A 69,809-nucleotide genomic window follows, 5' to 3' on the forward strand; every position below is an offset into this window, starting at 1 on the left:
AACAGAGGGCCTGAAATGACCCACATGACAACAGACTCAAACATGCAAGGTAGGAGAACAGGAAGCCTCTGAGATTATCATCTGCATAGCATCTGGCTGTGGTTAGGGTGTGTCTTGCATTTGGCTGTTGTTAAGGTTAGACAGAAAAAACACGCTGTTCTCAACCAGCATAGATTAGCTCTAATAGGACTATCATAAAACAGGAAGGACTAGTGTTTGGGGGTGGAGGAGGGGGGTAGCAGATGGAAGATGGAAAGAGGGGTGGAATAGAAAAGAGGTGTAAGAAAGAGAGATAGAAAAGAGCAGGAGAAAGTGGAAGCGAGGCCTGATGTGCTCTACATTTAGCGTAGAAGTACTTGAGCCCTCTATCAGCTGGTGTCTCTCTTCCTCTCTCTTGTGTTCTCTCTCTATCAGCTGGTGTCTCTTTTTCCCTCTCTCTTGTGCTCTCTCTCTATCAGCTGTGTAGGGGTGAGATAAGTACTGAGACAGCGTCACTCTCTCAGCTTGAGGTGGATTTGCTCACACAATAATTCTTAACTCATTCATTCAGAGCCTGTTTATCTCCACAAATGATTCTTCTACTGGGTTCTTGCATGTCAGCTTTATGAACTCTCTCCTTCCCTTTCTCTCCTTTCATCCCTCTATTCCTCTCTCCTTCTCTCCATCCCTCTATTCCTCTCTGCATCCCTCTATCCCCCTCTCCCTCTCTCCATCCCCTCTCCCTCCCCTCTCCCTCTCTCCATCTCTCATCCCCTCTCCCTCTCTATCCCTCTATTTCTCTCTGCATCCCTCTATCTCTCTCTCCCTCCCCTCTCCCTCTCTCCATATCTCCATCCCCTCTCCCTCTCTATCCCTCTATTCCTCTCTGCATCCCTCTATCCCTCTCTCCATCCCCTCTCCCTCTCTCCATCTCTCTATCCCTTTCTCTATCCCTCTATCCATCTCTCTATCCCCCTCTCCCTCTCTCTATCCCTCTCTCCATCCCTCTATACCTTTCTCTATCCCTCTATCTCTCTCTCCATCCCTCTCTCAGTCTCTCCATCCCTCTCTCCATCTTTCTCTCCCTATCTCCATTCCTCTATCCCTCTCCCTCTCTTCATCCCTCTATCCCTCTCTCCATCCCTCTCTCCATCCTTCTCTCCATCCCACTATCCCTCTCTATCTTGATCTCCATCCCTCTGTCCATCCCTCTATCCCTCTCTCCATCCCTCTCTCCATCCCTCTCTCCATCTTTCTCTCCCTATCTCCATTCCTCTATCCCTCTCCCTCTCTTCATCCCTCTCTCCCTCTCTCCATCCCTCTCTCCATACCTCGATCCCTGGAGTACAATGATCCATTAATCCTTCTGTTCCGGAAGGGGAGCATTCTGTTCCGGAAGGGGAGCATTCTGTTCCGGAAGGGGAGCATTCTGTTCCGGAAGTGGAGCATTCTGTTCCGGAAGGGAAGCATTCTGTTCCGGAAGGGAAGCATTCTGTTCCGGAAGGGGAAGGAAGCCCACCTTACTGCAGATGGATCTACTACAAATCAAATCAAAAATGTATTTGTATAGCCCTTTTTACACGCAAGCATGTCACAGAGGGCTTCACATACGGCCATAGAACTGCCCTTCAACCAACCTAAACCCTCAAGGAAGACAAGGAAAAACTCCCAGAAAAACTCACTGCAGGAGAAAAATTTGAAAAAACCTTGGGAGGAGCAATTCAGTGAGGGATCCCCTCCTCCAGAGACGGTTGGTGAAAGAGAGGAGCAGAACACAGGCTTAACAAAGTCATACAGCAGGGAAGTGTCAATGGGTTTTGAAACACCAAAATCCATTGTTCAACTTGGTAGATGTAGGAAGGGACCGGGAAACTCGCTGTTGCCCGTCATGGAGACTGGTTTCCGGTTGGCGACCAGGTCCAGCGTTGGCAAACCGACGACCAGGCAGGTGCTGACAGCTCAAACCCCCCACACCACAGGGGATGTGTGGGGGGTTTGTCCCACCATGTTGTTAGGGTGGGAGGCTTGTTTGTGTTGTGGTGTAGGAATGTGCCCTCTGACTTGATAAGGACCCAGTTAAAGTGGAATGTGTGTTCTGTGCCTCAGAACAGCAGCCTCTGTTCTGGTCTTTCAATTTGTTCCTGAACAAATACTGTGCAGAAACATTTATATAAAAATGCATTATTTAAAAGTCAGTACATGATTTTGAGTATACAAATTATGTTGAATTAGATATTGTGCACTTTACTTTAAGACTGTTGTTCTCTAATCTTTCACATTTCCACAGTGGCCTGAATCTTGTTGTAAACTTAAACAGCAATCAAAAGCAATGTGCTTGAGTGTGTCTGGATGAGAAGCCACTTGAGAAACAACAAACAGCGGTTCACACAGATGCTTTAAATGTGATGAACTGAAGATGTTGCCATGCCTACACGGATTGTCTGTGAACACTCTGGGTCACTTCTACGGCATAGAAAGCTCACATTTGGCATAAATGGGATTGATCCACTGGTGATGATATTATACTGTATAGGTATTTGAAACTATTTGTAAATAGTAATTTGCCCAGATTTGGTAGGAATGTGTAGAAATAAACAAGAATGCAGCAAATTAGAATTTAGTAATTTTGCAATATAAAGGACAGATGATATAATAAAATCATAATAATTTCAGTCTCTGTTGTTTGTATATTATCATTGGGATCAGTAATGTAGTTGTAAAAAAAGGGGGGTAAACTATGAATTTCTCCAGATAATTTTTATGCGACAATCATTCATCAATATCATCAATAACGTATGACATATTTAAACAGTATGAAGAATTTTTAAACAGTATGAATTAATAGCATTTGATGCAATTATACAAAGGCATAGTGTAGGTAATTAAGCAGGTTCTTAACCATTTTTTAAATATTTTTTTTACTACACTTCCTTAATTTCCTACCTATTCATTTTAGACTGGTAAGACAATCTGATATGTAAAATCATCCTACCATCCATACCTCTTTTTTCCTACCTTTTTCTCCCAAAATATTTTCCTACCTTTTTTTTAATGAAAATGTCGCTGTTACATGTAAACGCCTTTTAAAAAATATAATCTTACTGAAATGTATTTGTTTGTAGCCTACCTCTGAGAGGAGTGGTTTCATATCTGTAGATGCGGATCTGAATCAGTCGATTTTAATCCTGAGTGCTTAATATGGAACGTCTGACACAGCAAGCTTTATCCTCACGATCTACTCCAGCTTAAACAGGAGAGGGACAGACAAGAATCACTCCAGCCGTCAGCTGATGATAAAAATTGACATTTTACTTAATGCCAATAGAATAGATGTGTAGGGCAGTGGTTAACATCGTCCATTTGCTACGGCAGTGTATCAGTGCGGATCAGTATCATGTTATAACGTGATATGTTTCTTGTTATAATTTTTTTTTATCATGTTAAATAACAAGTTATTTTCACGTTATAACGTGATAAAAAATTATACATTTGGGGGAGCGTGTCTTTGTTTTCGGGGGAGGTGTGCAAGTCTTCCTATTTGGGAACTCGTATTTGGGGGGAGTGTTTTCATTTGGCGGATGTACTCATTTTAGGGTGTGTTTTGCACTTCAGGGCCACCGTACTCCCGTGCCCCTCCAGCTGATCATTGAGAAATGATTCTACCTCCAGAGGGTCGGACTCTGGTCAGACTCATTCTTCCTTCTGTACAGCCCCAGGCATTTCAAAATCCTTCTTAATGTACGCATACTTATCACAGTGTCATTCACCGTGCTCAATAAAAGCAGAATCTTGCCACGTCTCAGCCCAAGCATGAAGTAAAACTTAACCAAGTCTTGTAAATGAGCCATGTTTCTCAATTTATCCCTTCTCTGCACACCGGATCCGAACAATTGAAATGACGTTATAACAAGATAAATATGTTTCTTGTTATAACGTGATAAGTTTGTATCACGTTATAACGTGAAAATAAGTTTGTATCACGTTATCACGTGAAAATAAGTTTGTATCACGTTATCACGTGAAAATAACTTGTTATAACATGATAAACATCTTGCGTTATATCACGTTATAACGTGATACTGATCCGTTTTTCTTTTTCTGGTGTGGCACCAATTAGTGTTGTTTTTGGCGGCCTGTTTTAATTTTAGTTTTAGTCTAGTCTTTGTGTCAAGCTGTCATTTTAGTTTTTATTAGTTTTAGTCACGTTCATCTCTTTTTAGTCTAGTCAAGTTTCAGTCGACTAAAAGTCATGGCTTTTTCGTCTTATTTTAGTCAGACTTATTCATGACTATTTTCGTCTAGTTTTAGTTGACGAAAACTGATGACGTTTAGTCTAGTTTAAGTCAATGAAAACTGATGACATTTAGTCTAGTTTAAGTCAATGAAAATTGTATTTTATTCTCTTTTTAATCAAAACAGAAGTAGTCTAAGCAGTAATCTCGGGAGGCATGTTAATGCCAAAACCATTTGTTTAAATGTATGTATTGGTCTAGAATAATGTATTCAAAGTTATGTTGTTAATGTCAAATTCAGTTCAGTGTGATTGCTATGTGAATGACAAAACTAGCTACAGTATTTGGACAACAAGGGATGCTTAGTACACATGCAGTCAGTCAGGTAGGAACTAAGGACCCACTTTACACTCTCTCACAAACAAACACACACACACTAGTCACACACGTTTGTCTCAGTCGTTTTAAGCTCCAGAGGCTAACATTTAAAGCTAAAGTCTAAAGCTAATGTTATAATGAGACACATTAACCACAGCCTCATGAGTTGGCTAATAATAATAACGCGATTAAACAATACGAAATAACGTTATAACATTTAGTCTCGTTTTATTTTGTAAACCACATTTCGGCTCGTTTTTATTCGTCAACAATATTGCATTATACATTTAATTATAGTCATCGTCACATGACAAGTATTTACGTTGCGTCCCGTCTCGTTTTGTAACGTGATAAAGGTTCGTTGACGACGATATTTAGTCATAATTTTCGGTGACGAAAGCAACACTAGCACCAATACGCTGCCGTAATTTACAAATTGCCAGTTTCACGACATTGTAAACCCTCAAAACGTCACATTGTGTAAAAAATCGTCAAGCGTCCAACTGCAGCGCTGCCTCCTCAGGCCCCTGAAACCGGAACTCTCTCCTCAGGCCCCTGAAACCGGAACTCTCTCCTCAGGCCCCTCTTTTCATATGTATACTAAGTGTTAAAACGTCACCGCGGGTCGGAGGATGTATTGCATTTATATACGTAAGCCAATGGGATTTGTACATGATGGGTTTCCTATGCTCACCAGTTGTAAAAATCTGTTTTTACTCTGGTCCTTACAATAACAATAGAGCTATACGTGCCTTGTTTCAACATGATGTTGTATCTACTCCCGGTGTCATTTCCTATTGGAATCGTTTTGTTGAAAATATTTGTTGGAAAAAAGTCTTTATGTTGCCCCAAATATACTTATTATTTAACAAAGTCAAAGAAGTTTTCTTTAAGATTGTCCATTGTTACTATTCTGCAAGTCATTACATGAGGAACTATAAAAAGGATATACTTTTTTATGTACCTTTTGTGACGAGCAACCAGAGACAGTGGTTCATCTGTTGTGGCATTGTACTCACACTAAAAACTTTGGCTAAATCTTTCAAAATGTATAATTGAAAATGTTTACACAGACTTTGTATTTACATTTATGCATTTAGCAGACGCTTTTATCCAAAGTGACTTCCAAGAGAGAGCTTTACAAAAGAGCATAGGTCACTGATCATAACTCGCCCCTCGGCTTGAGCAGAGCCCGTCTACGGAGAGCCTGTCCACTCCCTATTAAGCCCCATTGTACCGAATTTTGTTGCAGTTCCACCAGAGTTCCACTGGGAGTGATCGCGGGCGAGTGCAAAATGAATGGGAGTCTATGGAGTTAAACAGCTACATTTGTCTCTTTCGTCTGATTGTCGTTGAGAAATCTCAGATTTGATTATAGTTTTTGCATGTTTAACATGGATTATAGGTCGAAAGTTGAATGAACAAGTACTTATGTCCTTTCGATTTCTTACAGGGTGAATCATTGTTGCCCATAACACGCTAGCATTCTGCTAATGAATGCTGATTGGTTATAAAGGACTGACAACAACCAGAGATCTCGCTTGATGACATCCGAAGCGGAACCAGAATGTCAGAGCATTAGCAACAACATTGGCAAACCAAAACTCTTTCTAGCATGTGTATTGACAGGGAGAGCCTAACCTGTCAGCTGTGTTGTCGATGCCTCGAGAGAAAAAAGTAAGTGACCAGAGCTTGCCGTAAAGCAGTATCTCTAGTCGTACGATGTGTATGACGTCATTGACATTTTAAAAGGCTTTTTAAGACAAAAAAGCGACTTTAAAAAAATCTTACACCCAGCAGTGTGTATTTGTTTTGCCTCCTCTTTCGAATTCAACATTCAAATTACTAGAAAAAAAATGATATCCTGAGAAAAGTGGATTTTGAGGGGTATAGCTCCATAGACCTCCATTCACTCTGCACTCGACAGTTAGCGCCCTCATATGGAACCAGAGTGGAACTGCAACCAGTTCAGAAGCCGGAAGTTTCCCGCGAGTGGCAGTTCTCCCCATATTAGACAATCTCTGGTTAGTTGCAAGCGTGCACGAGTTTAGGAGCTAGGAACAACATGAGCCACTGTTCTACGCAAGACCGGACGAGTCGGTCTGGAAAGATGGCCCGGTCCATTTCGCGCTCTCGCTTGCCTCACTGCACCACTGAGCACTTTTCATATAAATAAATGGGGATGCCATCTTGAAAGAGCAAGCTTTCTGTGTCTACTGTATATAAGCAGAGCCTGTTTAAGGAGAGTCTGCCCACTCCCTATTAAGCCCCATTGTACCGAATTTTGTTGCAGTTCCACCAGAGTTCCACTGGGAGTGATCGCGGTCAAGTGCAAAATGAATGGGAGTCTATGTAGCTAAACGGCTAAATTTGTCTCTTTAACCTGATTTTCGTTGAGAAATCTCAGATTTGATTGTAGTTTTTGCATGTTCAACATGGATTATAGGTTAAAATTTGAATGAACGAGTACTTATGTCCTTTCGATTTCTTACAGGGTGAGTTGTTGTTGCCAATAACACGCTAGCATTCTGCTAATGAATGCTGATTGGTTAGTGAAGGACTGACTACGACCAGAGATCCCACTTCATGGCATCCGAAGTGAAATCCGAATGTCAGAGCATTAGCAACATTAGCAACAACATTAGCAAGCCAAAACTCTTTCTAGCATGTGTATTGACAGGGAGAGCCTAACTTGTCAGCTGTGTTGTCGATGCCTCGAGAGAAAAAAGGAAGTGACCAGAGCTTACTGTAATGCGGTATCTCTGGCCGTACAATGTGTATGACGTCATTGACATTTTAAAAGGCTTTGTAGAACAAAAGGTGACTTAAAAAAAATCTAAAACCTAACCCTTTTTAGGGGTGCTCAACCCTAAATTTAATCTCAGCACCCTTAACAAAATGATAATAATAATAAAATAAAATATACAGTTAGGTCCATAAGTATTTGGACATTGACACAATTTTCATCATTTTGGCTCTGTATACCACCACAATGGATTTGAAATAAAACAATCAAGATGTGCTTTAAGTGCAGACTTTCAGCTTTAATTTCAGGGTATTTACATCCAAATCAGGTGAACGGTGTAGGAATTACAACACATTTTATATGTGGCCCCCCCCCTTTTTAAGGGACCAAAAATAATTGGACAAACTAACAATCATAAATCTAATTGTCACTTTTAATACTTGGTTGCAAATCCTTTGCAGTCAATGACAGCCTGAAGTCTGGAACCCATAGACATCACCAGACGCTGGGTTTCGTCCCTGGTGATGCTCTGCCAGGCCTCTACTGCAACTGTCTTCAGTTCCTGCTTGTTCTTGGGGCATTTTCCCTTCAGTTTTGTCTTTAGCAAGTGAAATGCATGCTCAATTGGATTTAGGTCAGGTGATTGACTTGGCCATTGCAGAACATTCCACTTCTTTGCCTTAAAAAACTCTTTGGTTGCTTTCGCAGTATGCTTCGGGTCATTGTCCATCTGCACTGTGAAGCGCCGTCCTATGAGTTCTGAAGCATTTGGCTGAATCTGAGCAGATAATATTGCCCGAAACACTTCAGAATTCATCCTACTGCTTTTGTCAGCAGTCACATCATCGATAAATACAAGGGAACCAGTTCCATTGGCAGCCATACATGCCCTCGCCATAACACTACCTCCACCATGCTTCACTGATGAGGTGGTATGCTTTGGATCATGAGCAGTTCCTTCCCTTCTCCATACTCTTCTCTTCCCATAATTCTGGTACAAGTTGATCTTGGTCTCATCTGTCCATAGGATGTTGTTCCAGAACTGTACAGGCTCTTTTAGATGTTTTTTGGAAAAGTCTAATCTGGTCTTCCTGTTTTTGAGACTCACCAATGGTTTACATCTTGTGGTGAACCCTCTGTATTTACTCTGGTGAAGTCTTCTCTTAATTGTTGACTTTGACACAGATACGCCTACCTCCTGGAGAGTGTTCTTGATCTGGCCAACTGTTGTGAAGGGGTTTTTCTTCACCAGGGAAAGAATTCTTCTGTCATCCACCACAGTTGTTTTCCGTGGTCTTCCGGGTCTTTTGGTGTTGCTGAGCTCACCAGTGCGTTCTTTCTTTTTAAGAATGTACCAAACAGTTGATTTGGCCACACCTAATGTTTTTGCTATCTCTCTGATAGGTTTGTTTTGATTTTTTAGCCTAACGATGGCTTGCTTCACTGATGGTGACAGCTCTTTGGACTTCATATTGAGAGTTGACAGCAACAGATTCCAAACACAAATACCATACTTGAAATGAACTCTAGACCTTTTATCTGCTCCTTGTCAATGAAATAACGAACTCCCTTTATGAGGGAATAACATACACCTGGCCATGGAACAGCTGAGCAGCCAATTGTCCAATTACTTTTGGTCCCTTAAAAAGGGGGGGGCCACATATAAAATGTATTGTAATTCCTACACCGTTCACCTGATTTGGATGTAAATACCCTGAAATTAAAGCTGAAAGTCTGCACTTAAAGCACATCTTGATTGTTTCATTTCAAATCCATTGTGGTGGTATACAGAGCCAAAATGATGAAAATTGTGTCAATGTCCAAATACTTATTGACCTAACTGTATATATTGTTTATTATTTGATGCTGGTAGTTCATGAAGAAAGGGACATTCTTAGTTTTTTCATTCATTCAATATTTTGCATAATAATACATACATGTATTAATTGTTATCCAGTGAAATTTGGGATTTATATTAGCAAGGGGGTTTAGCACTTTTGCAAGGCACTGTATTCATGTCACATTCTCATTGGGGGCAGAGCACCCCTAAAGGTCTGATCCTAGAATCGCCCCTGTGTTAAACACTATTGACATCTGCTAAAAAAGAAGTTCAACGTAAGTCAGCCTATTAATATAAATAGCCTACAGTATCCTCCAACCAGCGGTGGCGCCAACACCCAGGCTACACGTGAAAGAGGGTTGAGAGAGTTCTGGTGTTGCACCGAAAGCTGTGACCCATCAGAAACTGTGACCGCAGCTGCACATCGTCTGCCCGTGCGTGTAAAATATTTTTAAGTTAAACTCCTTTATTAAGCAGTTACAGTGGCGTTACATATTCTGACAACTTACCCAATGTGCTGGTCCATTAAATATTTAGTTCTTTCTTTTCTTTACAGTAGAATATGATTATTTAAAGTTTTAAAAGTAGGTGTAGTGTAAGGTTTTAGGTAGGTTATTACAAATGTAACTCGTGCATACAGTCAGAAATAAATACCTGTTTAGAAACATTTAAGAGAAAATGTACCTTAATATATTTTATTATTTATTACTTTCAGATAATCATTTTACTACCGCGAATAATCATGTAGTCACAGTTTCTGATGGGTCACAGCTTTCGGTGCAACACCGGTTTCAGGTAGCCTGGTCCTAACCAGACTCTTGTACATTGCATTTGTACAGAGAGTCTGGCCTCGCTCCAATGACAAGCGTTGACTTCCTTGTAGGCGGGTACTCTGTTGAAGTTTAAAACTATTGGATCTGCCCAGAGCCACTCTGATCTGCCATAACCAATCGCTAGCGTTCGCCTTAGCCAATTCCTTCACCACTACTGTAACAGAGCTAGCTGCCGTAGCTGGAAAATCAAACTGTTCCCGAACCCCGTGGGGAGGAGGGCCACAACATCATGGCCACCAACAAAACTCAGCAAAACTTGTTCTTGCTCCGGCTTTAGCTGTTGGATATTCGGCAGCGTTGCCACAACGGACCGAATGGCTTTGCTCGCATCTTTCTCCGCCGCCATTACGGAACTACAACACAAACTAGCGCACGACATCAACGTCATCGTTCTCAGCCACTCCCTCTGTTCGCTGATTCGCCGGTAGAAAATCAACCTGAAAAATCTGACTTAAGTACCTCATGGCCAGACCTATGTACAGAATCAAAAATAAAATTGAGCGGAAGTACGTAGGAGGGCAGAGCCAGGCTAGGTTTCAGGGGCCTGAGGAGAGAATACTGCAGTTGGACCCTCTTGTGAAAAAAATATGATCGTGAATCTCATTATGAACTACTTTACCCATAATCCCCTTCGCGATCTAAACAGACTGAATGTTGAAGAAGCTGCAGTAAGAACACAGGCGCATGAGGTGGATTTTGATTCGATCGACTATATGTAGAGCTTGATCGCTGCTGAGTCTGGGTAGATGTAGAGCTAAATGGTAGACGACAAGCCGGAGAAGCAGTTAATTAGAGCTACCTATCTATAGTTATAGAAACTTGTACCCGGCGAAACTGTCCGACTCAAACTGTGAGCACAGATTCAAATGGTTTAGCTGGCTAATAATACGCTTTACTGTTTAATGCTGAACACATACGATAAACGAATAGGCTATGTGATACATTTTGAGCGTCAAGATACCTAAATCTAATTAGCGACAGAGGAGTCATACCCTCAAGCTGTGTGGTTACCCATAGTGATGGTGACGCTGCCTGAAGTATTTAGCTGAGAAAACAACAACATGGTAAGAGCTCGCTGAAGTTCGTTGCATGCTTTCATGGTTTATGTGGACCCTGTATTAGGCTGTTTAAAACAGCCGCAGCTGGCCTTATATAAGGCCAGCCCAATATTAATTAACACCCTCTCTGCTGCCTTTTGCAGACTTCCAGGTTGAAGAAAGGCCCGATAAGTAAGTTGTAATGTACCGGTCAACATACTGAGTGGTTAAAAGTAGCCCGAACCAAGCGTACAGTATCTATCCAATAACGCTCAAGTTAATATAACATCGTATCCACCTCAGGTTCAATTGATGACATGCTGGGAGATCTCCTTGCAGATGAGGGTCTGTAAATTGTTGCTTGTCCTGTAATGTAGTAAAGCCATGACTGTGATGGAGGAATCCAGTAGTTATCAACATAGTTTTTTACTTGCAAAGTGTGTTAAACTGCTGAATGAGGGTATTTATAACCCCCTGGCTACGCCATGACAGTAGCTGCTTGTCTGTTCCAGGATACCAAGTCAGTTCTCGGAGCCCTGGATCCTCTCTATCCGCACGCAGGGGGAAATGGTACTAATTTTACATTACAAATACATTTCATGATTACTCCCACCTGGCCCTCCTGGCTGCAACACTCCTTAAACAGATCTGATATTTATATTAGGGATAGGGTCTAACCCATCTTTTATGCTTCCCAGCTCACTACTGGATGACGACTTCTTCAGCAAACTGGCTGAGGAGGTGGCAAATGATGATGTGGTAAGTCGACGGGACATCGTTTAAAGGTGACATGACATGAAAACTTCACTTTAGGAGGTTATTTAACATTAATATGAGTTCCCCTAGCCTGCCTTTGGTCCCCCAGTGGCTAGAATTTTCGATAGGTGTAAACCAAGCCCTGGGTGTTCTTCTCCGCCTTTCAGAAAATGAAAGCTCAATTGCTCTGTTTGAAAATCTCCTCTTTGTTATGTCACAAGGAGGAAGGTTACCTCCCCTCTCTCTACTTTGCCCGCCCAGAGAATCTGGCCCGCCCATAAGAAACTGAGCTACGACCGTGCAAGTGTTTTTATCCTCGAGAAACATCATGGCTTGCAAACGAATGGCTGTGTGACTCCCCAGTCAACACTGTGGAGTCACACAGGGTGATGGGGGTGAGTGGGGCTGTGTTCTTCCTGAAGTCCACAACCATCTCCACTGTCTTAAGAGCATTGAGCTCTAAGTTGTTCTGGCTGCACCAGATCACCAGGTTGGCCGCTTCCCACCTATAATCAGACTCGTCTCCACCAGAGATGAGCCCAATAAGGGTGGTGTTGTCCGCAAACTTCAGGAGTTTGACGGACGGATGACTGGAGGTGCAGCTGTTGGTGTACAGGGAGAAGAGCAGTGGAGAAAGGACGCAGCCCTGAGGTGATCCGGTGCTGATGGACCGGGAGTCAGAGACTTGTGTTCCCAGCTTAACGCACTGCTTCCTGTCAGACAGGAAGTCTGTGATCCACCTGCAGGTGGAGTCTGGCACGTTCAGCTGGGAGAGCTTGTCCTGAAGCAGGGCGGGGATGATGGTATTGAAGGCAGAGCTCAAGGGAGGTGTTAAAGATGTAGATAAACACCGGAGACAGCTGGTCAGCGCAGTGCTTGAAGGTGGCTGGAGAGACAGATTCCGGCCCAGCTGCTTTGCGGGGATTCTGCCTCTTGAAAGTTCTGTTAACTTCACCCTCCTGAATGGAGAGAGTCGTCACTGTAGAGGGGGGGAGGTGGGAGGCCTCCTGGGTGGGAAGGGGTAGTTCAGGACTGTCCAATTGTCTTTCAAATCTGCAGTAGAACTCATTCAGGTCGTTGGCCAGGCGGGAGTCGTTAGTGGAGTGGGGGGCTCTGGGCTTATAGTTGGTAATCTGCCTGAGCTCTCTCCAGACAGAAGCAGAGTCGTTTGCAGAGAATTGGTGTTTTATTCTCAGTACAGTTGTTTAGCCTCCCTCACCGCCTTGCTAAACCTGTTCTTCGACTCCTTGAAACTGTCCTTGTCCCCACTCCTAAACCAGGCCTCTTTCACTGACCTCAACCTTCTGAGTTTAGCTGTAAACCAGGGTTTGTCGTTGTTGTAGCTCACCCTGGTGCGTGTTGGTATACAGCAGTCCTCACAGAAGCTGATGTATGATATCACAGCCTCTGTGAGCTCATCCAGACTATTGGTAGCAGTCGTGAACATGTCCCAGTCAGTGCAGTCCAAGCACGCCCGCAGATCCTCCATAGCTTCACTGTTTTGATGTCCTCACAGCAGGCTTACAGCGCTTTAGCTTCTGCCTGTATGCAGGAATCAGGTGGACCATGGCGTGGTCAGAGTGACCCAGTGCTGCTCGGGGGACCGCATGGTATGCTTTGCTGATTGTAGAGTAACAGTGATCCAAAGTGTTTCCTTCTCTGGTAGGGCATTTGATGAATTGTCTATATTTTGGGAGTTCTTACTCTCCTTCATCCAGCTACTAACCTCGGACAAGTAAGTTAAGTAACGCTATATCAGGGGGGAGTCAGCTGGCTGGCTGGCTGGCTGGGGGGAGTCAGCTGGCTGAGCGGTGAGGGAATCGGGATAGTAATCCGAAGGTTGCCAGTTCGATTCCCGGTCATGCCAACTGATGCTGTGTCCTTGGGCAAGACACTTCACCCTACTTGCCTCGGGGGGAATGTCCCTGTACTTACTGTAAGTCGCTCTGGATAAGAGCGTCTGCTAAATGACTAAATGTAAATGTATATCATTTTGTAGCTTAACTGTATATGGTTACCTAGCTTGCTACCCTTAGAATGTGGCTGTAACATTAGCTCTTCAGCTAACAGATGAGTTATTGTCGCTAATGGAAAGGTAGATAGCATCAAGTATGTGTGTGAATACACATGCTGTAACGTGAGTGTTGTACACTTCTTTGTTATTTGGATAACCGTTCTGCTGTTGGTGTTATGGCGCGCGCGATGTCCGCCTTTCCCCTCATTGAAATGACTGAGTGTGTACCTCTGCAAACCAGGGTTATCAGATGAGAATGGGCAAATTCGAGGCATCTTACAGCAACGGGGCTACAGCCATTGCGATACATCCATTGTAAACATTAGCGCATGGTCCCGCCCCTCCGCTCCTCATTAGCATTTAAAGCTACAGACACCAAAACAGCGCATTCTGAGGAAAGCTCCTTGTGGGACTGCTAGTAGTAGCTGTAATTCTGCACCAAGGCTGAATTTCGGGAAAGTTCTGATACAGTATTAGGGGACCACTAAGGCCTATATAAAAGCATCCAAAAACAGCATGTCATGTCACCTTTAAGGCAGCCATCTCAAACTTCCGGCCCCCCTCCCTACGGCCAGCTACATGATGCTTAAAATATAATATATTCAGCGAAACGGATGTGGCCCCCTGGCCGGCAGTTTGAGATCCCTGGTTTAGGGAGTGAGAGATGGAGAGAATGAGATAGACCGACGAGTGAGAGATGGGGAGACAGGGAGTGAGATTGGGGAAGGGAGAGAGCGGGGGCAGGAGGGAAAGGGTAGACAGAGAGCAGTAAGCAGGGTCTTACCCTCTGGTGTCCCAGGGACATGGTCTTACCCTCTGGTGTCCCAGGGACATGGTCCTACCCTCTGGTGTCTCAGGGACATGGTCCTACCCTCTGGTGTCCCAGGGACATGGTCCTACCCTCTGGTGTCCCAGGGACATGGTCCTACCCTCTGGTGTCCCAGGAACATGGTTTAACCATCTCCTTCTCCTCTTCCAGGACTCTGATGTGTCTGAAGCTGATCCAATGGCTCTGCTGGAGAGTATGAAAGTAATCATGGTAGCACACACACAAGCATTCACACGCACACACACTGAAGGATGTTCTCACAAAACTGCTGACGTTACAAGACATTCAAGTGTTGGGAGTCAGGTGGCTGAGCGGTTAGGGAATCGGGCTAGAAGGTTGCCGGTTCAATTCCCGTCCGTGCATAATGATGTTGTGTCCTTGGGCAAGGCACTTCACCATACTTGCCTCGGGGGAATGTCCCTGTACTTACTGTAAGTCGCTCTGGATAAGAGCTTCTGCTAAATGACTAAATGTAATGTAAATGTAAGTGTGTGTTTTTGGGAATCTGCAGCTGTGTGTGCTCCTCAGGACATGGATGATATGGACGCTGACCTGTTCAAACCAAAGAAGAAGCCGAGTTCAGCTCCAGCTCAGAGCTGTGGAGGAGCCCAGGCGGAGCCTGCTAAACCAAACACAACCTCCAGGGGGCCAGGTGGGTTTCTGAGTCCCATAGGGCCCAGACAGACCGTCATATGTGTGTGATGAGCACTAGCTGTGTTAAAGCTAGCTGTGTTGGTGCTATCTGTGTTAGTGATAAGTACTAGCTGTGTTAATGCTAGTTGTGTTGGTGCTAGCTGTGTTAGCGATGAGTACTAGCTGTGTTGGTGCTAGCAGTGTTGGTGTTAGCTGTGTTAGTGCTAGCTGTTTTGGTGCAAGCTGTGTTAGTGATGAGTGCTAGCTGTTTTGGTGCAAGCTGTGTTAGTGATGAGTGCTAGCAGTGTTGGTGCTAGCTGTGTTAGTGATGAGTGCTAGCAGTGTTGTTGCTAGCTGTGTTAGTGATTAGTATTAGCTGTGTTGGTGCCAGCTGTGTTAGTGATGAGTGCTAGCTGTTTTGGTGCAAGCTGTGTTAGTGATGAGTGCTAGCAGTGTTGGTGCTAGCTGTGTTAGTGATGAGTGCTAGCAGTGTTGGTGCTAGCTGTGTTAGTGATGAGTGCTAGCAGTGTTGGTGCTAGCTGTGTTAGTGATTAGTATTAGCTGTGTTGGTGCCAGCTGTGTTGGTGCTAGCTTTGTCAGTAATGAGTGCTAGCTGTGTTAATGCTATCTGTGTTAGTGTTAGCTGTGGCAGGGATGAGTGCTAGCTGTGTTGGTGCTAGCTGTGTTGATTATCTGAGAGTATCTCTTTCAAGAAGAGGCCCTGGGGGTGAAACCTGGTTCTGCCCCAGCATCGACGGCACGGGGCTCAGCGTCGATGGCACGGGGCTACAAGAAGTTCAGCTTCACTGGTGAGCATATTCTGATTGACTAACTGTTGTGTGTCCCCCCACTAGGGCTGTCCCAACTCAGTCAACTAGTCGATTGTTTGGTCGATATGCTCTTGATCGACTAAGATTTTTTTTAGTCGAGCTGCCGGTGTTACCATTTTCCCTTTCGTTAATCTGCGTTTTGTTTTTTGCCCACAGCACATAAGCACAATTGTAGCTGTCAGCCTAAACTCTACCATACTTTGTCTACAATTGCTGTTATTAATCCTTTAGGCAAAATGGCAAATAAATCTGTGGTATGGAAGCATTTTATCAAAGTACCGGGTGACTCAAAACATGTTGAATGCACTCTGCCAACAACGGTTTATAATAGTTTGACGTTGAATATGATGTAGCCTACCACTTGAAAACCATAAATTGGCCATCGGATTATTATTTTACAGTGTGTAGCATATAGGCTCGGCATAAGATTTTTCAGTTTCGCGAACACATTTTTAGCCTATGGTTTGCTTATGCTGTGGTACTGTAGGTCTAACCATCTGCATTTTATTTTGAACAACAGCCTAGTTTTCGATTTGAGAGACCGCACGCTTTCAGCAATTATGTCGGCTTTGGATGTGCTAAATTGTTAGACTCTTGTTACTAGTCAAATAGCTAGTTAATACGTGTGTATAATCAAAGACATCAGAATCAGAATTTGGTTTATTCGCCATGTATGTTATACATGTTGCAAGATTGCAGGTTTATACCCTATATTGTTATGTAGTTTACAATTTAAATAATCTAGGTTAAAGATATCACATCCAAATCGAATCATTATCTTCCCCAACAACAAAATCTTTCTCTGTTGCACCGTTCCCCACTTGTCTTCTACGTAAATTCGCATGCTGCACTTTCAAGCAGTGATCAGCGCGCTCTGATGATTTGCATGTTAAACAAACAATATTATGAATATGTAGTACATTGTAAGAGATAATAAATAATAACCAATCAGGCATTTTTTATTATATCGGGATTGGGTAACAACAGGACTCGTGACACAAGGCTTCTTATTAGTAGCCTAATAGTAAATTTGATATCTGAATCTGGAATGTCCAGCAGCTACATTGAGTCAGATCAGGAAAATGTTTGTACCTTTATGTTTGTCTAGTTGTCAATGTCCCTTCTTACATATGTATTTGTTTCAGATTATCTCTTAAAACAGTGAGGTAAAACATCACACAAAATGGTTTGATGAAAAAAATTGTGACATTCATAGAAGAAAAAAAACGTTTCAAATTTAGATTAGTCGATTTTCAGAAGTGTTTAGTCGAGTCTTGGTCGACCTAAGAAAATCTCAGTCGGGGACAGCCCTAGTCCCCACCAGTGTTGTATCGTATACAACACTGTATCGTATTTGAATAAACCAAATTCTGATTCTGATGTCTTTGATTAAGTCGTTTTTTTGGATATCTGTACTTTACTTTACTACTTTCTAATTTCTAATTTCTATTTACTTTTACTTCGCTACATTTTGCAAAGAAAACTGATACTTTTACTCCGATACATTTCCCCTGAAACCTTCGTTACTCGTTACAAAATCAAATCATCTTTAGAAAAAAAAATAATCATGAGCGTGATGAGTCCAAAGTCGGGGACTGTGGTAGAACACAGACTGCAAGCAGGTTTGGCGAATCAGTGGTCCTAGCGCACGTTAATGCACCCCGCCCCCTTAGTTACTGTTGCTACGTCTTTTAAACTCGTTCATGCACAACACTGTCTGTGTCAGTGATTCTTTTTGGAGTAATATCTCCGCAATATCCTCCAGAACAGATCAAGGCAAAATGGACTGCAATATGGGCAGTGGAAGGATATATCCAAAACATTAAGATCAACAACAAAGGGGACACAACAATAATATAAGCAAAAGCATACAGGTCTCAAACAAAAAATTAGAAACCCCACAACCTCTTCATTAAATGCCCCCAGCACAACCTTGTAGAGCTAGACTAGTCATGTTCTTTCACCTCTGGGTAAGATCTGTATATAATATTTCAAGCTACCTAATAACCTACAAAGATTATTATTATTCTTTATTCCAGCATTTACTTGTACTTTTACTTTCAATACTTAAGTACATTTAATACCAGAAAAATACTTTTGATACTTAAGTACAGTAAAGATCAGATACTTTAAGACTTTTACTCAAGTAGTTTTCTAAAAGGTTACTTTTACTTTTACTTTAGTCATTTTCCAGCAAGGTACTTTTACTCAAGTATGGCTTTTGGGTACTTTATACACCATTGGTCCCCACCTCATTCACTGGTGAGCATATTCTGATTGACTAACTGTGTGTCCCCACCGCATCGCACTGATAGTAGAGTGACATTGCGTCTTAAACACTGGAAAAAATGTCTCCTCATTGCTGCAATGCTTAAGAGGATGATGATGGTGATGAAGGTCTTGGCCAGACACCTGACACTAAAGGTACAGAGCCCTCAAGTGGATTTGATGGGTCCTTTACATAAGTTCACACTGCCAGGGGTCAAAGGGCACTTGTAAATACCTTAAACACAGATTAAATAAGTCTAGAACTTTGTGGAGTTTAGAACTGTGTGCAGTCTAGAACAGTCTAACAGTGAAATCCTTGTAGAGATAGATCCTCAGTAACTATCCCACCAGAACTGCTGTCATGGTAACCGTGCTTCTCCTCTCCCCAGACTTGGACGACCCCTTGGCTGACCTACTGGACGACCTGCCGCTGGAGTCTCCAGAGGAGCAGAGCAGAACCAGAGGGGCTGCTGGTCCAGAGGGGGCCCTGCTGTCAGCCCCAAATGCCGCCGCCAGGAAGGAGACTGGTGGGTTTATCACTGGAAAAAAAACAACCTGTCAGTTTGCTGCTACTCTGATGGACTCATGTCCTAGAGGATCTGCATCTTACTCACATTCTACTGTGTTTACAGTCTGAGTAGGATGCAGACTTATCTAGTTGTCCCGTTTTCTGCAGCTCCAGCAAAGCAGCTGTCTAGGAAACGTGAGGAGCTGATGTTTGAGGATGACGAGGATGACTTGATGTTTGCGCTGGGCTTTGGAGAGAGTCCCAAGGAGAGCCCCATGAAGAAGGAGAGGGTCCTCATACCAAGGAAGGAAAGGTAGGCCTCAAGCCAGGCTAGGCTAGGCTAGGCAGGCCAGGCTAGGTAGGCCTCAAGCTAGGCTAGGTAGGCCAGGCTAGGTTAGGAAGGACCAGAGGTATAAGTTCATTAAAGCTGAAACTGCAAATATGAAGATGATGTGTGCTCCAGCAGCGATCCCCAGCAACGTGCACGCACCAGGCTGGACGAGATCCTTGGGCGAGGCACCTCCCCACGCCTGCTAGAGCGCCCCCCTACAGGCGAGAGGAAGGAACAGCAGGACAGGCAGGGGAAGACTCCCAGCTCTAAAGGTACAATCGAGATGACTCTTTAGCATCTTAGCTTAGTATAAATGCAAGCTTCTTGCTGAACAGGGGGATTCTGTTTCAGACCCATTACTGGAGCAGGACTTGATGTTTGGCTCATACCAGCCCACCCTGGCCTCCACCCCCGAGGGCCGCCAGTCACGCAGACAGTCTGTCCGGTAAGCTGGCCCCCCTGCACACAGTAATTCTTAGTGCTAGGGGAATGCTGGAGTTCACCCTCTGTCTACACCACCAAAGCACATGATATCAGTCAGGATAACCCTACCCTTCCATTTATACCTCCACAGCCCAGGATATCAATCAGGGTAACCCTACCCTTCCATTTATACCACAGCACAGGATATCAGTCAGGATAACCCTACCCTTCCATTTACAACAACACCACGACACCTCCTGTCTGTAAGGTGCTCTTGTCTTCCAGATTCTCCACAGAGGATGTGAGCGCCTCGTCTCCTGAGAAGAAGTGTAAAACGTCCACCACTCCCTCCACCTCTCCGCCCCTTTCCCATGCCGCTGCAGACTGGCTCGGCCTGAAGGTGGAGGACAGCGCTGGGGGAGGAGAGGAGGACCCTGCATCTGCACCTCCCTCATCTGAGAGGAACAACCTGTCTGCTCCCGCAACCGAGCCAACCGTAGAGGTGTCAGGGCCAAACCCCATCATCCCAACCCCCTCTGCTACCTCCTCTAAGCAACCTCAAGCTGAGGCCAGTCACAGGAAGGAGGAAGATGATTGGCTTGCAGGGGCTTTAAACAATAAGAAGTTTCAGGTGACACAGTCAAAAAAGCAGAGAAGCTGGCAGGAGGAGATCCTGGGTCTAGGGGAGCCCTGCCCCCCTCCCCCCACCCAGCCTGGCCCCTCTTATCCCTTGGCCTCCGACAGAGAGCTCCCATCCAGATCTGGTGAGTGACCATGATCTACGAACAGCCACTGTGTCTGGTTCATCATGTCTAAAATCTCTACCAGTCCATGTCTGATATCCACAATCAACCCGTCACACTCTCTACACCTCAGATCCCCCCTCTCTACCAGACTCTCTGCTGTTACAATGTTTTTCCTAGACTGACACACAGACTCTCTCCACCTGTAGAAACCAACCCATCAGCCACAACCTTGCCCCAGCCCCAACCTCAGCCCCAACCTCAGCCCCAACCTCAGCCCCAACCTCAGCCCCAACCTCAGCCCCAACCTCAGCCCCAACCTCAGCCCCAACCCCAGCATCCCCAACCTCAGCCCCAGCCCCAACCTCAGCCCCAACCCCAGAATCCCCAGCCTCAGCCCCAGCAGCCTCAGCCCCAACCCCAGCATCCCCAATCTCAGCCCCAACCTCAGCCCCAACCCCAGAATCCCCAGCCCCAGCAGCCTCAGCCCCAACCCCAGCAGCCCCAACCTCAGCCCCAGCAGCCCCAGCCTCAGCAGCTCCAACCTCAGCCCCAACCCCATCATCCTCAGCCCCAGCCCCAAGTTCAGCCCCTGCAGCCCCAACCTCGGCCTCAACCCAAACCCCAGCATCCCCCTCCCTTGCAGGATTCCCGGGACCCTGGATGGCCCAGTCAAGCCCAGCTCCCCCCCTCATACTCTGGCCAACCGTGGCAGGTTGCTATGATGCCTGGCTGTAAGTGGTGTAGGTACTCAAACAGAGCAGAGCTGTCTACATCAGTCATCACCTCTATGATAACTCCCCTCCATCATCACTTCCATTACAACATCTATCATAATTCCCCTCCATCATCACTTCCATCATCACCTCTATCATAACTCCCTTCTCATCATATCACCTCTCATTTTTATTATATGTTGTCATGATGCTGATTGTCCAGTTTGTGTTTTGCTCCTCAGTTCCTCTGCACAGCCAAGACCAGTGTGCACCTGCAGCCCTAACCCAGGTACGCAGGCTGTGGCACAGTAGAGCTAGCTACGGTAGCACAGTAGAGCTAGCTACGGTAGCACAGTAGAGCTAGCTACGGTAGCACAGTAGAGCTAGCTACGGTAGCACAGTAGAGATAGCTACGGTAGCACAGTAGAGATAGCTACGGTAGCACAGTAGAGCTAGCTACGGTAGCACAGTAGAGCTAGCTACGGTAACACAGTAGAGCTAGCTCCGGTAGCACAGTAGAGCTAGCTCCGGTAGCACAGTAGAGCTAGCTCCGGTAGCACAGTAGAGCTAGCTCCGGTAGCACAGTAGAGCTAGCTCCGGTAGCACAGTACAGTTAGATATGGTAGCACAGTAGAGCAATAGAGGTAGTGGAGCTAACCCGAATCCTGACATGAGGAAGCAGGGTTAGGGTAGACTCATCATCTTCTCCTGCAACAGCAGGGTTAGGATAAACTCACCATCTTCTCCTGCAACAGCAGGGTTAGGGTAGACTCACCATCTTCTCCTGCAACAGCAGGGTTAGGGTAGACTCACCATCTTCTCCTGCAACAGCAGGGTTAGGTTAGACTCACCATCTTCTCCTGCAACAGCAGGGTTAGGTTAGACTCACCATCTTCTCCTGCAACAGCAGGGTTAGGGTAGACTCACCATCTTCTCCTGCAACAGCAGGGTTAGGGTAGACTCACCATCTTCTCCTGCAACAGCAGGGTTAGGGTAGATTCACCATCTTCTCCTGCAACAGCAGAGTTAGGGTAGACCTACTGCAACAGCAGGGTTAGGGTAGATATATATATATAGACCCCAAACACTAACCAGAAATGTAGAATTAGAGTTAGGTAGGTACTTAGATGATCCCTAAGAGACATTGTGGTGTTACATAACTTGCTCTCTGTTTCCTTAGCAGCAGTTCCAACTACTGGGGCTAGGGGGCGCTGTGGATGTGTCAGGACTGCAGCAGCAAGCCAAGAAGAAGGAGGAAGAGCAGGACCTGTGGGCTCGCATCATCCAGCTGGAGGGACAGGTAGCTGGGTCGGGGTGTGAGACAAAGAGCTGGGTCGCAGTCGCGGCTGCTGGTCTTTCAAAGAGGGGAAGCTCATTTTCGGCCTACATCATAAAAACTTTGCATTTATTTGGCTAGTGCACTGGCTAGTTCACCCCTGCGACGCCTAGCCTTCTGTATGAAAGAATGAACGAACAATCTAACGAAACGATATTAAACTCAAAGGAGGAAATGTGGGAATTAGGTTAAACTGAAACAAGGAATGTGGTGTATAATTGTATGAAATGTATGATGAACATTGTCTAGCAATTTCGCCAAGCAAATTCCAATAAATAGGTTGCAGCGGTTTGTCTTTCGACTACACTTGCAAAATCTGCGATGGGACTGAGCTCGAATAGCTTCGGCGACTTTTTATAGAACAAAAGCGCTGTTAATCAAAAGGAGATGCAGTCTTTCGACAGACCCTCCAATCATCACGCGGAAGCCCAGCGTCCAGGCCAGCCCACTCCTCCATTCACCCCCAGAGACGCTGAGCGTCCAGGGCGGGACATAATCGCAGCATTTATCCAATGACCGTATAGTTTCGAAGCACTGAAAAAAACTGTTTAAAGCAGCCCCATTGAAGTCCATGGACGCCAGGCTTCAACAGGGAAATGCACTGTGACGCTACGGGAAAGTATGAGATGGAAATCAAGTCAGTCTACCTGCTTATATGTAGCTGATTCTGAATGAACATGAGATGAACGTGTTCTAACGCATTTAAAATGTTAACACAATAGTAAATATTTGACCATTATTTTGGGACATTTTAAGGGAAGCCGAGCTTCCCTTGCAGTCATAAAGAAATGATGGGTTGGGGTGTGTGTGAGAGATAAGTAGATAGGTGTAAAACAGGTAGATGAGTATGACAGGTGTCTGGGTCAGGGTGTGAGATGGGTAGATGGTGGTGAGACAGGTAGATGGTGGTGAGACAGGTAGATGGTGGTGAAACAGGTAGATGGTGTGAGACAGGTAGATGGGTGTGAGACAGGTAGATGGGTCCAGGAGGAGTACCCCTCTTCTGTTCTGGGCTCTCCTATGGAGATTAGCCACACCACTGACTGTGAATGTGCGTATGGGGGGGTCAGATGGCTGAGCGGTTAGGGAATCGGGCTTTTAATCAGAAGGTTGCTGGTTCGATTCCCGGTGTCAAAGGACGTTGTGTCCTTGGGCAAGGCACTTCACCCTACTTGCCTTGGGGGAATGTCCCTGTACTTACTAAAAGTTGCTCTGGATAAGAGCGTCTGCTAAATGACTAAATGTAAATGTAATGTAAATGCATGGTGTCTGTGTGTGTACATGGCATGTACATGGTGTGTGTGTGTGGTGTGTGTGTGGTGTGTGTGTGTGTTGCAGGTGAGAGCCCTGCAGCTGGAGAGGGACCAGACTCAGATGCAGCTGGAGAGCGCCCAGCAGAGACACATACATGACACTGAGCTGATGGAGAATGCACACAGGTGTGTGTGTTCATGTGTGTTCTCATGGCTGTGTAACCGTGTATGTGTGTGTGTGTTCATGTGTGTTCTCATGGCTGTGTAACTGTGTATGTGTGTGTGTGTGGGTATCAGGGTTCGTACAAGGTGCTTAAAGTGCTTGAAGTACTTGAATTTGACTTTTTGGATTTAAGTCCTGGAAAACCCTCAAACAGTCATATTAATGACGAGGTACTTGAAAAATGCTTGAATTATTTAAATCCAATTTAAACTATATATATATATAAACACGGAGAGGACGCTGGTGTCTGTTGTTTGCCGCTTCTCTGTCTAAACAGTGTTATTTTTTTCCTTTATTAGTGTTTTCTTTTCTTTAATTTTCTTTTTTACTGAGTGATACCAAACTGAAGACTTTTGACTCACCGTACTACCATCTCCCCATCATTGGCTGATTGCTGGTCACTTCCACTGCTAGTGGGTAAATATCTGGACCTCTCCGTAGTTTTTGCAGCGCTAAATTTGCAAGGTACACTCCTGGGACAGCCACTCAGCTATCCCGGCGTGTGTCTAGCCTCAACTACTGTGCTATGGACCATTTTTCTCGCTGTGCCTGACAGTCCTATATCACTGTGCTTGGCTAACAACTAGCTCCAGGCTAACCCCTTCGACGACTGGCATGAAGCTTAAGGATTCCATCCCGCAGCTGCTAAATCTCAACAACCGCACCATTCCAACGTGCATTACAACCATCAAAGAAGTTGGATTTCAACTCCGACCACGTTACGTCCACAGAAGATCTTGTCGAAAGTTTATTTACCATCAGCCTGGCCATTCTGCATCAGCCATTCCATCCATCTGGACCACTGTCGCACATCTGCCCCGTCATCAGAGCGATGTCGCTCTCGGTTTTAGTAACACAGGAAACACACCAAGATCTCTACGCCCTGAACATGACAACCTGGGAAACATCGCAAGATCTCGGCACATCAGGCAGGACAGAAAATGTGGAGTTGATCCCAGTGTACTACGGCCTCCACAGAGATCTATCATCCCATCAACACTTAAAATATAACTTTTTAACACACAATCCCTCGCAAATAAGGCATCTCTCATTCAAGACCACATAATAGACAAGGGATTAGACTTTATGTGCCTAACAGAATCATGGCATCAGCCAGAGATCTACTCAGCACTAAATGAAGTCTGTCCCCCCGGCTACAGTTACCTGGAAAAAGCCTGCAGCACAGGTCGTGGTGGTGGCCTGGCTGTTATATACAGAAATAAATTGGAGCTGTCCCCCCTTCCTCTGCCTACATTGTCATCATTTGAATGCTTTGCTTTTAAATGTCAACCCCCTTTCCCCATTACAATACTCCTCATCTACCGGCCCCCTAAACTAAACTCAGCTTTCATCTCAGAAATGCACGACCTTCTCACAACACTTTGCACCACCTCTGCCAACATTATAATTCTCTGAGATATAAATATTCATGTAAACACCCCCTCCTGCCACTTTGCAGCTGAGTTTCTGCAACTACTGGACTGCCTTAACCTCCAACAGCATGTTGATGTCCCCACACACTCTAAGGGGCACACACTAGACCTTGTCATTTCAAACTCCACCCCCATTAGCAACCTTTTTGTGTATGATCTGGGTGTGTCTGATCACAAGGCCATCTCAATGGACTTACTTCCCCCCCCCCTCCCACACCAAAGAAAAGCGTCAAATATGCTTCAGAGACCTGAAAAAGATCAACCCAGGCACCCTGACCATAGACCTCCAGCATCTCTCCTCTGCCGATTTCTCCTCAGTCAATGAATTGGTTGACTTCTACAATAAATCACTTAGCAGTCTCCTAGATCTTCACGCCCCTCTCAGAACAAAAACTGTCACCTTTTCACACTCAGCCCCTTGGTACACCTGTGAACTGCGGAAGATGAAAACAGCTGGGCGTGTCCTTGAGCGACGCCTCAAAGCCTCAGGACTCACTGTCCATAGGCAAGCCTATAGAGTCCACCAAGGTCACTGAGAGAAGCACGGTCACAGTACTACTCCAACATTATCAACAACAGCCCTGGAAACTCCAAACAACTTTTCTCAACTATAAACCACATCCTGAAACCACAAACTCTCTCTCATCTAGAAGCCACAGAAGAAAGGTGCAACAATTTTTATCTCCTTTTTCAGAGAAAAAGTAGACACCCTGTCTATCCCGACTGCCGACCCACAGCTTGGGTTTACCTAACCTCTCTACTGTTTTTCCGGCATCTCACAGCAAGAGGTTTAGAGCATCATCAGAAAGATGAAACCATCCACCTGTGCCCTGGACCCTTTCCCCACAGCCCTGGTAAAATCCAATTTCCATGCCATAAGCCCCCTGATCACAAAGGTCATCAATCACTCACTACTGTCTGGCCATGTTCCATCTACACTGAAAACTGCTGTCATCAGACCACTCCTCAAAAAAGCCACCTTAGACCCAGAAGTTTTTGCCAACTACAGGCCCATCTCCAACCTTCCATTCCTTTCCAAGGTGTTGGAAAAAGTAGTTGCTTCACAACTTCAAGACCATCTACGACCATCTGGTACGCTGCTGCCAAGGACAACAGCAGGCTGCAGCGTATCATCCGCACTGCTGAGAAGTTGATTGGCTGTAATCTGCCTACCCTCGAGGACCTGCACACCTCGAGGAACCGGAGGCGAGCGAGGAAGATTGTGGCCGACTCCTCCCACCCTGGTCACTCCCCTCCGGCAGAAGGCTGCGGTCCATCAGGAGCAATACCACACGCCACAAAAACAATTTCTTCCCTTCCGCTGTTGGCCCCTTCAACAAGGCCAAGAGTTCAAACTGACTTTTATGACTTAATGTCCTAATAATACATTGCTTTTTGCACTGCATCACACAATTGTATCTTGCACTATTTGTATTTTTGGTATATTTTGTATTATTGGAATTTGTATATTTTTATATTGTAAATTACGGCAACTTATGTTTTATTTTATATTCGATTGTATATTTTACTTTAATTCTAATTCCACTTAGTATTGCTAGTTCCACTTAGTATTGCTAGTTATGTACCCTTAGTATAGTTAGTCCTCATATTTAAATTTAAGATTCCTATATGTTTAATGTATGCACCTTCCTGCCAAAGCAAATTCCTTGTCTGTGCAAACTTTCATGGCGAATAAAACCCATTCTGATTCTGAACTAAACAACCAGTCTGGCTTTCGCCACAGCACAGAAACAGCTCTGGTCAGGGTCACAAATGACCTACTGATGACGGCAGACACTGTCTCACCATCTTTGCTCATCCTCTTGGATTTGACTGCAGCGTTTGACTCCGTGGACCACAGCATCCTTCTTCATCGTTTACATTCCGCCATCGGTCTCTCTGACTCTGTCAGAACTGGTTTTTATCCTACCTCACCGGGAGAACTGAGTATGTCGCCTTGGGAGAGGCGAAATCCCTGACACACAACGTCACCTGTGGTGTCCCTCAAGGCTCAGTTCTTGGCCCCATCCTGTTCATTCTCTACATGCTCCGCCTTGGCCATGTCATCGGCCGGCATGGAACTTCATTCCATTGCTATGCTGATGACACTCAACTGTACCTGAGGACAAACCAAACCTCCTCTGCAGCCTTGCTATCATCCACCCTGACCACCTGCCTGGAGGAGATTAAGGCATGGATGAAGCAACATTTCCTGCAATTAAACGGCTCCAAGACTGAAGACATTTTAGTCGGCACCCCTCATCAGGTCCGGTCATCCGTCATCACCAGCATCACTTTTTTGGCCAGGATATTCCACTTTCACCATCAGTCACCAACCTGGGCATTAAAATGGACTCTCATCTGACCTTTGAGGCTCAGATAAAACATCTGTGTAAAACCTCCTTTTTCCCTTACCGCCTGAGGACTCCACAGACTGTGGAATGCTCTCCCTGATCACCTGAGGACTCCACAGACTGTGGAATGCTCTCCCTGATCACCTGAGGACTCCACAGACTGTGGAATGCTCTCCCTGATCATCTGAGGACTCCACAGACTGTGGAATGCTCTCCCTGATCAGTGGAAACGTGGCCCAAAAACCCACCTTTTTAACAGAGCCTTTTGTTTTTTCCAGTTTCTTTTCAGCTTTTTGGTCAACATGATTGTTTTTATTTAATTTTATTTGCCCTTTCTTGTTGTTAACCTGTAGCACTTTGATATTTTAGTTAATATAAAGTGCATTATATATATTATTATATTAATGTACAGTACATTTGAAGTGTTCATAAAAAAACAGAAACATAAATACAGTCTTCGCTCAAAATCTCTGTACTGTTCTCTGTTCTCATGGCTGTTTGTAACCTTTGTGTATAACTGTGTGTGTGTGTGCAGGGCCAGGGTGCAGCTGCTGGAAGAGTCTGCGGGGCAGCAGGAGGCACAGGCGCAGCAGGAGGCTGAGAACCTGCAGGAACGTCTGTCCGACCTGACCCGGCTGGCCCAGCTGGAGAGGAACCAGCTGCAGGAGCAGCTGCAGCACCGCCTGGCCCACACACAGCTGGACCGAGACAGGGAGGTGGAGAGACTACGAGACCTGCAGAGGTGGGAGGGAGGGAGGGAGAGAGGGAGGGAGGTGGAGAGACTACGAGACCTGCAGAGGTGGGAGGGAGGTGGAGAGACTACGAGACCTGCAGAGGTGGGAGGGAGGTGGAGAGACTATGAGACCTGCAGAGCTGGGAGGAAGGGAGAGAGGGAGGGAGGTGGAGAGACTACGAGACCTGCAGAGGTGGGAGGTAGAGAGGGAGGGAGGTGGATTAATACCAGGCAGACTTAGGGTACAGATGGTTATGTGTGTGATGTTCGTCGTGTGTTTAGGGTTAGGGTTGATTGTGTGTGATGATCCTTGTGTGCAGGACGTCTATTCTAGAGATGAAAAAGGATCATGAGGAGCAGGTCCAGACATTGAAGAGGCTGAAGGACGAGGAGATAGACGCTGTGACTAGCGCCACCTCCCAGACCAGGTCACCCAACCACCTACGCTACACACTGATGGCTACTTTTCTGTCAGAAATGTTTGTGCATGTACAGTGGGGAGAACAAGTATTTGATACACTGCCAATTCTGCCAGTTTTCCCACTTACAAAGCATTTAGAAGTCTGTAAGTTTTATCATAGGTACTCTTGAACTGTGAGTGACGGAATCTTAAGCAAAAATCCAGAAAATCACATTGTATGATTTTTAAGTAATTCATTTGCATTTTATTGCATGACACAAGTATTTGATGCATCAGAAAAGCAGACCTTAATATTTGGTATAGAAACCTTTGTTTACAATTAGAGAACATACGTACGTTTCCTGTAGTTCTTGACCAGGGTTGCGCACACTGCAGCAGGGGTTTTGGCCCTCTCCTCCATACAGACCTTCTCCAGATCCTTTAGGTTTCAGGGCTGTTGTTGGGCTATACAGACTTTCAGTTCCCTCCAAAGATTTTCTATTGGGTTCAGGTCTGGAGACTGGCTAGGCCACTCCAGGACCTTGATATGCTTCTTACGGAGCCAGTCCTTAGTTGCCCAGGCTGTGTGTTTCGTGTCGTTGTCATGCTGGAAGACCCAGCCATGACTCATTGTCAATGCTTTTACTGAGGGAAGGAGATTGTTGACCAAGATCTCGTGATACATGGCCCCATCCATCCTCGCCTCAATACGGTGCAGTCGTCCTGTCCCCGTTGCAGAAAAGCATCCCCAAAGAATGATGTTTCCACCTCCATGCTTCACGGTTGGGATGGTGTTCTTGGGGTTGTACTCATCCTTCTTCTTCCTCCAAACACCGAGTGGAGTTTAGACCAAAAAGTTCTATTTTTGTCTCATCAGACCACATGACCTTCTCCCATTCCTCCTGTGGATCATCCAGATGGTCATTCCTCCTGTGGATCATCCAGATGGTCATTCCTCCTCTGGATCATCCAGATGGTCATTCCTCCTCTGGATCATCCAGATGGTCATTGGCAAACTTCAGACGGGCCTGGACATGTGCTGGCTTGAGCAGGGGGGACCTTGCGTGCGCTGCAGGCAGTGTTGTGCACGTTCATACCTCTCATGAACTCGTTCAAAGTTCAGTTCATACAAGTAAACATGAATAGTTCACGTTCATAGTTCACCATTTAAATTCTGAACTAATTCATAGTTCAGTTAATTTCATAGTTTTAAGGTGTGTGTTTACTGTGTATAAAAATACTGTGTACAAAAAATAATAATGTGCATCAGATCAGATGTAGTCGCTGAGTCTGCGTCTGCTTTCACTTGCCATTTTTATGAGACCAAGAGCTGTTGTCTTGGAATACGTTGCTTGTCTGGTCTATATGTGTGTGCGATGAATCATGGGCTACGTAGTGCGAAGTCGAGTTAGTTGGTTTAGGTTAGGCTCCATAGCGAGAATGTTATGGGCACTGAGCAACGACATGGTGCAAGCATTCGATTTAGACAGCGTCTCTACTCAGGAGAAGGAAAACGTTTTAGCTAGACCTCAGATAATATTTTAACACCCTTAGCCGGGATGCTAATCGAGGAGTCGGGAGTCAACCGGTGGGAGTACTGAGTGTTTATTATCGATACACAGACAGTTGTGGGCCACTGTCTACGCCTTAACTTATAAAAGAACAATTCTAATACCGATGCTTAATCGCTCTTGACCTGCTGTTTACTCAACGACATGTATTGTTGCACTCGAAGTAATACAGAGATTGATGCCCGCCAAAACACGCTTATATATAGGCTACAGCCAAAAGACCCACCCCAGCTATCCCACAACCCCCCAGAGCCTCTAATAAGAACCTGAACATTTACAAACACACTTAAATGAATGTCCAATAACACAGGGTCGCCACAATATGAACGTGTTCACCGTTCAAATTCATTATTTATCATTAAGTTTCGTTCAGTTCATCGTTCTCATAAAAATGAACGTGTTCAAAAAGAACGCGTTCATGCACAACACTGGCTGCAGGATTTTAATCCATGACGGCGTAGTGTGTTACTAATGGTTTTCTTTGAGACTGTGGTCCCAGCTCTCTTCAGGTCATTGACCAGGTCCTGCCGTGTAGTTCTGGGCTGATCCCTCACCTTCCTCATGATCATTGATGCCCCACGAGGTGAGATCTTGTGTGGAGCCCCAGACCGAGGGAGATTGACCGTCATCTTGAACTTCTTCCATTTTCTAATTATTGCGCCAACTGTTGTTGCTTTCTCACCAAGCTGCTTGCCTATTGTCCTGTAGCCCATCCCAGCCTTGTGCAGGTCTACAATTTTATCCCTGATGTCCTTAGACAGCTCTCTGGTCTTGGCCATTGTGGAGAGTTTGGAGTCTGTTTGATTGAGTGTGTGGACAGGTGTCTTTTATACAGGTAACTGGTTCAAACTGGTGCAGTTAATACAAGTAATGAGTGGAAAACAGGAGGGCTTCTTAAAGAGAAACTAACAAGTCTGTGAGAGCTGGAATTGTTACTGGTTGGTTGGTGATCAAATACTTATGTCATGCAATAAAATGCAAATTAATTACTTAAAAATCATACAATGTAATTTTCTGGATTTTTGTTTTAGATTCCGTCACTCACAGTTGAAGAGTACCTATGATAAAAATTACAGACTTCTGTGTGTCTGTGTGTAGGTCTCTAGCAGGGGTGATAGTCAAATCAAATTTATTTGTATAGCCCTTTTTACACGCAATCATGTCACAGAGTGCTTCACATACGCCCATAGAACTGCCCCTCAACCAACCTAAACTCTCAAGGAAGACAAGGAAAAACTCCCAGAAAAACTCCCAACAGGAGAAAAAATGGAACAAACCTTGGGAGGAGCAATTCAGAGAGGGATCCCCTCCTCCAGAGACGGTTGGTGAGAGAGAGGAGCAGAACACAGGCTAAACATAGTCATACAGTGTCAATGGGTTTTGAAACACCAAAATCCATTGTTCAACTTTATAGATGTAGGACAGGACCGGGAGACTCGCGACCAGGTCCAGCGTTTGCCGACCGACGACCAGGCAGGTGCTGACAGCTCAAACCCCCCACACCACAAGGGATGTGTGTGTGTGGGGGGGGGGGGGGACAGAGAGAGGAGAGCAGGGATTAGAGAATGCCAGGAGCAGCTAACAGTTACAGTCATAATAGAATGAGATCCCCACCGGTCAAGTGTGGACTGGTGCAGCAATTTAACAGAGCAAAAAAGGGGTCCAGCCCCACACACCAAGACAGCGACAGCCCCCCTCGGTTGGAACATGAAATCTGTTCCAGGGGAAAGAACTCTAAAATAAGTTATACTTATAGAATAAGGATGAAAACAACCCGTCCCCCGTTGCCTTCAACTAGTAACAGAAACAATAACAGTAATAATATACAGCAACGGAAACTATAACAGTGAGAATATACAGTAACAGATTTACTTTATTTGTAACATCTACATGTAACATCCAGATGGGGCAATGTGAACATATAAGCTATAATTACAATTTAAAAGTTACATGTGATACACACATAGGCAAACACATACCCCAGATTTACATAGAAGTAAATACACACATACTTACCTTTTAACAATCGTAGAATTGACTAAACAATAACGTTTTTAACCAAATTTTGAATGTCGAAACAGTATCAGCCTCCTTAATTGAGACAGGTAATTTTTTCCAGAGAAGAGGTGCTCTATATGAGAACGCCCTACCTCCGGCTGTTTTTTTCTTAATTTTGGGAACCACCAGATAGCCGGCATCTTGAGATCTAAGTGACCTTGCGGGGCAATAGGGTGCAAGGAGACCGTAGAGGTACAGTGGTGCCAATCCATGCAGAGATTTGTATGTTAGTAGTAGAACTTTGAAGTCAGCTCTGGCTTGGATAGGGAGCCAGTGTAAAGAGACGAGTAGATGTTATGTGATCAAACTTTGTTGTTCTAGTCAATAGTCTAGCAACAGCATTTTGCACCCGCTGTAAATTTTTTAGGTAGGTAATTGGGAGGCCAGAGAACAACACATTGCAGTAGTCCAATCGGGACGTAACAAATGCATGTATTAGTTTTTGCGCATCATCCTTTGAGAGGAATTTTTGTATTTTGGCAATATTACGTAGATGGAAAAATGCAGTTCTGGTAATTTGCTTAATATGGTACTCAAACGAAAGGTCTGGGTCCATTGTGACTCTTAAATTTTTTACCAGCTGGCTTTGAGAGACTTTGACGCCGTCTATGTCTAAGGTCAGATTGGATCAATTATTTCTTTATTTTTTAGGACCGAAAATTTGAACCTCGGTTTTATCCGAATTAAGAAGAAGGAAATTTGCAGTCATCCAAGTTCTTAACCCAGAAACACATTTTTCCATAGCATGTGGAAATTTCCAGACTTTATAGACATATATAGCTGAGTATCATCTGCATAACAGTGAAAATTTACCCCAGAGCTTCTAATTATGTTTCCTAAAGGCAACATATAGAGTGAAAATAACAGAGGGCCTAGAACTGAACCCTGCGGTACTACGATCTAAACCACTTAAGTGACGTACCAGAAATCCCAACATAGTTCTCCATACGTTCCAGGAGAATCTCATGATCCAGTGTCAAAAGCTGCACTTGGGTCTAGAAGAACCAGGACAGAGATAGAGCCCGCGTCAGAGGCTGATAATAGATCATTGACTACCTTGTCTAATGCAGTTTCAGTGCTGTGGTGGAGACGAAATCCAGACTGGAGAGGTTCATAAAGCTGATTTGAGGACAGGTGCTCAGTGAGCTGTTGTGCCACAGCCTTTTCTAAAATTTTGGAGAGAAATGGCAAATTTGAAATTGGCCTGTAATTGCTAAGACTGTGTGTGTGTGCAGGTCTCTAGCAGGGGTGATGGAGCAGATGTGTGTGTGTGTGTGTGTGTGCAGGTCCCTTGCTGGGGTGATGGAGCAGATGTGTGTGTGTGTGTGTGCAGGTCTCTAGCAGGGGTGATGGAGCAGATGTGTGTGTGTGTGTGTGTGCAGGTCTCTAGCAGGGGTGATGGAGCAGATGTGTGTGTGTGTGTGTGCAGGTCTCTAGCAGGGGTGATGGAGCAGATGTGTGTGTGTGTGTGTGCAGGTCCCTTGCTGGGGTGATGGAGCAGATGGAGCAGTTCTCGTGCCGCCTGGGGGAGCTGGTGGAGAACAGCAAGGAAAGCACAACCCAGGGTCTCCAGCAGGGGGCGCAACACAGGGATGAGCAGCTACGCAGTACGCACACACACATACACAGATGCACAAACACACACACACAGATGCACGCAACTGTGTAACTGTGTGTGTGTGTTCAGTGCTGCAGGGCATAACCCTAACCGTGGAGGAGGAAAGGGTAACTGTGTGTGTGTGTTCAGTGCTGCAGGGCATAACCCTAACCGTGGAGGAGAGGGTAACTGTGTGTGTGTGTGTGTGTGTTCAGTGCTGCAGGGCATAACCCTAACCGTGGAGGAGGAGAGGGTTCGTCTGCAGCAGCTTGTTTCCAAGATGGACACTCAGCTAGCTGAGCAGCACAGACAACTGGAGAAGGTGCACACACACACACACACACACACACACATGTGACTGGTTAGTGTATTAACGTGTGTGTGTAGGAGAGGTGGAGGGAGACTGCAGAGCAGCGTGTAATATAATTTTAGGATGTACAGTTAGGTCCATAAGTATTTGGACATTGACACAATTTTCATCATTTTGGCTCTGTATACCACCACAATGGATTTGAAATGAAACAATCAAGATGTGCTTTAAGTGCAGACTTTCAGCTTTAATTTCAGGGTATTTACATCCAAATCAGGTGAACGGTGTAGGAATTACAATACATTTTATATGTGGCCCCCCCCTTTTTAAGGGATCAAAAGTAATTGGACAATTGGCTGCTCAGCTGTTCCATGGCCAGGTGTATGTTATTCCCTCATAAAGGGAGTTTGTTATTTCATTGACAAGGAGCAGATAAAAGGTCTAGAGTTCATTTCAAGTATGGTATTTGTGTTTGGAATCTGTTGCTGTCAACTCTCAATATGAAGTCCAAAGAGCTGTCACCATCAGTGAAGCAAGCCATCGTTAGGCTGAAAAATCAAAACAAACCTATCAGAGAGATAGCAAAAACATTAGGTGTGGCCAAATCAACTGTTTGGTACATTCTTAAAAAGAAAGAACGCACTGATGAGCTCAGCAACACCAAAAGACCCGGAAGACCACGGAAAACAACTGTGGTGGATAACAGAAGAATTATTTCCCTGGTGAAGAAAAACCCCTTCACAACAGTTGGCCAGATCAAGAACACTCTCCAGGAGGTAGGCGTATCTGTGTCAAAGTCAACAATTAAGAGAAGACTTCACCAAAGTAAATACAGAGGGTTCACCACAAGATGTAAACCATTGGTGAGTCTCAAAAACAGGAAGACCAGATTAGAGTTTGCCAAAAAACATCTAAAAGAGCCTGTACAGTTCTGGAACAACATCCTATGGACAGATGAGACCAAGATCAACTTGTACCAGAATGATGGGAAGAGAAGAGTATGGAGAAGGGAAGGAACTGCTCACGATCCAAAGCATACCACCTCATCAGTGAAGCATGGTGGAGGTAGTGTTATGGCGTGGGCATGTATGGCTGCCAATGGAACTGGTTCCCTTGTATTTATCGATGATGTGACTGCTGACAAAAGCAGTAGGATGAATTCTGAAGTGTTTCGGGCAATATTATCTGCTCAGATTCAGCCAAATGCTTCAGAACTCATAGGACGGCGCTTCACAGTGCAGATGGACAATGACCCGAAGCATACTGCGAAAGCAACCAAAGAGTTTTTTAAGGCAAAGAAGTGGAATGTTCTGCAATGGCCAAGTCAATCACCTGACCTAAATCCAATTGAGCATGCATTTCACTTGCTAAAGACAAAACTGAAGGGAAAATGCCCCAAGAACAAACAGGAACTGAAGACAGTTGCAGTAGAGGCCTGGCAGAGCATCACCAGGGACGAAACCCAGCGTCTGGTGATGTCTATGGGTTCCAGACTTCAGGCTGTCATTGACTGCAAAGGATTTGCAACCAAGTATTAAAAGTGACAATTAGATTTATGATTGTTAGTTTGTCCAATTATTTTCGGTCCCTTAAAAAAGGGGGGGCCACATATAAAATGTGTTGTAATTCCTACACCATTCACCTGATTTGGATGTAAATACCCTGAAATTAAAGCTGAAAGTCTGCACTTAAAGCACATCTTGATTGTTTCATTTCAAATCCATTGTGGTGGTATACAGAGCCAAAATGATGAAAATGGTGTCAATGTCCAAATACTTATGGACCTAACTGTATGTACAATTAATGTGTTTCAAATGTGGTTCATTAATAAGAAAAATGCTGGAACATCAACTTCTGTTTTCTGCAGGATTAGGAGATAATTAAGCAGAGTTTGTAGAAAGTTGAGATGTTGTAAAGCTTAGGAACTGTTGGGGGATTTTTATGATAGGGCAGATGGCTCGATGGCTATCTGTTTGACTGCATGCTCTTATGGTTCTTCCCTTTGGGACTTATTTGTTTTTCACAATGTATGTTTCATGTTTGGCTACCCACAATGTTTGGGGCTATCTCGTTGTTATGATCAGTGACCTATGCTCTCTTGTAAATCTCTCTCTTGGAAGTCACTTTGGATAAAAGCGTCTGCTAAATGCATAAATTTAAATCTGTATTAGCTATTTCTGAGGGTGATGACCCCACAAAGATCAGTTGACCATTTTGGATGGTCAACTTCTTTGTTTTATGGAGTTTTATGACGTCCTGACTTAGAGAGAAATGCAGCATGAGAGTTCTTATCACCTGGGGGGAGGAGCTTTGGGACATTAAGTTCTGATGCTGTGTTTATGTTTATTAAGGATCCCCATTAGTCTACACCGTAGTGGAGACTATACTTCCTGGGGTCCAGGCAGAAAACATTACAATAGAAATCATAACATGCAGTACAACATGATCAATGTTGGTGAACAAAAACACAAACTTAGAAAACAACATTTACAGTAAAAATAAAATAACAAGCAAAAACAAAGACTTAAAACATCATTGTTGTCTGTCCTAAAATAATAACCTAATCTACTCTAATTTCCTTTCTGATTATTGCTGCCTTAAGTTTCCTTTTGAAATCACATGTATTTCTTGTTAGAGTCAAATATGAGGGGAGCACATTCCAGTATGCAATAGCTCTGTACATTACCGTTTTCTTAAGTGCATTGGTTCTGGGTAGAGGAAGAGTAAAGTGACGACTTAGTGCCGTCTAGTATTAAAACTATGTCTCTCATTTGCATGTGATAGCTGTAGAGACAAACTGTTTCAACTATGATTATATTGTCTTAGGAGTAGGCTTGTAGTGTATGAGTGTATGTAAGACGTGTTAGGATCCTTATCGATCTGCTGAACGACATTGGCGCTACGTGTCCTCTTGTAGATTGGTCACAGAGTACTCTGTCTTGTACTTTTATAGTCCTGACAATCCAAGTACACAGTGTCTTCAGAATATTTCCTTAACAAGGGTTAGTGTATATTAAAGTGTATGTATGTAGGAGAGGTGGAGGGTGACTGCCGAGCAGGCGAAGGCAGAGGCTGCTCAGCGAGGCCTGGAGGAGGAGAGGCGGAGCCTAACCCAGCATGTCGCCATGGAGAGAGAGGAACTGGAGAGGGCCAAGGTAAACCCTGACCCCATGAGCTTTCCTTGACCACTGATCCCCTTGATCCCTTGACCCCTGATCCCCTGACCCTCTTCATCATTTATCTCTCACACCCTCTTTCCATTTTCCATACCCTTCTCTCCATCTCCCCTCTCTTTATCTCTCTCTCTCCCCCCCCCCCCCCCCCCCCCAGACGACCCTGCTGGAGCAGCAGCAGGGGGTGATGCAGCAGTGTGCGGAGGAGAGGCGGAGGCTGGCGGCTGAGTGGAGCCGCTTCCACAGCCAGGAGAGAGAGCAACAGACCAGGGCAGAGAGGGAGGCCAGCCGTGCCCTGGAGAGGGAAGCCAACAGGGAGGCAGCCATTATCAGCATGGCACAGGTACCACCACTGGGGGGGGAGGCAGCCCTTATCAGCATGGCACAGGTACCACCACTGGGGGGGGAGGGGTCTGTAGGTGGTGTGTGTGGATGTATGCTGTGTGTGTGTGTGTGTGTGTTTATTGTTTTTATTGATTTTATGTAAAGCACATTGAGCTACAATTCTTGTATGAAATGTGCTATATAAATAAAGTCTTATTATTATTATATAGTTAACTTGCGATTAATCGCAATTAATCACACATTTTTATCTATTCTAAATGTCCCTTGATTTCTTTTTGTCCCATTCTTTTTTTTCTAATTAAGTTGATCGGATTGCTTAGTGCAAATGTTTTTTTAAATTGAAAACAACGATGCAAATCTTATTGGCATCCATTTCGGCGTCTCGCGCTCGCCATCCACTCAAAACGTAAAGTTAGCCTACTACTCTTTAGCCGACTCGCAAGCCCAAACAAGTGTGTGCGGCGTGCCTGTTGTTTTGTTTCCGGTCTAGCTAGATCTGGTGTGGTGTTGTAGTTTTCTAACGTCAGTAGTTGTTGCAACAGCATGTGAAAAAAACGAACAAAGTTTGCTCGGCCAAAAAGAACGTTAATCTCCCGACAAAAAAATTGGCGTTAATAATGCGTTTAACTGACAGCACTAATTTAAAGACATTGTAGCTTACTAGTTTCTTTGACATCTTCCAATCATAAATATTTCTGTACTCAAGATTGCAATAAATTATTGAGAACACTATCACAGTTCATGTATGTATCAGAATAATACAGAGTTTCTTAAGCCATGAATGTAAAAGGATGTTACCACCTCTGCGTCATGTTGAGCATGGTGTGTTCCAGGAGCAGGCAGAGCTGAAGCTGCGTGCTGGGGAGCTGAAGCAGAGGGAGGAGTCAGTGACCCGGGAGAAGGAGGGGCTAGAGAGGCAGATGGCGGAGCTAGAGAGGCAGAGGGCGGAGCTAGAGAGGGAGAAGGAGCGACTGAGTGGCCTGGCTCTGACTCTGAAGACCCGCGCACAGGAAGTGGAGGCCTTCAGCAAGGTCTGTACTGACACCAAGACCTATACACCAGTCTCCAGAGACTGTGGATTGACAGAAAGACTGTGCTCTATAGACTGTACACTGCCTTATAGACTGCTGTATACTATCTAGACTGGCTTATAGACTGTGCAGACTGTCCTATATAGACTGGCCTATAGACTATATTGGCCTAACCCAACAACTTTAGACTGCTCCTTACAATGCTGCAGGAAGCCTGCTGGCTGTATAGACTACTGTATAGAAGGTGCTGTTTAGATTCCTGTTTAAACTGGGCTGTATTGACTGTAACTGTGCTGTGTGTTACAGCTGGCATCAGAGAGGCATGAGGAGGGGGAGAGGGCGCTGCAGGAAGCCAGGAGGCTGGAGCAGGAGCACCAGGCCAGGCTGCACTCCATACACACCCATCTGGATGCACTCAGGCAGCAGGAGCAGCAGCTGCACCAGGTGTGTGTATGTGTGTCAGATGGCTGAGCGGATAAGGGAATTGGGCTAGTAATCAGAAGGTTGCTGGTTCGATTCCCGGCCGTACAAATGACATTGTGTCCTTGGGCAAGGCACTTCACCCTACTTGCCTCGGGGGAATGTCCCTGTACTTACTGTAAGTCGCTCTGGATAAGAACGTCTGCTAAGTGACTAAATGTAAAATGTGTATGGATATGTACGTGTTTATATAGTCTCCAGTTTGAACTGGCTTTCCGCCCCACTAGGAGAGGGTGAGGATGGCTAATCAGCGCAGAGGGATGGAGATGAGACAGGGCCTTCCCGGCCCGCCTCAGCTGAACACTACAGGTGAGGCTCCCCACAGCATCCTAGTGGCTAGGTGTTCATCTCAGATCTCAACAGGTGAGGCTCCCACAGCATCCTAGTGGCTAGGTGTTCATCTCGGTCTGTTTGTCTTCCCTTGTCACCAGACTTCAGCCCCATGTTGCTGGCTCCCCAGATGGCCTCCACCCTGGAACCCGCTGCACTCCCCTCCAGCCCCGAGGCCACAGAGCTGCAGGCCAGGCTTGCCCTGCTCAGACACACAGCTCAGAAGGTAATTAGCCAGCTAACATCAGGCTCAGAAGGTAGCTAGTTAGCACCTGGTTCAGAATGTAGCTAGACAACACCAGGCCAGGTGAGAACAATACAGCAAACCCCCGACCCTCCAGAGGGGTCCGGGGGCATGCTCCCCTGTAAGAATTTATGAAATGTTAAAGTTGAACGCAACAATGTAGTGCACTTTGAGAGAAAAATTAAGAGGCTAGAAGAATGTAGAAAGCCTTTCCCCACTCTGCCCCAGATGGCTGTGAGGTTTAGGCATTAAGAGTGACAATTGGTTCGAGACAGTTGTATAGTACAGGTAAATTGCTGTTGGCCAAGGCCAGTAGTTGACCAATGTTTACCAGTAGTTTATGCATATTGGAGCTCTAGACGATGACCCATGTTTCTGTCCTAGGACCGTGACTTCCTGCACAACGAGCAGTACTTCCTGAACACACTGAAGAACAACACCACTCTGCCTTCCACACAGACTGACCCAGCTGTCACATTCCATTAACTGACTCATTAAACATAAAATGGGATTTAAATCGTTTTATTAGAAAAGCTATAGTACAGACTGCATTGCATAGTCAGAGTAACAGGTCAGTGGTAGGTGTTTTTTCCATGGTACCAGATGTGGCGAACAGCCTTCCAGGGAGAACCATGGCCATCCTCTGCACCTGGCAAGCAGAACCCTGGTTAGGACACACTCAGAGGGAACATCATCTTAGCAGTGATGAATCTAGCCTCAGGTTACCATGACTCCACAAGAAGGTTCAGACAGGGATAACTTGTTTCATCACAGGCTTGTTAATCTAGTCAAAGTCAACAAACAGTAGATACCTGGTATTGCATGACCCTCAGTCAATGTTGGATACCTGTGGAGAGGCAAACCCATTAAAATACAGATAGTCACTAACCGTAGTTCGTCAGTAACATCACTAGCGTGACGCTAGTGCATCATGCTAAGACACCAAGCTACAGGCTAGCTTAAGGCTGCTAGTGCTACAGGCGGGCGACTCTACAGGCTAGCTGGGAGAGGCTAGAGCTAACAGGCTAGAGCTAACAGGCTAGGCTTTGGCATGCTTACCTGATTGCAATCATCTTTCGACATGATCCTGGGGAGGCCGGAGTGCACGCTACAAAACATGGAGACTTGAATTAGAGAAAACGCTTACTGTAATGGTTCATATGACTGCAAGTTCACTGCTGCACGCAGTCAGGTTACCATGTACTTCAACAGTGGTTGTTCAGACAGGGATAACAAATTCATCATTCACTTTGCCTTTGAGACAAAGACATGCAGTTAAGTAAAAAAAATCGCAGATGCCTAGCGTATAAAGCTAGCTACACTCGTCACATCGGTAACCTACCTTGATGTACGCGTAGACTACGGACAGCATGTCGTTTGAATACACGTGTTCGACGTTAATATCCAAAGGCGGCCCGCTGGCAAAGGCCAACTAAAGTTAGCTGTAGTACCTGTGAAAGAGCATCCAAACGTGCATTTTGGTAGTTAATGAAATTATATGCACCAATACTTCGTGGTCATTATTATTACCCATTTCAATAAGTTAGCTATCCAGCTGTTGCTATGCTTACCGATAGCATGTTGGCCTCCCCTGTCCGTTACTGGCTAGAACTCCTTCTTTGGAAATGTTTGCTAGTTAATGTGGCGTACTCACATTAAATCCCTCTCAGGGCGGCTTGTCAGTAGTTGAAATCGACATGCAGCTTTGTCTTTGCATAATGAGGAGAAAAAAGCACACTACGTTCCGCAAGAACTCCACGGAGACAGAGACAGCGAAGCGGTAGGCACGCGTTTTTATACCGTGGAGCACGTCGATGCCCACGTGACTCATGACGTTTTCATTCTGTCACTTTGACTCTAGAGGGTCGTTTTTAAATTGAGGAATTATGTTTTAAATCTATTTTTCACTCTTATACTTTCATTAATAACAGGTGTAAGAGTTACAATTGTAAGCGTTCCAACTGTGCAAGAGTCAGACCCGGTGCCAAGTGGGTGCCATCACTGTCTCAACCCTCTACCACCCCATCACTGTTACCCCTCTAAGTCCCCATCACTGTTACCCCTCTACCACCCCATCACTGTTACCCCTCTAAGTCCCCATCACTGTTACCCCTCTAAGTCCCCATCACTGTTACCCCTCTACCACCCCATCACTGTTACCCCTCTACCACCCCATCACTGTTACCCCTCTACCACCCCATCACTGTTACCCCTCTAAGTCCCCATCACTGTTACCCTTCTAAGTCCCCATCACTGTTACCCCTCTAAGTCCCTATCACTGTTACCCCTCTAAGTCCCCATCACTGTTACCCCTTTAAGTCCCCATCACTGTTACCCCTCTAAGTCCCCTTCACTGTTACCCCTCTAAGTCCCCATCACTGTTACCCCTCTACCACCCCATCACTGTTACCCCTCTACCACTCCATCACTGTTACCCCTCTAAGTCCCCATCACTGTTACCCCTCTAAGTCCCCATCACTGTTACCCCTCTACCACCCCATCACTGTTACCCCTCTACCACCCCATCACTGTTACCCCTCTAAGTCCCCATCACTGTTACCCCTCTACCACCCCATCACTGTTACCCCTCTAAGTCCCCATCACTTTTACCCCTCTAAGTCCCCATCACTGTTACCCCTCTAAGTCCCCATCACTGTTACCCCTCTACCACCCCATCACTGTTACCCCTCTACCACCCCATCACTGTTACCCCTCTAAGTCCCCATCACTGTTACCCCTCTAAGTCCCCATCACTGTTACCCCTCTACCACCCCATCACTGTTACCCCTCTACCACCCCATCACTGTTACCCCTCTAAGTCCCCATCACTGTTACCCCTCTAAGTCCCCATCACTGTTACCCCTCTAAGTCCCCATCACTGTTACCCCTCTAAGTCCCCATCACTGTTACCCCTCTAAGTCCCCATCACTGTTACCCCTCTAAGTCCCCATCACTGTTACCCCTCTAAGTCCCCATCACTGTTACCCCTCTACCACCCCATCACTGTTACCCCTCTAAGTCCCCATCACTCTTACCCCTCTAAGTCCCCATCACTGTTACCCCTCTACCACCCCATCACTGTTACCCCTCTAAGTCACCATCACTGTTACCCCTCTAAGTCCCCATCACTGTTACCCCTCTACCACCCCATCACTGTTACCCCTCTACCACCCCATCACTGTTACCCCTCTAAGTCCCCATCACTGTTACCCCTCTAAGTCCCCATCACTGTTACCCCTCTACCACCCCATCACTGTTACCCCTCTACCACCCCATCACTTTTACCCCTTTAAGTCCCCATCACTGTTACCCCTCTAAGTCCCCATCACTGTTACCCCTCTAAGTCCCCATCACTGTTACCCCTCTACCACCCCATCACTGTTACCCCTCTACCACCCCATCACTGTTACCCCTTTAAGTCCCCATCACTGTTACCCCTCTAAGTCCCCATCACTGTTACCCCTCTACCACCCCATCACTGTTACCCCTCTAAGTCCCCATCACTGTTACCCCTCTAAGTCCCCATCACTGTTACCCCTCTACCACCCCATCACTGTTACCCCTCTAAGTCCCCATCACTTTTACCCCTCTAAGTCCCCATCACTGTTACCTCTCTAAGTCCCCATCACTGTTACCCCTCTACCACCCCATCACTGTTACCCCTCTACCACCCCATCACTGTTACCCCTCTAAGTCCCCATCACTGTTACCCCTCTAAGTCCCCATCACTGTTACCCCTCTACCACCCCATCACTGTTACCCCTCTACCACCCCATCACTGTTACCCCTCTAAGTCCCCATCACTGTTACCCCTCTAAGTCCCCATCACTGTTACCCCTCTACCACCCCATCACTGTTACCCCTCTACCACCCCATCACTGTTACCCCTCTAAGTCCCCATCACTGTTACCCCTCTACCACCCCATCACTGTTACCCCTCTAAGTCCCCATCACTGTTACCCCTCTACCACCCCATCACTGTTACCCCTCTAAGTCCCCATCACTGTTACCCCTCTAAGTCCCCATCACTGTTACCCCTCTACCACCCCATCACTGTTACCCCTCTAAGTCCCCATCACTGTTACCCCTCTAAGTCCCCATCACTGTTACCCCTCTAAGTCCCCATCACTGTTACCCCTCTACCACCCCATCACTGTTACCCCTCTACCACCCCATCACTGTTACCCCTTTAAGTCCCCATCACTGTTACCCCTCTAAGTCCCCATCACTGTTACCCCTCTAAGTCCCCATCACTGTTACCCCTCTAAGTCCCCATCACTGTTACCCCTCTAAGTCCCCATCACTGTTACCCCTCTACCACCCCATCACTGTTACCCCTCTAAGTCCCCATCACTGTTACCCCTCTACCACCCCATCACTGTTACCCCTCTAAGTCCCCATCACTGTTAGCCCTCTACCACCCCATCACTGTTACCCCTCTAAGTCCCCATCACAGTTACCCCTCTAAGTCCCCATCACTGTTACCCCTCTAAGTCCCCATCACTGTTACCCCTCTAAGTCCCCATCACTGTTACCCCTCTAAGTCCCCATCACTGTTACCCCTCTACCTCCCAATCCCTGTTACCCCAACTCTCTTCCACCCAATCACTATTACCCCAATGCTCTAGCACCCCCATCACTGTTACTCTAACCATTTACCCACACAAACACTCACACACACACACTCGTACACACACTTGCATGCGCACATGCACACACACATACACACAGGCATTCAAATAAAAACACACTCCTATAGATGCACGAATGCACACACTGTAATGGCTGTTTGATGTAACTGTGTGTAAGTCATGAGGGTCATTTCTACATGTTTCTAATACTCATTGGAAGAACATGAAGGGAAGGGAAACCAGGCTTACAGAAGGTTTACAGAAGATCCAACTATTATTATGCTATCCATTATAACAGTAGTAGGAGAATAAGCCTTTAGTCTTTTCATCTTTCGGCTGAATGAGCACAAGGAGAAAGGGCTTCATACATTTTCCTGCCTTAGCTGTAGCCAGTTTTACAAATGTTTGCACATATATATGACGTAGAGTTTATTTCCGTTATTTTAAAGCAGATTTAACAATTTTGGAATGAACGTTATTATGTTCGTGGCATGACAAACGTAATTATAGGCTAATATAATAAGTGATATCGTGGCATGTTAAGGCATGTTAAGCGTGGCATCATAGATTGTTGGGGTCTTCTGGAGCAAAGACGAAGATTCGAAGATTAGGTTCGAGAATATTATTGGGGGAGATAGTTTTGGATATGTTGACTAGAGTTGATAAAATAAAATCGACCGGACGAGCCGGGTAGCAAATTGGAAATACAATACTACCAACATCCACCAGGGCCGTTGCCTCAAGCTGAGGAGCGAGGGGTGGGGGTCTGGTATGAAGGCTGCTGGGTTAGAAACCTGTCTTTCTCACTGGTGCTCTGAAGAGGCTCTGCAACAGGGGCATCTAGTGGAGACTAAATGGTAAATCAGAATCAGAATTTGGTTTTATTCCCCATGTAGGTTTACACAAACACAGAAATGTACTATGGCCGGAAGGTGCAAACAATACATATACGGATCTTCAATCAAAAAGTATAAAAGTACAGTAGTCTAACTAATCCTAAGAACTAACAATCAAAAAAACAATCAACAATTTAAAATGTAAATTATATATATTTTTTAAATATATATATATATAGTCAGATGGCTGAGCGGCTAGGGAGTTGGGCTATTAATCAGAAGTTTGCTGGTTCGATTCCCGGCCGTGCAATATGACGTTGTGTCCTTGGGCAAGGCACTTCATCCTAGCTGCCTCGAGGGAATGTCCCTGTACTTACTGTAAGTCGCTCTGGATAAGAGCTTCGACTAAATGTAATGTAAATACATTACATTTACATTTACATTTAGTCATTTAGCAGACGCTCTTTTCCAGAGCGACTTACAGTAAGTACAGGGACATTCCCCCGAGGCAAGTAGGGTGAAGTGCCTTGCCCAAGGACACAACGTCAGTTGGCATGACCAGGAATCGAACTGGCAACCTTCGGATTACTAGCCCGATTCCCTCACCACTCAGCCACCTTACTCCCTTACTAAATATCTATAAGAATATGAATGGTAAATGGACTGCATTTATATAGCGTGTTTTCTACCTTAGCGGCACTCAAAGCGCTTTACATTTTTGCCTCTCATTCATCCATTCATACTCACACTCACACATACCGACGGCGGCAAGCTGCCATGCAAGGCGCCACTCTGCCCATCGGGTTAGGGTTAGTTTGGGTTAATAGATGTACTGTGTAGTAACCCTAGTCGGCCTTCCCATCGGGAGCAACTTGGGGTTCAAATCTTGCTCAAGGATACTTCGGCACATGGCCTGGGAGGAATCGGGGATTGAACCGCCAACCTTGCGATAAACAGACGACCCTCTCTACCCCCTGAGCCACAGCCGCCCCTGCATGACGACTGGTCATGCAGGACAGTTGTAGGATTATTGTCATGGCTAGTTTTTTATTCTGTAAATCCATGCAGTCTCCAAACAGACAAGGTGTTAAGAAGCACATATTCCATCCTCCTCCCCTGTCCTCCTCAGAGCTGTGTCACACTCCCTTATGTTTATATAAATATATTTTAAAATATATCCAAATTTCTAAAAATACCAAACTGAATCATAAAACTACTGTGACATTGACTGTCTTATTGTTGTTGAATATGACATTGTTTATGTCCTCCTTTTTGGACCCATCACACCGACTCCACACTCACTCACACACACATCACATGCAGTCTCACTCTCCACAAACTCACACACCCTTTCACCGTGTCTTGCATCACAGTACATCTCCCGGAATGATAGCCGCTGAGTTGTGGAAACAACTTGACTAATCCATCATGTGACTCATATCTATAATCACCCTGTTATGAAGAACACCCTCATAACCTACCCCACCCTGAAGAGAACATCTCCACAGAAGGAATGCGGTAGGCTAGGGAACGGGTGAAAGGTAGAGAGAGAACAGAAGCCCTTCAAGGTCATCAGGTGAGTACGTGGTATTCGTAGGAGCTTTATTGTGTTTTACCTGCTGTAGTTAGTGTATGTCAAGATCAGGTGCTTTACTGCTCACAGACTCACACACGCACACACACACCAGACACACACCCGCACCCTGGCTGTGTATGAATAAAAGGCCAGGATGTTGTAAACTCACAATCAAAACACAGCCACCAACAAGCAAAAAGGCCACATTACGTCTGTGTTTAATTGTGGGGTTTGGTTAATTGTTCCCCACTTAATCTTACACACACAAACAATTATTATTTCATCCCCTGACGTCCCACATTCTCATGTAAATGTTCTATGAATCACATGAACACACAGCAGCACTATAAATACCCAGCTGAACTCTGGCAGGCAGAGGAGCCAGGCGAGAACAGGAGCAGAAAGAAGCTGAAGAGTTGAAAGGGAGCAGAGAAGGTTTCAAGCTCCCAGCAGCACAATGTCGGTGGTCGGTGCCCAGCCTTTCCTGAAGCCCATGCACCCTCCTTCCCCGGCATCGCCAGGCCTGCAGCGACGCCACACGTTACCCGCCAGCGAATTCCGCCCACTCAACACACAGGACGCCATCAGCGTGTTTGAGATTGAGAGGGAAGGTGAGTTGATGTTTGAGATCGAGAGAGAGGGCGAGTTGATCTTTTCTAAGGTTAAGTTCAGTGTAGATCTGAAATTAAATTACATTTACAACCTGGACTCAGAAATAAATTGTTTTCCTTCTAGATGTAGACAACCATGTGGTTTGGTCTATTAGGGTTAGTGTTAGTCATGATGGCTAATTCCATCCTGAGTTTATTTGATCCTGGGTTTATGCTTTCCTGGGTTTATTCTATCCTGGGTTTACTCTATCCCGGCTCCATCAGATTCCCCAAATGCAACATGCTCAGCGAGTTCATCACATATTTCCTCCAGGGAAATTTGACATGTTTTAAGGAAATCAAATGTCACAGCATTGTTTTTTTCATTTGTTATACTGTTGTAGTCATAAAAGAGTTGCTGGGTCTCAGGAGATCAACTTTATTAGTCTGTTCATACACATACTTCATCTCGGTCAAGAGAAAGCCTGACCCCTGACCCTCTCCCCAGCCTTCATCTCCGTGTCGGGGGAGTGTCCGCTGCACCTGGACGAGGTGCGTCACTTCCTGACTCTGTGCCCAGAGCTGTCCATGGGCTGGTTTGAGGAGGGCCGACTGGTCGCTTTCATCATCGGCTCTCTGTGGGACCAGGACAGGCTGACTGTTGTAAGACGTTCGTTCTCTAATTCTTTCTCTCTTACTCATTCTCTCACTCATTCACTCTCTCACTCATATACTCTCTCTATCGTTCACTTTCTCATTCTCTCTCTCACTCACTCAGTCATTCACCCAATCACCCATTCATTCATTGACACACTCACAAACCCTATCTAACCCTGACCGACCTTTTATCCTATCTAAACTTGACCTCTGACCCTATAACCCTGACATCTGATCCCAGGAAGCCCTGACCTCTGACCTCATCTAACCCTGACTTCTGACCCCTAGGACGCCCTGACCCTCCACCGTCCCCAGGGCACCACGGTCCACATCCATGTGCTGGCGGTGCACCGTACGTTCCGGCAGCAGGGCAAGGGCCCCATCCTGCTGTGGCGCTACCTGCAGTACCTGCGCTGCCTTCCCGCCGTGCGACGCGCCACACTCATGTGTGAGGACTTCCTGGTTCCCTTCTACCGCAAGTCTGGTTTCAAGGTCCGGGGGCGCTGTGCCATCAGTGTGGCCAGCCTCACCTTCACAGAGATGCAGCACTGCATCAGCGGACACGCCTTCATGAGGCGCAACAGCGAAGCCATCGGGTTCTCTCAGAATCCCTTGCTGCTGGCCAGGCCACAGAACTCAGAGCCTCTGGATTTCTGAGGTGAGGAGGGGAGAGAAGGGGTGAGGAGGGGAAAAAGGGGTGAGGAGGGGTGAGGAGATGAGAGAAGGGGTGAAGAGAGGAGCGAAGGGGTGAGGAGGAGAGTGTGCTGTAACTGGTTTGGGTAAAGAGGGTAGGGCAGCACCTGACATGATACAGTCCATTACGTTAAGCTATAATCACATCCATAATATATGTATATACAGTATAATAATTTAATTACAATATCTGGTATTATTAGGTTTAATAGTGTAGGTAAAAACAAAAAACAAGTTAGTTTGTGAATAGCTTTGACAGAGAGGAACTTCAAACGACGACCGCAACCCTAACTCAACCAGTGCACTAACAAGGTGTTTAGTGATGTATGATGTAATACAGTAGCCCAACAAAGCTACAGTGCTGTAACAGGTGTAATAACTGTGTAACAGGTTAGAGTCTGCCTGTGTGCTGGTGGAGTTAAGACTGTGGTGGGTAGCAGAACTATCTGGTGAATAATTAGGGCTCAGTGTAGTGTATCTTCTGTACAGAATGACAGCAACGCTGCTCTGTATTTCTGTACCAACTGAATATTCGGACCTATCCAGCAATGTATAATCTAAATACTGTTTACTGATTGTTTATATATTTGTTTACTAGCCCTTGTAGAAGTTAGTGTAAGTATAGGTAGACCAGTGTGGAAGGGATGAAGGGATGAGTTTAGTGACAGTGTAGCAGTATTAGGCTGTATTCTAATCTCCATCATAACTCTGATGTCAGAGGAGCTGCATCACCTGTGTGTCTTAGGTGTGACATCTTGTGATAGTAACCAGTAACCAGATATATTTAAAAAATGTGATTCTCTGAATAGAGTGAAAGTGCAACATGAACGTATATAAACTATAAACATGTTTTATACTGTTTTATAAGTAGAAAATGTGATAATAAAGTTCTTGATTTGGTACAAATCAGTTTCTGTTTTGTGAGTCAAACTAAGACATTAAGAGGTGGGGAAGAGATTGGGGGAAGGGACATGGGTGAGAGATGGATGAGAGATGGGGAGAGATGGGGAGAGATGGGGGAGCGACATGGGGAGAGATGGGGAGAGATGGGGGAGAGATGGGGGAGCGACATGGTCAGAGATGGGGAGAGATGGGGGAGAGATGGGTGAGAGATGGGGGAGCGACATGGGGAGAGATGGGTGAGAGATGGGGAGAGATGGGGAGAGATGGGGGAGCGACATGGGGAGAGATGGGGGAGAGATGGGTGAGAGATGGGGAGAGATGGGTGAGAGATGGGGGAGCGACATGGGGAGAGATGGGGAGAGATGGGGTAGCGACATGGGGAGAGATGGGGAGAGATGGGGGAGCGACATGGGGAGAGATGGGGGAGCGACATGGGGAGAGATGGGTGAGAGATGGGGAGAGATGGGGAGAGATGGGTGAGCGACATGGGGAGGGATGGTGGAGAGATGGGTGAGAGATGGGGAGAGATGGGGGAGCAACATGGGGAGAGATGGGGGAGAGAGATGTAGGGAGATGGAGGATGATTTGTCCCAGGTTGTTGCAGTAGAATGGGAAGATAATCACATAGCAACACACACACCCTCTAATCATGACGACATTACACATGCAAATGTTCAAACCATTATAAAAACACTCTACATTTTGCTATTACACACTGTTCTTCCATTTATTCTTCCATCTATTCATTCATGCCTCCATGTCTCCCTCCCATCCACATCATATGCCTCCTGTCACACTGTTAGTGGCGGATTTAGGCACAGGCGTCATGGGCATCCGTCCGGGACGGCATCTTGCTGGGGGCGCAGGGCACCCGCACCCAAAACAATTTTTATGGTGACATTTGCTCAATCAGTTTTTGATCGCTCATTTGCACGTCAATTATATAATGTCACCGTGTTGACCGCGTGGGACTGCGGGTCAATTCACCTGGTCAGAGTGGGCGCCCTGATTCACCTGGTCAGAGTGGGCGCCCTGATTCACCTGGTCAGAGTGGGCGCCCTGATTCACCTGGTCAGAGTGGGCGCCCTGATTCACCTGGTCAGAGTGGGCGCCCTGATTCACCTGGTCAGAGTGGGCGCCCTGATTCACCTGGTCAGAGTGGGCGCCCTGTTTCACCTGGTCAGAGTGGGCGCCCTGATTCACCTGGTCAGAGTGGGCGCCCTGATTCACCTGGTCAGAGTGGGCGCCCTGATTCACCTGGTCAGAGTGGGCGCCCTGATTCACCTGGTCAGAGTGGGCGCCCTGATTCTTGTTTGGGAGCTAGGCAGGCAGCCTGCAGGTTTCCCACTCAAAAGTACGAGATGGGGAGGAGGGCGGGGAAAGGTTGGCCTCAGGTCTCCCCACTGGAAGCCCGATGTAGGGGGAATGGGGGAATCTATCACTGATACCAGAAAAATCAACTTAAGTCCAGTAACAAAATACTTGTACTTTGTTACTGCCTATCTCTGGTAAAATCCACACACTTGATCCGGGAGTACAACGGTACTTAAGAAAGATTTGTTGAATCAGATGTTAGTTTATTTGTCTGTGTCTGGTCTCTGAGATGTGGTTACTGTGCACTGTGCCTGGTCACTGAGATGTGGTTACTGTGCTCTGTGCCTGGTCACTGAGATGTGATTACTGTGCACTGTGTCTGGTCACTGAGATGTGGTTACTGTGCACTGTGTCTGGTCTCTGAGATGTGTTTATTGTGCACTGTGTCTGGTCACTGAGATGTGGTTACTGTGCTCTGTGTCTGGTCTCTGAGATGTGGTTACTGTGCACTGTGTCTGGTCTCTGAGATGTGGTTACTGTGCACTGTGTCTGGTCTCTGAGATGTGGCTACTGTGCACTGTGTCTGGTCACTGAGATGTGGTTACTGTGCACTGTCTGGTCACTGAGATGTGGTTACTGTGCACTGTGTCTGGTCTCTGAGATGTGGTTACTGTGCACTGTGTCTGGTCTCTGAGATGTGGTTACTGTGCACTGTGTCTGGTCACTGAGATGTGGTTACTGTGCACTGTGTCTGGTCACTGAGATGTGGTTACTGTGCACTGTGTCTGGTCACTGAGATGTGGTTACTGTGCACTGTGTCTGGTCTCTGAGATGTGGTTACTGTGCACTGTGTCTGGTCTCTGAGATGTGGTTACTGTTCTCTGTGTCTGGTCTCTGAGATGTGGTTACTGTGCACTGTGTCTGGTCACTGAGATGTGGTTACTGTGCACTGTGTCTGGTCACTGAGATGTGGTTACTGTGAACTGTGTCTGGTCACTGAGATGTGGTTACTGTGCACTGTGTCTGGTCTCTGAGATGTGGTTACTGTGCACTGTGTCTGGTCACTGAGATGTGGTTACTGTGCACTGTGTCTGGTCTCTGAGATGTGGTTACTGTGCACTGTGTCTGGTCACTGAGATGTGGTTACTGTGCTCTGTGTCTGGTCTCTGAGATGTGGTTACTGTGCACTGTGTCTGGTCACTGAGATGTGGTTACTGTGCACTGTCTGGTCACTGAGATGTGATTACTGTGCACTGTGTCTGGTCACTGAGATGTGGTTACTGTGCACTGTCTGGTCACTGAGATGTGATTACTGTGCACTGTGTCTGGTCTCTGTACCTCCCTTCTTGTATTTCTTACACTCCATCTCTCACTCCCTCTATCCCTCCCTTTCTCTCTTCCTCCCTCTCTCCCTCCCTCTTTCTCCATCCCTTCTTGCCACACTCTCTCCCTCCGTCTTTCTCCCTCCCTCACTCACTCTCTCTCCCTCCATCCTCTCTCTCTCTCTCTCTCTCTCTTCATCCTTCTATCCCTAACTATTACTCACACTCACACGCAGGAGGGACAAACAAGTCCAGTAATCCCACTAACACCTTCCAGTAAAGACATAATCTGCTAATCTCACATTCGGGCAGGGAGAGACCCCTACTAACCCTCCCCCACTAACTCCCCCTGCTAACTGTGTGTGTGTGTGTGTCACGTCTAACTCCATGTTCAATAATGAGTCACATGTAATCGTTGTCCTTAATCCCAGATCCAGTCCAGGTGAATTAACATATGTCTCCAGCCCAATCTGACCCCTCACTCGGACCCCTAACCCCCTCACTCGGATACCCTCACTCTGACCCCTGACCCCCTCACTCGGACCCCCTCACTCTATAATAAGAACTATGAACACGTTAAACACAAGGCTAATCTATTCATGTAATTATCCTTTAATGAAGACTACGGGTCAAACAAGATTCAAATTTGGAATATGATTCTAAAATAAGTAATAAAGTAAAATAATTATAATAATTAAAATATTTTTTTAAAGATCATTAAGACAATACATTAGGATTCTCACACAAACCATCCAGAGCAGAACATTCACATTAAGTCCCAGAAATCTCCTCATACAAACAGGAACCAAAATCAATTAATCTGTGAACAACATAAATCAATCCCTATTCTACACTATCCTATTATATACCTACACTAACCCTCACATGTAAATATGGCTGCATGCCCCTCTTCAGGTGGCCATGTCAGTGCTAACCTTCACCATAACCAGGCATCCTTAATCCTTGATTTGTGCTGGATGCTGCTGTACTTTCCAATTGAACCATTAGTATGTCGCTTTTGATCAAAGCAACTGCTCAATAAATCAAAATGTAAAGCCTTTAGTCGTGGATCTAAGGTGTCTAGACCTGGCTGTGTGATCCACCAGACGCTGCAGGCAGCAGCAACAGTCCTGTGCTCACATCCTTCTTGCAGCGATCCATCGCCTCCTTGTAGGAGATCTTCTCTTTGGAGATAGGGTCCACAATGGTTTTAGAGTGGGCGGACACATCCTGGAGATCCTTGGCAACCGTGCTGTCAATCATCTTGGTGTAGAGGGCATCTTGGATGCTGAGGCGTCCGGCCTTGTGGGGGTCCACCAGGCCTCCCGTCAGGTACTGTGCCTCCATGAACCTCATAGCGCTGTCGTGGGGGATCCAGCCCTTCTCTCCCGCCTGGCCGGCTGACAGGCGCTCCCTGGTGACTGGGTCCTCCACACCAGTGAAGGCTTTCTGGGCATTCAGCAGCTTGTGGAGATGGCTGGTGTCGATGAGGCCGCGCTCCGCAGCCTTGTGGACGGAGTACTTGTCCTTTCTGTTAAGGTCCACGATGCCGCCCGTGGCCGCCTGCGCCTCCAGCAAGACGATTGCGGTGTCGGGATCCAGGAGCTTGCGTGTCAAGGCACTGCGCACAGACATACGGCTGCCGGTGGTGGTGTCCAGGATGCCGCAAATGGGGAATGACTCCTCAGCAGAGCTGATGCTGGTGAGGCTGGAGTAAGAGGATCTGAGGGAGGACGGCATGGAGCTAAGAGGAGACGACACACTCGTCTTCGTAGATGTCTTGGGGACAGAGATTGGGCCGAGGAAGGGCTTTGGTTTGTTTTCTCCGGCAACTAAGAGGGCGAACTCTGAGATGGGCATTTTGCCTTCCTTGTAGCGGTGCACATCGTACTGTGTCAGTCGTCCGTCCGCCAGGGCGTTTTTGACGGAGAACTGCTTCCCGCTCTTTCGGTCCTGCAGGATGGAGGTTTCCCCATCGGGCCCGTGGGAAGAGATCTCCTCCCAGTCGCACTCCAGCTCCTGCAGGTGGATGTACTGCTTACGGTCAATCACCCCCTCCAGATATGCGTCATAGGGGGACATGTCCTTACCCGTCTCTGGGTCCAGGATGGTGATCTTGGTGGAGAGGTTTGTCTCTGTGGTGTGGGTCTCGGAGTGGTCTTCCTTCTTCATGGCAGCCTGCAGCTCCATGATGGTGGTCTCCCTCTGGTGGATCCTGTCTTTTTCATTCAAGATGTCCCTCTCCAGACCCTGAACCTCTGACTCCATCTTGATACTCCTCTGCCTGCTGACCTGGTTCCTCTCGCTGAGGAGTTTGGACTGCTGCTGGAAGGTGATGCTGATGTCCTGCTTCTCTGCCTCCATGGAGTGTAGCTCCTGCCTGAGCTTCTCCTTCTCCTTCAGCAGGCTGTCTCGGCCGAGCGTGAGGCTGCTCTCCTCCTGGCAGCTGCTGGACCTGGAGCTCTGCAGCCGGGTCATCTTGGAGTTCAGCTTCTGGATCTGGTCCTCCTGGTCACGTCTGGCATTCCTCTCCTGGCCCACCAGATCCAGGAGGTGGTCCCTCTCTGATTCCACTGTCTGGTCCTTCTCCACTCTAATCACCTCTTTGTAAACTATCTTCTCTACCGACTTCTCCTTCTGCAAGATGTCTAGCTTGATTCTCAGGTTGCGGATGTCTCTCTCCAGGCGACTGATGCTGGTGCCCTCGATCTCCATGTCTGTACGGAGGCCATCGGTCAGCCTCTCCAGTTTGGGGTCCCTCTCCACCTTCAGGACTTCCTTGATGATGATCTTCTCCTCGATTGGAGGAGGCGTGTTCTCCAGCTCTAGGATGAGGGTTCTGATCTGCCTCAGCTCCGCCTCCACCTGGATCTTCTTCTGACCGTCATCCATGAGCACCAGGCTCCTCTCCTTCTCCTCCACCAGGCTCCTCAGCTGCCTGACTTCCAGCTCCAGCTTCCTGCGCACCTTCACCTCCTCGTCTAAGGTCTTGTTCAGCTTCTCGTGCTCCTGGATCTGCTTGGGGTCCGTCTGGAGATGAACAATCTCCTGAGTCACAATCTTCTCCTCTGGCTTCTGTCTCTCCAGGAGGATGTACTTGTTCTGCAAGTCAAAGACCGTCTCCTCAACGTTGCGGCGCTGCTGGATCTCCAGCCTCAGGTCTTTCCTCAGCCGATCAGCCTCCTTCTCCAACAGGGGGTCGTTTTCATACTTTATCACCTCCTTGGTCACCAGCTTCATCTCAACCTTAGACTTTTCTGTCTTCCACTCATTCCTCTCCTTGCGTAGGCGGCTGAGAATATCCAGGGTGCTGTCGTAAGTGATTCGCAGCCGGGACACTTGTTCATTCAATCTCTGTAGCTCTCGGATGACCTCAGGGCTCTTCTCCTCCTTAATCACCTCCTGGGTCACTTCCTTGTACTCCACCTTGGGTTTCTGGGAGCGCAGGGTCTTCAGGTCCACCATCACTATGTTGATCTCCTGCTCCAGGTTGGAGCAGTTCCGTCTGTACTCCTGCAGCTGCTTCCTCAGCCGCTGCAGCTCCAGCTCGGTGTCCGGATCCACCCTGTAGATTTCGTTGATGATCTCCTTCACCTCCAGTCTGGGCTTCACCTTCTCTACCTCGCTGTAGCGCAGCTGCAAGCTGGAGATCGCTCTCAGCAGGCTGCTGTTCTCACTGTTCACCTCCTCCAGGGACGTCCTGAGGGTCTTGGACTCTTCCAGAAGAAGTGGATCCTGTTCCACTCTTTTCAGCTCCTTCAAGATGATCTTGGGCTGGATGGTGGGGATGACCCTCTCCAGGGTGTTGATCTCGCTCCTGGTATGGAAGATGTTGTCGTTGAGAGCCTTACTGCGTGAACCTTCTTCTGAGATCTCCATCTGGAAGGTGTGAACGGCCTTCAGCATCTCTGGGTCCTTCTCCAACTTCACCACCTCCTTCTTCACTACGGTCTCCTTGATCTTCGGCTTCTGCTGCGCCAGAACCGTGATCTCTGTCTTCATCTGGACGGTCTCTGAGTCTCGCAGCAGCACCTCCTCCCTGATCTTGCGCATCTCCTCCCGGAGTCTGGCCGCCTCCTTGTCCAGCTGGGGATCCCTCTCAAACTCCGTCAGCACCTTGGTCACGAGCTTGGGCTTCACACTCGTCCTCTCAGCCTCCAGGAGGATGACCTTCTGGTTGACCATCTCAATCTCAGACTGGGTTCCTGAGCGCAGCATGGCCTCCTGCTTGATCTTGTTCCTTAGGGCCTCCAGGTCGCCCTCCAGCTTAGGGTCGCGGTAGTACTGAACCACCTCCTTCTCCTCCACGCGTTCCACGCCTCGGCGGCTCTTCAGAGACATGAACCTCTTCCTGTAGGTGTCCAGGTCATTCTCGGCGTGGGTGCGTCTGACGACCTCGTCAGCCAACTCTTTCCTCAGGCCGTCGGTCTCCTCCAGGTTCCTCTGCTGGCTTTGCATCTGCATCTGCTGCTTCACCTCCACCAGGGTCACCTTCTCCTCGTTCTGATCCGGGGGAGATGTGGGGAAAGAGAGGGGGAAAAAGACAGAGAGTAAGATCGGATATTAACAGTCATTCCTGTCAACACATTCCTGCATGGTAGGAGAGACCATAATAAGGACATGCCTTGATAACAGTTTTCTACACTGTACCTGAGCAATGATGTTCTTAGCCAAACCCATCTGGCTCAGTCGCTGATTGTTTGCAGCGGACACCTCAGAGTACATGTGCAGCAGATCCCTCTCCTGCAGCAGGGACACACACAGACACATCAGACACCAGGACAGACCCAGGAGCACCTACAGTCCTCCCTTTTCAGGGTCAGTACCTTTTTCTCCACAGCGTCAGCCATGGCGGAAACATGGCGTCTCTTGGCATCAGTCTCATCATTGTCGCCTCTCACAGCTCGGTATTTATCAGTCTTGGCCTCATACTCCTGAAATGTTGAAAAACAGAAGATGAGGACCTGAACAGCTCAGAGAGATTTATATTTCCTGATTAATATTTGCTGCATGTTGAGCACATAACAGCAACAGAAAAACATGAACATGCTTGACTACATATAGCTAGATGATCACACAGTACCTAAACAGGACAGATAGATATTAAAGTTACCCAAGTCCAAAACAGAATGTTTCTCAGCAGTGGTGTGGTGAATCATGTTGGCTACATATTTTAATTTCCATCATACATTTACTCCAACATAATCAAGTCTATTCGATTTTTATTGTTGATTGTATTAGCTGCAATACGTTGTTAAATTCCATGGCCCGCTTAACCGCCCCCCCACCCCCAAAAATAATTTTTGACTGCCATATATCGTTTTTGTCGATATATTGATGTAAACCATTTCGAGATCTGCAGGTACAATCAACGTCTTTGTCTGACCATGAACGTGTCAACAACGGGAACAACGGGAAAGTAAACAGAGACTACTCATCCATGAATAGCCATGAACTCTGGTTGCATCATGCTAAATTTGCTGATGGAAGCGTACAGTCACTCACTCACACTCGGTAATAACTTCGGCTCCATTTGGAATTTCCCGGATTTCGTGGTGTCAAAATGTTCACTGCACTCTGACCTTTCGATTGGCTCCCAAAATCTGTGCATTCTCTCCCCCCCCCCCCCCCCCCCCCGACATTTTTACGAACATGTAACATACTATTATCACATGTCCGTGCAGAACGGCCCTGTCATTGTCAGTTACAGAGTAACACCCAAAAGCTTCAGTTGGGGTTTGCCGTCATTGTCATCATGCAGTCATGGATGAATATTAATTTGAAGTGTTTCAGTGACTGTTTCTAGGCAACGCTGGGCGTTAAGAGGGTGGGACGAGACACCTGCACCAGAGTAAGACTGGATTGTGATTTATGAAGTTAATCCAGCAGAACATGCATGTGCACTGTGTTAAAATTACAACACTTTGTGTATAAGCGCTCTGTGTTTCGTTCATATGCCACCTTTTGATGTGAGTCCTCTGCATGGCTTTTTAAATGAGATCAGGTGAACATAGGACATCAGGTGATCATGGGGGACCTGGTGATCATAGGACATCAGGTGATCAGGTGTGTGAACTCACGTTGAGAAGGTTCTGCAAATCTCTAGACTGTTCCACTGCTCGTTTCAGATCCTCAGACTTCCTCTGAACATCCTCCACCACTCTCTACACAGGGAACAACAATCATGCAGAAGAAATCTTCAGAAACTATATCAATCTATCTTTCAGATGTATCTATCTGCCGGTCTGTCTTTCTGTCTGTCTGTCTATGGCAATCAAACATACAATATCAAACCATTAAATTCAGTCCACCATTTGAGAGGTGACACCGAACAGAACAGTACTGACAATACTCTGTACTCCGGAATTTGCATTAACTGACCTTCTGAGAGTTTTGCTTTGCGTTGATTTGAGACAAGCCATCGCTGGGATTGATTGTATTATTGGGCAAGCTGGTCAGGAATGAGTTCAATGATTGGACAGAGGTCTGGAACCCTTGGTTCTTATTGGCTGCTTCTTGAATCAGAGAAGTTCTGCAACAAAAGAAACAGTAAATAATAAAACAATATCAAAGTACAGTCTTCTTCACAAAAGACAGAACGAGACATGGGAGACAGGACAGCTGGGATGGGTATAGCTCAGTGGTAGAGCATGGGGATGGGTATAGCTCAGTGGTAGAGCATGGGGATGGGTATAGCTCAGTGGTAGAGCATGGGGATGGGTATAGCTCAGTGGTAGAACATGGGGATGGGTATAGCTCAGAGGTAGAGCATGGGGCTGGGTATAGCTCAGAGGTAGAGCATGGGGCTGGGTATAGCTCAGAGGTAGAGCATGGGGCTGGGTATAGCTCAGTGGTAGAGCATGGGAATGGGTATAGCTCAGTGGTAGAGCATGGGGATGGATATAGCTCAGAGGTAGAGCATGGGGCTGGGTATAGCTCAGTGGTAGAGCATGGGGCTGGGTATAGCTCAGTGGTAGAGCATGGGGATGGGTATAGCTCAGTGGTAGAGCATGGGGATGGGTATAGCTCAGTGGTAGAGCATGGGGATGGGTATAGCTCAGTGATAGAACATGGGGATGGGTATAGCTCAGTGGCAGAGCATTTGACTGCAGATCAAGAGGTCGAGGGTTTAAATCCCCCCTGTACGTTTCTTTGGAACTAACTGAGCACATTATCATTACTATTAACAGGGATGATGACAGAGAGAATGGGTGATTGGAGGGTTAGTGGAGAGAGAGGGAAAGATAAGCCCCGTGGGTGTGTTGTCAGGGTAGCAGAAGCCCCACCTCTCTTGTATCTGGCTGTTGACGTTGGCGTAGCGGTTCCGGAGCTGCCTCACCCGGGCCGCCTGGCGCTGGATGTCAGGACAGAAATCCCCGAAGCTCTTCTGCAGAGAACTGCTTAGCTGCTCCACGTTCTCCAGATCCCTACTCATCTTGTGCATGTCCTCCTGCCCTGACGACACCTCCCTGCGCAGAGCCTGGGGGAAGAAGTTTCAGACTGCGATTCTGCAGGGCTCTGGATGAGGGAGAGATGGGAGGACCAAAGCAAGAGAGGGGGTACCTGTAGTTTCAGATTGTGGTTCTGCAGGGCGCCGGGCATGTCAGGGATGGCTCCTTCCTCTGCCAGCTGCTCCTCAAAGCCAGATATCATCTCATCCACCTTTTGGACCTGCTTCTCCAGAAACATGGAGGCTGTGGCCCTGGGGAGGGGGAGGAGGGAGGGTGGAGTAGGAGGAATAAGTAAGAAAAGGAGGAGGAGGGAGGAGAAGAGAGGGAGGAGGAGGAGGAGGGAGAGGAAGAGCAAGGAAGTTATAACTCTATACGTACATATAAATATACCTGAAGTTTAGGGTTAGATCAGAAACCAATAAATCAGTTTCATGTAATCAATGCAGTATTCATGTCAGGTGATGTCCAAAATATGCAGTCTGACCGGGATCTTTGGATCAAAGTCATCCTAAAAGATGAATAATTTGGACTAAACTGAAGATCCGGTGATGCTATCTACTAGGGTGTAAAATGAAGAGGAAACCTGAAAGTTTCATAAAGTTGTACTTTTTTAAGTTACCTTCATTTACTTTTACTTAATCAAACCAACATGTACAATATGTATGTACTTGTATTATTTTTAATTAGTATTATGTATGGATTGTACAATAAACAAAACAGAATTTGTGAAAATTAATTTAAAAAGAGCGTCCGTTTTCACAAATGAACTCATATTTGAATATTACTTCTTGGTGTAGAGGTCGGAGAGGGTGTTGATGGAGTCAAACTTGTTGTTCACGGCATTGAGCTTCAGGGGTAGAGAAGAGTTGGCATGACCCAGGGCATTCTGGGATACGATGGGCTCCAACTCCCTCTGGACAGCTGCCTTTTCTGCCTCCAGCCCCCGCACCGTCACACTGGTGACCTGGGGGGGGGTGCATTGACAATTTCATACTGGGATGTTATCAGTATGGAGTTATAATTGTTGCGCTGTAGTAGTTTGGGGTTAGGGTTAAGGGGTAGAGATATAATTCTTGTTAAACTGTGCATAGTAGCTGAAATGTGATCACTTTTCACTGTGCCTGTTAAATACAGGCACATACATATAAACTTTGCCCATCAAAATTCTGTTAGAACGATGCACTTCTGATCCTGGATTTTCTGCTGTACTTCTCTTATGCATTATATGTATCTTGTGCTACATGATTAAGTAATGTTGTGGTGAACCTGCTGCAGAGCCAGCCTGCTGCTCAGGTCAGTCGTGGGGCTCCTGCGGTCCAGCGGAGCTCTGGTCCGTCCCAGGATTTCTCTCTCACTCTGCTCCAGCCTGCCGCTGATCCGCTCCAGCTGCTCCGCCAGCTCCGACACTCTGGGCGCCTCGGGGGCGCTGGAGACGGGGGCTGTGGGGACACAGAGGCTCATATAGTGCAGTACAGCAGAACAGAGCATAGCAGAGTAGCAAGGTGTTATCTCTCACCTGCTGTCTGTGCTCTAACAACATCCACACCAGAGCTCCTCAGAGACGACATCAAAGCTGTTCTCCTCTTCTTCAGGTCCGTCAGTTCCTTGTCCAGACTACACACACAAACAAGCACACATATACCAACACGCACCAGGGTGAGCTACAACAACGACAAACCCTGGTTCACAACAAAACTCAGAAGGCTCAGGTTGGACAAGGAGGAAGCTTTCAGGAGTGGGGATAGAAACAGATTCAAGGAAACGAAGAACAGGTTTAGCAAGGCGGTGACAGAGGCTAAACGACTGTACTCGCCTGGCCAACGACCTGAAAAATGTCTACTGTCGTTTTGAAAGACAACTGGACTGTCCTGACCCACATCTACCCACCCCAGAGGCCCCCTCCCCCCCACCCCAGAGGCCCCCTCCCCCCCACCCCAGAGACGACTCTTTCCATTCAGGAGGGAGAAGGTAACACACTGTTCAAGGTTTAGGGTTAGGGTGATGCTGCATTCCATTTGACATCGGAAATCCCAACTCGGAACTGGGAATGACGTCACACCCGAGTTTATCACGCTCCAAAAGTCCCAGTCGAATTCCAGTCGTTAAACAAGAGATGATAGTCAAGAGCTAGCCGTAGAAGCAGTGTGTGAAGCTGGGAAAACACATCTCTGACTCCCGGTTCATCAGCACCGGATCTCCTCAGGGCTGCGTCCTTTCCCCTCTGCTCTTCTCCCTGTACACCAACAGCTGCACGTCCAATCATCAGTCCGTCAAACTCCTGAAGTTTGTGGACGACACCACCCTCATTGGGTTCATCTCTGGTAGGGATGAGTCTTACTAAAGGTGGGAAGCTGACATCCTGGTGACCTGGTGCAGCCAGAACAACTTGGAGCTCAATGCTCTTAACCCATTAAGGAGTAGCGTCGCACATATGTGATTGTTCGAATGCGGGTCTCACAGCGTAACGTCGCACGTGTGATTTTGAACATTCCAACTGACTATTTTCCGATAGACAAAAACTATATGACAAACTCTATAGTATGGCTTCAAAATTTACAATGAGGAGGCTAACAAGTAACACTACCAGGTAGTAGCATTGCTATGAGTATTATGCTAGGTTGCTAGGTAACAGAAGCTAACTAAAGCTTCAGTTACCGAAAAATAACTCACGCTATGGGGAGCATCGGAAATATTTAGAACTCACGCATCTAAGGGTTAAGATAGTGGAGATGGCTGTAGAAAACTTCAGGAAAAACCCAGCCCCACTCAGCCCCATCAACCTGTGTGACTCCCCAGTCAACACTGTGGAGCCCTTCCGCTTCCTGGGTACTATCCTCTCCTAGTACCTCACGTTGGAACTGAACATCAGCTCCCTCACCAAGAAAGCACAACAGAGGATCCATCCTCACCTCCTCCATCACCATCTGGTACACTGCTGCCACTGTCAAGGACAAGAGCAGATTGCAGCGTATCATCTGCGCTGCAGAGAAGGTGATAGGCTGCAATCTGCCTTCCCTCGAGGACCTGCACACCTCGAGGACACTGAGGCGAGCAAGGAAGATTGTGGCCGACTCCTCCCACCCTGGTCACTCCCTGTTTCAGCCACTCCCCTCCGGCAGGAGACTGCGTTCCATCAGGACCAAAACCTCACGCCACAAGAACAGTTTCTTTCCATCTGCAGCTGGCCTCATCAACAAGGCCCAGAACCCCCAATTGTCACTAACTCACGTATAAAATACTGAGCGTTACATTAACGCTCCTCTGGCACAGAGCCTCACTGCACTCTTTTACTTTATATTAATATTTTATTTTAAATTGTACAGTTTTGTTCGTATTTTGTAATAAGACATTTCTAAGAAATATAAAACACATGTCTAACTTTTTATATTTAAGGACTGCACACACTTTTTTAAGATTCTTATATGTTTATGCACCTGCCCACCAAAGTAAATTCCTTGTTATGTAAACTATTATGTCTGTGGACCAGGCAGGGCTGAGCGCAACGGGGCTCACCTGGCCAGGGTGTCCATGGCCTGGGCATCAGGAGGGGGGATGAGCAGGCACGCCCCTGGGACAGTCTTCCTCGTCCCAGCACTGGTCTGGACCTCCCAGATCACCTCTGAGTTGTCCTTCAGAATCAGACTCTCTCCTTGACTTATCAAGTTCTGAGAGGAGGATAAAGGAGGAGGAGGACAGTATAAGGACAAGAGGAGCAAATGACAGGAAGACAGGAGGAGAGGCGGAAAGGACATGAAGACAGGAGGAGAGGACAGCAGGAGCAGAAGACAGGAGGAGAGAAGAGGACAGCAAGAGTAGAAGACAGGAGGAGAGGACAGGAGGAGAGGACAGGAGGAGAGGAGGAGAGGAGGAGAGGACAGGAGGAGAGGACAGGAGGAGAGGACAGGAGTAGAGGAGGAGAGGACAGGAGGACAGGAGGACAGGACAGGAGGAGAGGGGGAGAGGAGAGGAGGAGAGGACAGGAGGAGAGAAGGAGAGGACAGGAGGAGAGGGGGAGAGGAGAGGAGGACAGGAGGAGAGGTGGAGAGGACAGTAAGAGCAGAAGACAGGAGGAGAGGATGAGAGGACAGTAAGAGCAGAAGACAGGAGAGGTGGGAGCAGCAGACAGGAGAGGTGGGAGCAGCAGACAGGAGAGGTGGGAGCAGCAGACAGGAGAGGTGGGAGCAGCAGACAGGAGAGGTGGGAGCAGCAGACAGGAGAGGTGGGAGCAGCAGACACTGCTTCTCTGTCTGGCCTTGTCTACTTACACAATGACATTCTGAATATTTAGGTGGTGTGTTTGTGCCTACCTCTTCGTTGGTCCAGTCACACAGGGCCAGCAGGGTTGTGGGCTTGGTGGGGGGCAGGCGGCGCAGCCTGAGGGGGGCGATGTTGGAGCTGAGCTGCCTCAAGGCCAGGAGACGCTGCTCGTTTCGCTCCAGCGCAGAGAGCTCTCCCTGGGGACCACACAGCTGGGTCAGGGGTCAGGCAGCTGGGTAAGGTTAGGGTTAGACTGAAATGTACTGAACAATCTAAATAAAAGCAACCAGAACCAGAATGTGTTCTACCACTATGGAGAGCAAAGAACACTCTGAATGTGTGCCTATAGAACCCAGATACCCAGGAGTATCTCCTGTAGAACGAGACAGTTTGGAGGTTCTCCCACCTCCAGCTGCAGAAGCACCTCAGGGTTGCTCCGGTTGGCCAACGCCCGCGGGTCCAGGGACAAGCTCAGCCTCCTCAGGGACTCTCCCAGGGTCTCAGCATCCAGCTGGTACTGAGGAACACACACACACACCATTCAGCTGGTACTGAGGAACACACACACACACCATTCAGCTGGTACTGAGGAACACACACACACACCATTCAGCTGGTACTGAGGAACACACACACACACCATTCAGCTGGTACTGAGGAACACACACACACCATCCAGCTGGTACTGAGGAACACACACACACCATTCAGCTGGTACTGAGGAACACACACACACACCATTCAGCTGGTACTGAGGAACACACACACACACCATTCAGCTGGTACTGAGGAACACACACACACCATCCAGCTGGTACTGAGGAACACACACACACCATCCAGCTGGTACTGAGGAACACACACACACCATTCAGCTGGTACTGAGGAACACACACACACACCATTCAGCTGGTACTAAGGAACACACACACACACCATTCAGCTGGTACTGAGGAACACACACACACCATCCAGCTGGTACTGAGGAACACACACGCCATTCAGCTGGTACTGAGGAACACACACACACCATTCAGCTGGTACTGAGGAACACACACACACCATCCAGCTGGTACTGAGGAACACACACACACGCCATTCAGCTGGTACTGAGGAACACACACACACCATCCAGCTGGTACTGAGGAACACACACACACGCCATTCAGCTGGTACTGAGGAACACACACACGCCATTCAGCTGGTACTGAGGAACACACACACACCATCCAGCTGGTACTGAGGAACACACACACACGCCATTCAGCTGGTACTGAGGAACACACACACGCCATTCAGCTGGTACTGAGGAACACACACACGCCATCCAGCTGGTACTGAGGAACACACACACACGCCATTCAGCTGGTACTGAGGAACACACACACACGCCATTCAGCTGGTACTGAGGAACACACACACACGCCATTCAGCTGGTACTGAGGAACACACACACACGCCATTCAGCTGGTACTGAGGAACACACACACACGCCATTCAGCTGGTACTGAGGAACACACACACACGCCATCCAGCTGGTACTGAGGAACACACACACACCATCCAGCTGGTACTGAGGAACACACACAGAAACCCACATTTCTGTGAGTGTGTGTGAGAGTGTGTGCGCAGTACCTTCTTGTAGTCCTCTATGTTGTCCAGGTGAGTCTCCTGGCAGATGCAAAGGTTGAGGAAACTCTGCCACTCGTTCTGCACTGCATCCCGGTGTGCCTGCAACACAGCATCACTACAGTAACTACAGTAACACACTCAGGGTGCCACCAGGCACCCTGAGTGTGTGTGTGTGTGTGTGTGTGTGAGTATGGGTGTGTGTGTGAGTATGGGTGTGTGTCAGTGTGAGTGTATGTGTGAGTGTGGGTGTGTGTCAGTGTGAGTGTGTTTGTGTGTGTGTGTGTGAGAGAGTGTGAGTATGTGTGTGTGTGTGTGTGTGTGAGTATGTGTGAGTATGGGTGTGTGTCAGTGTGAGTGTGGGTGTGTGTCAGTGTGTGTGTGTGTGAGAGAGTGTGAGTATGTGTGTGTGTTTGTGTGTGTGTGAGTATGTGTGAGTATGGGTGTGTGTCAGTGTGAGTGTGGGTCAGTGTGAGGGTGTGTGTGTGAGTGTGTGTGAGAGAGTGTGAGTATGTGTGTGTGTGTGTGTGTGTGTGTGTGAGTATGGGTGAGTATGGGTGTGTGTCAGTGTGAGTGTGTGTGGGTGTGTGTCAGTGTGAGTGTGTGTGAGTGTGGGTCAGTGTGAGTGTGTGTGAGTGTGGGTCAGTGTGAGTGTGGGTCAGTGTGGGTCAGTGTGAGTGTGTGTGTGTGTGTGAGTATGTGTGAGTATGGATGTGTGTCAGTGTGAGTGTGTGTGTGTGTGTGTGTGAGTATGTGTGAGTATGGGTGTGTGTCAGTGTGAGTGTGTGTGAGTGTGTGTGAGAGAGTGTGAGTATGTGTGTGTGTGTGTGTGTGTGTGTGTGTGTGTGTGTGTGTGTGTGTGTGTGTGTGTGTGTGTGTGTGTGTGTGTGTGTGTGTGTGTGAGTATGTGTGAGTATGGGTGTGTGTCAGTGTGAGTGTGTGTGAGTGTGGGTCAGTGTGAGTGTGTGTGTGTGTGAGTGTACCTCAATGGTGGCGCTGGCAGGGTGCTTAATCTGCACCAGCCGGTCTCCATTCTGCAGCAGCTGGCTGGTCTCCTTCTCGTGGGTCAGCAGAGTATTGTTCTTGAACTTCTGTTGGATGAGAGGTAGGGAGTCAGATGGCTGAGTGGTTAGGGAATCGGGCTAGTAATCAGAAGGTTGCTAGTTCGATTCCCGGCTATGCAACCAAATGATGTTGTGTCCTTGGGCAAGGCACTTCACCCTACTTGCTTCGTGGGGGAATGTCCCTGTACTTACTGTAAGTCGCTCTGGATAAGAGCGTCTGCTAAATGACTAAATGTAAATGTAAGAGAGCACAGGTAGCACTGGTAAACTAGCACAGGTAGCACTGGTAAACTAGCACAGGTAGCACTGGTAAACTAGCACAGGTAGCACTGGTAAACTAGCACAGGTAGCACTATGACACATAGCACTAACAAAGGTAGCACATGTAGCACATGTGGGCATTCTTCACCAAGTTGCTTGTCAAGGCCAGATTACTCTCCCATCTCTGCTCTTCACTTGGCCTCACTTGCATATCTGTTCTCATACTCATGTGAGGTATACTGAGGTATACTCATACCTCATACTGCATGGGTACTGCCCGCCCCCCTCCTCACCTCATATTGCATGGGTACTCCCCCCCTCACCTCATACTGCATGCGTACTCCCCCCCTCACCTCATACTGCATGCGTACTCCCCCCCCTCACCTCATACTGCATGGGTACTCCCCCCCCTCACCTCATACTGCATGCGTACTCCCCCCCTCACCTCATACTGCATGCGTACTCCCCCCCCTCACCTCATACTGCATGGGTACTCCCCCCCCTCACCTCATACTGCATGCGTACTCCTCCCCCTCACCTCATACTGCATGGGTACTCCCCCCCTCACCTCATACTGCATGGGTACTCCCCCCCTCACCTCATACTGCATGGGTACTCCCCCCTCACCTCACCTCATACTGCATGGGTACTCCCCCCCCTCACCTCATACTGCATGGGTACTCCCCCCCCTCACCTCATACTGCATGGGTACTCCCCCCCCTCACCTCATACTGCATGCGTACTCCCCCCCCTCACCTCATACTGCATGGGTACTCCCCCCCCTCACCTCATACTGCATGGGTACTCCCCCCCTCACCTCATACTGCATGGGTACTCCCCCCCTCACCTCATACTGCATGGGTACTCCCCCCCCTCACCTCATACTGCATGGGTACTCCCCCCCTCACCTCATACTGCATGGGTACTCCCCCCCTCACCTCATACTGCATGGGTACTCCCCCCCTCACCTCATACTGCATGGGTACTCCCCCCCTCACCTCATACTGCATGGGTACTCCCCCCCTCACCTCATACTGCATGCGTACTCCCCCCCCTCACCTCATACTGCATGGGTACTCCCCCCCCTCACCTCATACTGCATGCGTACTCCTGGAGGATCCAGCATCCGGTCGCTCCAGTCCCTGCGGAGGATCCGATCCTGTTCCTCTGCCAGGTAGGCCAACTCCTTGGTGCAGCTCTGCATGTAGTCATAGAGTGTTCCCAGGTGCTTGCTTCTGGCCTGGGAGCTCTCCTGTACACACACACAGGGAACACAGTCACATGCAGGTGAGTCAAACCGGAGTGATCCTGCAGAGATCAACACTGCAGTAGCACCAGGATAGAGATCAACGCTGCAGTAGCTACTCACCAGGAGGTCAGAGCACTGCTTCCTGATGTCAGCACTCTTCTCCTGCAAACACAGACATGGACAATCACACAGTCAAGAGAGCTGAGGACTGAAACTCTGACTCTACATTGTGCACTAACTCTCTACATGATTGAGCCTACTAACTGACTCGATTGCGATTGCTTCAGTAGTCACCATGTTCGAGGGGTCCAGCTGGGGTCTGTAGGCCTCTATCTCCTGGTGCAGGATGTTCTGAGCAGCAATCTGCTTCTCCACATCAGACAGGGATGGTCCATAACCAGTAGAGTTCATCTGCTTCTGTTTGCACACACCCCACATGCACACACACACACATGCACACACACGCACCGCACACACACATACACGCACGTGCATACACACACATGCACCCCACACGCACATACACACATGCACACACACCCCACACACAAACACACGCACCACACACGCACATACAAACACATTCTAAATAAATATTTTATTTAAAAAATACACATAGGGTCAGAAAACAGTCCCTGCCTCACCTGCTTGTCCTGCCTCACCTGCTTGTCCTGCCTCACCTGCTTGTCCTGCCTCACCTGCATCACCTGCTTGTCCTGCCTCACCTGCTTGTCCTGCCTCACCTGCATCACCTGCTTGTCCTTCCTCACCTGCTTGTCCTGCCTCACCTGCCTCACCTGCTTGTCCTGCCTCACCCGCTTGTCCTGCCTCACTTGCTTGTCCTGCCTCACCTGCATCACCTGCTTGTCTTGCCTCACCTGCTTGTCCTGCCTCACCTGCTTGTCCTTCCTCACCTGCTTGTCCTGTCTCACCTGCTTGTCCTGCCTCACCCGCTTGTCCTGCCTCACCTGCTTGTCCTGCCTCACCTGCTTGTCGTGTCTCACCTGCTTGTCCTGCATCACTTGGTTCCAGTTGATTTGTGGGCTCAGGTCTAGTCCCTTCACAGGTTCGTACAGCTCTCTGTAGATCTCACAGGCCTTCGACCAGCGCTCATGCAGATTACTCACACTGAGGAGGGGGAGGGCATGGGGGGGAGGGCACGGGGGGAGTCAGGGGGGGGGCATGGGTGGAGGGGAGGGGGGGAGGAGGAAGAAGAAAAAAGATATAGGAATAGAGGAGAGAAGAGGAAATGGGGTTACGTTTTGTTACAGCAAGTGTGTGTATATCTGTGTCTGTGTTTACATTTACATTTAGCAGATGCTCTTATCCAGAGCGACTTACAGTAAGTACAGGGACATTCCCCCGAGGCAAGTAGGGTGAAGTGCCTTGCCCAAGGACACAACGTCATT

The 69,809-nt window shown here is 47.1% G+C and overlaps 3 protein-coding genes, 1 long non-coding RNA gene and 1 other non-coding gene across 14 annotated transcripts in view; 2 read left to right on the top strand and 3 right to left on the bottom strand.

Annotated features, from left to right (window-relative positions):
* Positions 1-10,543: 10,543 nt before the first annotated feature.
* Positions 10,544-40,478, top strand: LOC136937295 (fas-binding factor 1 homolog). Of its 7 annotated transcripts, none has more exons than XM_067230857.1 (27): positions 10,544-11,072; positions 11,210-11,237; positions 11,349-11,390; positions 11,558-11,615; positions 11,744-11,804; positions 14,795-14,854; positions 15,173-15,296; positions 15,991-16,086; positions 18,765-18,902; positions 19,052-19,196; positions 19,347-19,486; positions 19,566-19,659; positions 19,923-20,401; positions 21,339-21,385; positions 22,277-22,396; positions 23,771-23,871; positions 28,231-28,437; positions 28,749-28,856; positions 33,934-34,064; positions 34,270-34,376; positions 37,397-37,519; positions 37,695-37,880; positions 38,716-38,913; positions 39,220-39,357; positions 39,621-39,702; positions 39,825-39,949; positions 40,352-40,478. In XM_067230857.1, the coding sequence occupies exons 1-27, from the start codon at positions 11,070-11,072 to the stop codon at positions 40,451-40,453; spliced, it is 3,243 nt and encodes a 1,080-aa protein (XP_067086958.1). In that variant the 5' UTR covers positions 10,544-11,069; the 3' UTR covers positions 40,454-40,478. The 7 variants fall into 7 exon arrangements, with proteins under 7 accessions (XP_067086958.1, XP_067086962.1, XP_067086960.1 ...); XM_067230861.1 differs by having other exon boundaries at positions 38,722-38,913; XM_067230859.1 differs by having other exon boundaries at positions 22,280-22,396.
* On the bottom strand, positions 40,474-41,729 carry LOC136937372 (uncharacterized). Of its 2 annotated transcripts, none has more exons than XR_010875222.1 (5): positions 41,539-41,729; positions 41,310-41,418; positions 41,027-41,075; positions 40,780-40,814; positions 40,474-40,616 (listed from the first exon to the last, which is right to left on the bottom strand). It is a non-coding gene; the product is annotated as an uncharacterized lncRNA (long non-coding RNA). The 2 variants fall into 2 exon arrangements; XR_010875221.1 differs by having other exon boundaries at positions 41,622-41,728.
* Positions 40,678-40,747, bottom strand: LOC136941400 (small nucleolar RNA R38). Its single transcript, XR_010876521.1, has one exon. It is a non-coding gene; the product is annotated as a small nucleolar RNA R38 (small nucleolar RNA).
* A 5,176-nt stretch (positions 41,730-46,905) lies between the features above and the next one.
* On the top strand, positions 46,906-48,914 carry LOC136940685 (serotonin N-acetyltransferase-like). 2 transcript variants are annotated; one of them, XM_067232936.1, is made up of 4 exons: positions 46,906-47,010; positions 47,350-47,621; positions 48,109-48,263; positions 48,546-48,914. In XM_067232936.1, exons 2-4 carry the CDS (start codon positions 47,468-47,470, stop codon positions 48,912-48,914), a joined length of 678 nt encoding a protein of 225 aa, XP_067089037.1. In that variant the 5' UTR covers positions 46,906-47,010; positions 47,350-47,467. The 2 variants fall into 2 exon arrangements, with proteins under 2 accessions (XP_067089037.1, XP_067089038.1); XM_067232937.1 differs by having other exon boundaries at positions 46,961-47,010; positions 47,383-47,621.
* Positions 48,915-53,078: 4,164 nt separating this feature from the next.
* LOC136937269 (envoplakin-like) overlaps positions 53,079-69,809 on the bottom strand; it is a 19,922-nt gene continuing 3,191 nt past the window's right edge. Inside the window, exons 4-22 of one of the 2 annotated variants that reach the window (XM_067230855.1) lie at positions 69,405-69,528; positions 68,695-68,817; positions 68,521-68,562; positions 68,242-68,403; positions 66,810-66,917; positions 65,833-65,928; positions 64,604-64,714; positions 64,248-64,394; positions 63,454-63,605; positions 61,457-61,554; positions 61,207-61,379; positions 60,726-60,904; positions 60,053-60,191; positions 59,776-59,969; positions 58,871-59,021; positions 58,570-58,653; positions 57,316-57,423; positions 57,140-57,232; positions 53,079-56,992 (exon numbers count right to left, since the gene is read on the bottom strand). In XM_067230855.1, the coding sequence (XP_067086956.1) occupies positions 53,570-56,992; positions 57,140-57,232; positions 57,316-57,423; positions 58,570-58,653; positions 58,871-59,021; positions 59,776-59,969; positions 60,053-60,191; positions 60,726-60,904; positions 61,207-61,379; positions 61,457-61,554; positions 63,454-63,605; positions 64,248-64,394; positions 64,604-64,714; positions 65,833-65,928; positions 66,810-66,917; positions 68,242-68,403; positions 68,521-68,562; positions 68,695-68,817; positions 69,405-69,528 (5,707 nt within the window). In that variant the 3' untranslated portion in view covers positions 53,079-53,569. Of the gene's footprint in view, positions 56,993-57,139; positions 57,233-57,315; positions 57,424-58,569; positions 58,654-58,870; positions 59,022-59,775; positions 59,970-60,052; positions 60,192-60,725; positions 60,905-61,206; positions 61,380-61,456; positions 61,555-63,453; positions 63,606-64,247; positions 64,395-64,603; positions 64,715-65,832; positions 65,929-66,809; positions 66,918-67,474; positions 67,490-68,241; positions 68,404-68,520; positions 68,563-68,694; positions 68,818-69,404; positions 69,529-69,809 lie in introns of those variants that run through there. The other variant, XM_067230856.1, reaches the window with a different exon arrangement.

Source organism: Osmerus mordax, chromosome 3 (assembly GCF_038355195.1).
Source record: "Osmerus mordax isolate fOsmMor3 chromosome 3, fOsmMor3.pri, whole genome shotgun sequence".
In the NCBI taxonomy this organism is placed as follows: domain Eukaryota; kingdom Metazoa; phylum Chordata; class Actinopteri; order Osmeriformes; family Osmeridae; genus Osmerus; species Osmerus mordax.

What these genes read in the sequence shown, in the direction of transcription:
- LOC136937295 (XM_067230857.1), top strand. An exon ending in CAAGAAGTTCAGCTTCACTG is followed by an intron (nt 16,087 to 18,764) that starts GTGAGCATATTC and finishes TCCTCTCCCCAG; the next exon opens with ACTTGGACGACCCCTTGGCT. An exon ending in AGGAGCAGCAGCTGCACCAG is followed by an intron (nt 39,358 to 39,620) that starts GTGTGTGTATGT and finishes CCGCCCCACTAG; the next exon opens with GAGAGGGTGAGGATGGCTAA.
- LOC136940685 (XM_067232936.1), top strand. Translation starts at nt 47,468, where the DNA reads ATGTCGGTGGTCGGTGCCCAGCCTTTCCTGAAGCCCATGCACCCTCCT. An exon ending in GTTTGAGATTGAGAGGGAAG is followed by an intron (nt 47,622 to 48,108) that starts GTGAGTTGATGT and finishes CCCTCTCCCCAG; the next exon opens with CCTTCATCTCCGTGTCGGGG. An exon ending in ACCAGGACAGGCTGACTGTT is followed by an intron (nt 48,264 to 48,545) that starts GTAAGACGTTCG and finishes TCTGACCCCTAG; the next exon opens with GACGCCCTGACCCTCCACCG.